Here is a 72,089-nt window from a genome sequence, read left to right on the forward strand (position 1 = left end):
GCCGCAAGCCTGCTGCAAGCAGACCGCCGACCGGCTGCTGCAAGCACAGCGCTTGCGCATGCGCCGGCGCTGTGCTGCCTGGCTGCGGCTGCGGCTGGCTGCAGGCATGCAGATCGAGGGCAGCAACTGTTGCTGCCCTTCCTTGCTTTTGCGTCAACGATTTTGACGTCAATATTCTTCCTAAACACAACACACGCAGTTCAAAAACCAATCATTCGCACGAACAACCTGGCTCTGATACCACTGTTGGGAAATCATAGGGGGGGGGCGACATCATATGCGCAGCGGAAGAACAAGAAAACAAAAATCCCCGATTCCCAAAAAGATGTTCATCGTCGTGCGAAGATTGGTGCGCAAAATCCGCAAAAACACAAAACTGCGTATAGAGATTATGTTACCTAGGGAGATCGTATATCCCTGTTTCCTTGCAGATCCTTAGGAGAGGGTGAAGGAGGTCAAGCGTCCTCCTCTCTAGCGGTGATCCACACAGCAGGGTTGCGACGACGCTCCTCAAAACTCTAGGCCTACTCTGAGGTGGAGAGGGAGAGGAGAATAGGAAGGGCAAGCAAAGACTCTAGCCTATGAGGCTGTGAATCCCTCCTATTTATAGAGATCCCGTGTCAAAACCCTAATGGGTCCTTTCCCTAGTGGGTATTGGATCTGCATCCAATAAGACAAGGGCTCCGTCGGATATCTCATATCCGAACCTCTACTCATCGCAATGCCTACCATATGTGTGTGACCCTCTAGGCCCAATATCGAGCTGGCCGTGAGTCATACCTGTCAGAACTCCTTCTAACTCAGTGAATTATTATCTCTGTAATAATTCACTCGACTCATCGACTACGGAAGTACTAGGCCACTACGCCGTAGTCCCCAGACGATACAGGGGAATCCAATCCATTGGACCTGTCTGTCCTCAGTTACCATGTACCTATAGTCCCTCATCCATCTAATATCCCAGAGACTATATATCGAGCATGGTGCTGTCAGACCCATACGGTTTCTACTCGAGTCTCGCTCTAATCGGATTCTCCCGGAGAACTCTTTCTCTCTCAACCCGAATGACCCTGGCCAGGGATTTGTCTGAGCAAGAACACATGGGATATTCCTCTCATGATACCGAGAGTGGATGATCCTCTATCGACACTCAATAGCCCTCGTAAGGTCGACTACCACTCCCAATGACCAGCTGTACTAGATCTGGGAACAGCCAAACCTATAAGTCTGGTATCAAAGAGTGGAGCACTCATACAGGACATCCTTGGTGTCTCAAGTCTAAGAACCAGATACACCACTAGGACTACGGAATCGTTGTCTGACAATAAGGCATCATCAACCATCCAGCATTCCGTAAGCGGATCAATCAGTGAACTCATTCTCCAATGAGCACCTATACTGTATCCCTAGTGTCCCTACACGAGCAGCTATGAGACCAGCTGCATCCATCATATGGACGGGTATACAGCACACTAGTCTATCCGGTTATCACGATGTCCCTCTCGAGTAACCTATGACCGGGATTATTTAGGATATGTGTTTAAAGGTGAATCGATCTCATTATCGTGATCTCATCACGATCCGATTCCCATTGCACAAATCCAAGGACATCACAATATATATGCATTTATGCAATAGTTATAAAGTGATATATGCCAAAATATAATAAGCAAAAAGATTCTGTATCAAGTCACACGTGCCATCACTCACGTGATTGGCTTGCTGGGCACTTATGACTAGCAGACTAAGCCCAAGCGGTGCCACCTCTTGGCTGGGGCGGTTGCACCGCCCAGTCTCGCTCGGAGACTGAGCCCAGGCGGTGCCACCTCCTGGCTTGGGCGGTTCAACCGCTTGGTAGAAATCGGGGTCCGAATGGGTTGATCCATTCGGCCCAATTTGGGTTTTTCAGGGGCCCAATTGCCCCAAGATTAAGTTAATGGGATCACCTCCTATTTCCAACTTAATCATTGTGCTAACTATGATATTTCCTAAGACATTTACTGCAACTTGCTCCGGTGCGTCAATCGCTTCTTCCGGCGAGCTTCCGGCGAACTTCCGTCGATCATCCGATGAACCCTCGGTGATGCTCCTGCGGACTTCCGGCAAACTCCTGGACTTGTGACGATCCACTTGGTGAGTTCCGACGAGCTTCTTTGGCAAGCTCATGGACTTCTCGGATTTGTTCCCGCAGAACCTCCGACAACTGTCCGAACTTCCGTCGAACTCTCGAACTCCCAACGTGATCATTGTCTTGACTCCGGTGCAACTCCTGCTGCATATCTTACTTTCATCGTAGTTAATCCTGCACACTTATCTCAACATATAGATTAGATAACAAATGACAATTGACTTCATTATCAAAATCCGAGATTCAACACTTCGTCCATTGAAAGAAGAATAGTAGTAGAAGCCAGTAGCCTTGAGTGAAGAGGAATCGGGAGTGGATGTAGATTATGATGATCAAACCACTATAAAAACCCAGTTTGAATTTCTATTTTGCTCTTTACTTTCATTGCAAACTGCTTTACTTTCACTATGCTTCTGTATACTTTCAAGTTTAACATCTTTCTGAAACGATTTTATCGAACGAGATTTTCGATTCGATGTACTTTTTATCCCTGCACTATTTCACCCACCCCCGCCGCCACCCCCCCCCCCTCCGTCTTAGTGCCGACTCGATCCTAACTATTGGTATCAGAGTCACATTTTTTCTCGTTTGGTTTAACACCTAAGAGAAATGACTCTTTTCTGATTGATGAACTTATTGGGTCCTTGATGACCTATGAAATAGTATGCAAAGCACATGATGAACTTGATAATCATGAGAACATTCTTCTAAAGAACAGGATGGATTTAGCACTTAGAACAAAAGAAGACTACTTGAGAGAAAACTCAAGTGGTGATGATGATGATCTTGAACTCATAACAATAAAATTTAAAAAGTTTATAAAACAAGAATTAAAGAATAAAAATGAACTTAAAAGGGACAAAACAACTTGCTATGAATATAATCGGCCAGGGCACTTCAAAAGTGAATGTCCGCTGTTAGGATCGGAGCGGCACTAAGAGGGGGGGGGGGGGGGTGAATTAGTGGAGCGGATTAAAACGTTGGTTTCGACAAATCTTTCATACGATAAAAATCGAACTTGAAAAGCTTAACTTGAACATGTGTTCATAAAGGTGTGCAGCAAAGGTAATGAGGAAATAAAGCACGTAAGAAGGTATGCAGTAATGTAAATAGCAATAAGAAAATGCAAACCAGAGATCACGCCAATTTTAAAGTGGTTCGGTCAAATGACCTACATCCACTTGCGAGGCCCTCTTCGATGAGGCTCCCACCTTCCACTAGCAAATCTCTTGAAGGGGAAGGACAAATACCCCTCTTACAACCTTTTACAAGCGGTTCACACTCTTACAAATTTTCAACAAGAAAGAAGGAGGTGAACACTCTAACAAATTGAAAACAAAACTTGCTAAGACTTTTCTAAGACCTTTTTCTCAATCTATTGCTTCTCAAAAAGTTATTCTCTCAGCTGAGAATTGAGGGGTATTTATAGGCCTCAAGAGGATTCAAATTTGGGCTCCAAAATTTGAATTCTCTTTGGTTCCCGATGCTGGCGGTGCCACTGCCTGTTAGTGGCGGTGCCACCACCTGTCAGTGTTTGACACTGACAGTGTACTGGCGGTGCCACCGCGCAGTCCGGCGGTGCCACCGCCGGACCTTTCGGGTGTTGGGCGGTGCCACCGTTCAGTCCAGCAGTGCCACCGCTTGGTTCTCGGGTTCTAGGCGATGCCACCGCCTACACTATTTCAGCTCACTGGTTGGGCTCCAAACTTGGCCCAAATCAGTCCGAACTTGGGCCCAATTGGCCCCTACTTGAGTTATAGGATTAACACATAACCCTAACCCTAATTAACGTGCTAACTACGAATTTAAAGATATTTTCTAAGCTATTACAAAGTCCGCAAGTCAAGACTTTTTCCGACGAGCTTCCGGCGAACTTCCGACGGTCTTCCGACGAACTCTTGGAAACCATTCTACGGACTCTCGGCAAGCTCCTAGACTTCACGATTTGATCTTGGCGAGTTCCAGTGAGCTTCTTCGGCAAGCTCTGATCTTTCTCGGTGAGCTCCACGAACTTCCAATGAACCTTCCGGCGAGCTTCCGAAAAACCCTTCGGCAAGCTCCCTATTCATTCTCGGCTAGTTCCGGCAGCATTCCCGACGAACCTTCGGACTTTCATCGAACTCTCGAACTCACAACAAATCCTTTGCGCTTGACTCCGACACTTTGTTTCACTTTATGTCTTCGTCGTTATCGTAGTTAATCCTGCATACACAAGCCAAAACTCTACTCCGATCTAGACAATTATTACAAAGCGAATTGACATTTTGTTGCCCGGCACGTCATTGGTTGGCGCTTCGTCCTATTCTTCGACGCATCATCCTCTCTTGTGGCTAGTTTCCCAATCGGCGGTTGACCTCCGTGACCCCGATATCCTTGGTGCAATTCCGCTCTTGGCTCGATGCCTGACGTCCGAAGCCTTCTGCCATCCAATATCCTAACGTGATCTCCTCCGGCGCAACGTCAATTCCTCCTGCGTTAACTGTCTAATCCTGATCGAGTAGACCTGCATCACTCAAAATACAGTTAAACATCTAAACACAATCAATTAGTTTCATCATCAAAATCCGAGATTCAACATCCGCAACTAAAGAAGAAGGTGCTTGCACAAAAGAAGAAGAAAACACTCAAGACGATAGTGGAGAATGAAATGAGTGCATCCGAAGATGAAGTTGCAAACCATGCTTTGGTGGCCTTCGACAACAAGGTAAGTGACTCAACCAAAACCCTTTTAATTTATTTTGAAATTACTTGATGCATTTCATGAGTTGTTTTTAAATTAGTTTTTATATATATATATATATATATATATATATATATATATATATATATATATATATATATATATATATATAATTAAAAAATTGATCATGACAATTGCATGTTTTATGATAAAGGAATAAAATGTTAGATTTAAATCTAATGCTTGTACACCTAATAAGATTAATTCTATGTATGTTTTTAAGAAGCAATAATGTGTCTCTTGATGATTTCCATATTATTTTTTATTTTGATTTTGATTAAAAATGCTATATGTTTAATGAAATCATGCTTGATGATTTAATGATAGACATAATGAAAATGTTAAAAGTTTTGATATCATATTTGATGATTTTATACTATGCATGAGAATTTAAAGTAATAATGATTTTTGTGATTTATGGTTTATTGATCTTGATGATTTCTATGTTTTGATTTGGGGTAAAATCTTGCGCATACTTGTATGAAATCAAATCACTTAAATTAAAATAAAAGAGAGAGAATGCATTTTTTCTTGAAAATATCTCTAAAGCCTTCGATTTTTCAACGAGTGATTCATGAATCCATTTTATGTTATCTCTTGAATTAAGAAAGCGATTTTGATGATTCAATGTTTTGAATTTGAATAAATTTTTATTCAAATTATGACTTGATTCCTTGACATATATAACTTGAGAATTTTTTTTGTGAATCAAAATCTCTCATTTGATATCATATGTTTCTTGTTGTCATTTATTAAAGCGAATACTTATTCAAATGAATCATGATTTTTATCTTGATTTCTCGATATTCTTGAAATTCTCTATGATGTATTTTATTTACCAAGAGATTTTCTATATATATCATGAGATTTTTTATGCATAAATCAAGATATTTTACTATTCTAATATCCTAAGAATTCTTTTTGATATTTACTAAAAATGAGAATTATTTAAATGAATCATGATTTTTTTCTTGTGAATTCTTGGAATTATAATATGAGATTTTTTATGAATCAAGATCATTTACTTGTTAAGAAAAGAGTCGGCACTAAGAGAGGGGTGAATTAGTGCAGCGGTAAAAATTATGTCAGTTTCAGAAAATTCTTTCGTACAATAAAAATCGATTTCGAAAACTTAACCTAAAACACGTGTTCTTAAATGTATTGAAGGCAGTAAGCAAGTAAAATAATTTACAGTAAAGTAAATGACAACAATAGAAATGCAAACTAGAGAACACGCTAATTTTATAGTGGTTCGATCGTTGTGACCTACATCCACTCCATCGATTCCTTTTCCGTCGACGCCACCGGCATCCACTATTGGTCTTCCTTCAATAGGCGAAGACCAACCACCTTTTACACCACTCTTCTCCTTTTTATAGGTTTAGAAAATAACCTTTACAAGCACTCACTCCTCCTAAACAGAATTCTAAACTTTGACTAGAGGAGAGGATTTCTCAAGTGATTGCAATAGCGTTTCTTCACTTTTAAACTCTTTGTGCTTGTATCTCTTAACTAGGGATGAGAGGGGTATTTATAGGCCTCAAGTTGATTCAAACTTGGAACCTAAAAACATCTCATCCTGGGTTTCCTGGGTTCGGGCGGTACCACCGCCTAGTCTGGCGGTACCACCACCTGGCTCCCTGTCACTGGGTGATACCACCGCCCAGACTGATTGTACCACTGCCTGGCACCCTGCCAGGGGCGATTTCACCACCCAGACTGGTGGTACCACCGCCTGACATAGTCTCAGAGACTGTGCCATGATGGTGTCACCTCTTGGGGCACTGTTTGGGCCTTTTCATTAGGCCCAACACAGTTTTTACATGGGCCAACTAGCTCCTAATTATGTTAGCCCAATTCTAATCCTAATTATATGCTAACTACGAATTCTAAGATATTTCCTAAGCTAAACAAGTTTGTAAGTCTAGTTTTTTCCGACGAGCTTCTAGCGAACTGTTGAATCTCGGATTTTGATGATAAAATCAATTGGTGGGTTAATTGATCTAATCCATATTATTGAGTTAAGTGTGCAGGATTAACTACGATAACCAGAAAACACAAAGCAAGAATATCGGAGTCAAGTTTGATGGACGTTTAAGAGTCTGAAGAATCGTCGGAGATGTTGCCAGAACCAATCGAGAAGAAATCGGGAACCTGTCGGAATTTTCGGAAGTTCACCGAAGAGATCGTCGGAGGTTCACGGAGATCACTGAGAAGGCTCGGCTACTCGTTAAAGTCATCACAAGATCGGGGGCTTGCTGAAAGTCCGTCGGAAGAAGTTCGTCGGAAAGCTCGCCGGAACAAGACTCGATGTTCGCGGTTGAAAACTTGCTTAGGATGTGTTTTGTTATGTAGTTCACTTGTAATTAGGATTAAGATTAAGAGATAATCCTATATCCTGGTTAGGAGCCAACTGGGCCCAAAATTAGACTTGGTTTGGGCTAAATTTGAAGCCCAACCAGTGAACCGAAGGGTCTGGCGGTGGCACAGCCAGATTGGGCGGTTGCACCGCCCAGCACCCGAGAGCTGGACGGTGGCACCGCTCGGCTGGGCGGTGGCACCGCCAGTCCACTGTCAGTGTCTGACACTAACAGGCGGTGGCACCGCCAGCATCAGAAACCCAAAGAGAATTGAAATTTTAGAGCCTAAATTTGAATCCTCTTGAGGCCTATAAATACCCCTCAAATCTCAACTGAGACAACAACTTTTTGAGAAGCAATTGATTGAGAGAAAGGTCTTAGAAATGTCTTTGCTAGTCTTGTTTTCAATTTGCTAGTGTTCACCTCCTTTTTTTGCTGAAAATCTATAAGAGAGTGAACCGCTTGTAAAAAGTTGTAAGAGGGGTATTTACCCTTCCCCTTTAAGAGATTTGCTAGTGGAAGGTGGGAGCCTCATCGAAGAGGGGCCTCGCAAGTGGATGTAGGTCATTTGACCGAACCACTATAAAATCGGCGTGATCTCTGGTTTGCATTTACTTATTGTCATTTATATTACTCCAAATCATTTGCACTTTAATGCTCTACTTCTTTATCTCTGTCTTACTTATCCCTTCAAGTTAGAACGCAATCGAAACGGTTTCAAACAAAAACGTTGCTTTTTTTTCGTATGAAGTTTCCGAAAGTGTTTAAATCAGAAAATGTTTATCGTACTTTACCACTGTACTAATTCACCCCCCCTCTTAGTGCCGCTCCGATCCTAACAATTGGTATTAGAGCCAGGCTCACTCTCATATTTGGTTTGATACCCAAGAGAGATGGCTTACTCCGGCATACATGAGGGTCATTCTATCACACGTCCACCCTTGTTTAATGGGTCGGATTATACTTATTGGAAGACTCGTATGAGGATCTTCCTCATTTCCATGGATTTCGAGCTTTGGACTATTGTTGAAAACGGATTTCAAAAATCTTCTCTTCCGATGAGCGAATGGAATGAACCGAAGAAAAAGGTTTTTGCTTTAAACGCAAAGGCTATGAATGCTTTGTTTTGTGCACTAGACAAAAATGAATTTAATCGTGTTTCAATTTGTGATTCGGCTTTTGATATTTGGATAACTCTTGAGGTCACTCATGAAGGCACTAGCCGAGTGAAAGAGTCCAAAATCAACATCCTTGTGCACTCTTACGAACTTTTCCAAATGAAACCAAGTGAGTCCATCGGAGACATGTACACCCAGTTTACGGATGTCATCAATGGACTCAAAGCTCTTGGTAAAGATTTTACTAACTTTGAACTAGTAACTAAAATCTTAAGATCCCTCCCTAAAAGTTGGGATCCAAAAGTTACGGCAATTCAAGAGGCTAAAGACCTTAAAACATTCCCTCTTGAAGAACTTATTGGGTCTCTAATGACCTACGAAATGACATGTCAAGCTCATGACGAGCTCGAGAACCCCCTTCCAAAGAACAGGAAGGATATGACACTCACATCACAAGAAGACCACTTGAAAGGAACATCAAGTGATGAGGACAGTGACAATGACATTGCACTTTTGACTAAAAAATTTAAAAAATATTTAAGAAAGAATAAATTTAAAAATAATATAAAAAATAAATTTGAACACAAGAAGGACCAAGTGATTTGCTATGAGTGTAAAAAACCGGGACACTATAAGAACGATTGTCCTCAAGCCAAAAAGAGAACATCAAAGAAGAAGGCGCTCAAGGCAACGTGGGATGATTCAAGCGCGTCCGAAAAAGAGGAGTCCAACACCGAGCAAGTTGCTTATTATGCCCTAATGGCCATCGGAGAAGAGGTAACGGATTTAATTAATGCTGATTTACCTTATCATGAATTATTAAATGCTTTCCATGAGTTATTTGATGAATGTAAGACAATTAGTAGAAAAAATAAATTGCTAAAAAAGAGCATGATAGTCTAACTTGTGATATCGATAAATTAAAAACTGAATATCATGATAGTTTAGCTCCATGTATAAAATGTCATGATCTAGAATCTCTCCAAAATGAGAACTTGCTACTTAAGGATACCTTGAAGAAATTCGAGGTTGGTAGTAAATCTTTGAACATGATCCTTACAAATAAGGGTCACGTTCCTAAAAGAAGTGGAATCGGATTTGTGAGAAGTCCTCACCAAAATCCAACCACTTTCATTAAAGGCCCCGTCTTACATGTTCGGCACCAAAGCAATTGTAACTTTTGTTGTAAATATGGACATAAAACTTATAAATGTCCATTCAAAAAAATTAGTCCGAACAAACTAATTTGGGTTCCTAAAGGAACCATGATCAATTCTATGCAATATGATGAACAAGTTTTTAAGGCACCAAAAAGAAAATGGGTACCTAAAAATAATCCCTTCTTGTAGAAACATACACCATCACAAGCTAGGAGCAAGAGATGGTATCTAGATAGTGGATACTCAAGACATATGACTGGAGATCCATCTCATTTCTTTATGCTCACTAGCAAAGAAGAAGGGTACGTCACCTTCGGAGACAACAACCAAGGCAAAATCATTAGCAAGGGAACCATAGGTAACAAATTAAAATTTTCTATTGATGATGTCTTACTAGTTGATGGATTGAAACATAATCTCTTGAGTGTTAGTCAATTATGCGATAAAGGTTATATCGTTAGATTTGAATCAAATGTGTGCATTATTGAAAAACCAAACCATAACATAACTATGATTGTATTAAAACAAAATAATGTCTACACCATCAACCTTGATGAACTAAGTAATGAAATGTGCTTCTCCGCTTTAAATGATGATGCTTGGCTTTGGCATAGAAGACTAGGCCATGCAAGCATGAAACTAATATCTAAGATCTCATCTAGAGAATTAGTGCGAGGAATTCCAAATATAAAGTTCATTAAGGACAAAGTATGCGATGCATGTCAACTAGGTAAACAAATAAAAACTAGTTTCAAACCAAAAACTCAAATTAGCACCACTAGACCATTACAATTAATTCATTTGGACTTATTTGGACCAATTGACACGACAAGTCTAGGAGGAAGCAAATATGCGTTTGTAATTGTGGATGACTATACTAGATACATTTGGACCTATTTCTTAGCCCACAAAAGTGATTGCTTCAAGTGTTTCTCTAAATTTTGTAAACTCACTCAAAACGAAAAAGGTTTCATGATTTTATCAATTCGGAGTGATCACGGTGGCGAATTTCAAAACCGTGACTTTCAAAATTTTTGTGAAGTTAATGGATACAATCACAACTTCTCCACTCCGAGGAATCCCCAACAAAATAGAGTAGTTGAAAGAAAAAATAGAAACCTACAAGAAATGGCAAGAACAATGTTAAATGAACATAGTCTACCCAAGTATTTTTGGGCCGAAGCCGTAAATACGGCTTGCTACATCATGAATAGGGTCCTAATAAGACCATCCCTATCAAAAACTCCCTATGAATTATGGAATAGCAAAAAACTAAATATTTCCTATTTTAAAGTTTTCGGTTGTAAATGCTTTATTTTGAATGAAAGGGATGCCTTAGGAAAATTTGATGCTAAATTCGATGAAGGCATCTTTCTTGGTTACTCTTCCATTTCTAAGGCTTTTCGGGTTTTTAACAAAAGAACCTTAGTAATAGAAGAGTCTATTCATGTAGTTTTTAATGAAATTTCTAATTTAAAGAAAAATAAATTTGATGATGATCTTGGTTTTGATAATTTGAATTTAAATGAACCCCCTCCTCAAAATAGCAACTTGGATGTACCTTCTTCCGAAACTTCCTTACCCAAGGAATGGAAGTATATAGATTCTCATCCAAAGGAGCTAATTATAGGAGATACATCAAAAGGGGTTCAAACTCGTTCCTCTTTCAACAATTTTTGTGCTAACGCCGCCTTCCTTTCTCAAATCGAACCTAAATGCATTGACGAAGCCATAAAAGATGATTTTTGGGTTATTGCAATGCAAGAGGAATTAAATCAATTTGAGAGAAATAAGGTATGGAAGCTTGTTCCTAGACCTAGTGACCATTTAGTCATTGGTACTAAATGGGTCTTTAGAAACAAGCAAGACGAAAATGGTATCGTGGTTAGAAACAAGGCTAGATTAGTGGCCAAAGGTTTCAACCAAGAAGAAGGTATCGATTACGAAGAAACCTTCGCTCCCATGGCTCGATTAGAAGCCATAAGGATGCTCCTTGCCTATGCTAGTAGTAATAATTTTAAACTATTTCAAATGGATGTCAAAAGTGCCTTCTTGAAAGGTTTTATTTCCGAAGAAGTATATGTCGAACAACCTCCCGGATTTGAAAATTCTCTTCTTCCTAATCATGTATTCAAATTGACTAAGGCTTTCTATGGCTTGAAATAAGCTCCTAGAGCTTGGTATGAAAGGCTTAGTTCCTTTCTTATTTTAAATAATTTTACCAAAGGCAAGGTTGATACTACATTGTTTATTAAACATTTTGAAAATAATTTTCTTATTGTGTAAATTTATGTTGACGATATTATTTTTGGCTCTTCGGATGAATCACTATGTGAATCATTTGCCAAATGTATGAGTCATGAATTTGAAATGAGTTTAATGGGTGAATTAACTTTCTTTTTAGGATTATAAATCAAACAACTTAGGGATGGTATATTTCTTAACCAATCTAAATATACATTAGAATTGTTAAAATGATTTAACATGAATAATTCAAAAGCAATAAACACCCCTATGAGTACTGCGACTAAGTTAGATATGGATGAAAATAGTGAAAATTTCGATCAAAAAATATATAGGGGAATGATAGGTAGTCTACTCTACCTCACCGCAACTAGATCGGATATTATGTTTAGTGTAAGACTTTGCGCTAGGTTTCAATCAAATCCTAAATTATCTCATCTTAAAAGTGTTAAAAGAATATTTAGGTATCTTAAAGGAACTCCAAATCTAGGACTATGGTATCCAAAATCTGAAAAATTCGATTTAATAGCTTATGTAGATGCTGATTTTGGCAGATGCAGGAGAGATAGAAAAAGTACATCCGGAACATGCCAATTTTTAGGACATGCACTTGTTTATTGGACTTCCAAGAAACAAAATTCAGTTGCACTATCTACGGCGGAAGCCGAGTACATTGCTACAAGTGCATGTTGTGCACAAGTTGTTTGTATGAAAAATACATTAGAAGACTATGGAATTCACTTTAAAAACATTCCCATAAAATGTGATAATACTAGTGCCATATGTCTTACTAAAAATCCAATTCAGCACTCTAGAACTAAGCACATCGACGTTATGCATCATTTCATACGCGATCATGTCCTTAACAATGATGTTGTTCTAGAATTCATTGACACAAAGCATCAATTAGCAGATATATTTACAAAAGCTTTGAATGAAGACCAATTTGAATTCATTAGAAGGGAATTAGGTATGTTAAATTGTCCCTAAGAATAAACTTGTTTGAATGAATTTTTCGTAAAGTTTTTTCATCCTCTCTCCGTTCCTCGGTGAATCTAATCCTTCTCTTTCGATTCTAAATGACATGTTAAATTATCTTATCCTATCTTGAGTCAAACTCCGCTCTCATCTAATCAAGATTAATGATTTTATGATATTTTATGAATCTCGAAATTGATTTTGATGGCTTGATTATGAGTTTCAAGTTGACAATTTGAATTTGAATGAGTTTGTATTCGAATTATGATCTTGACTTATTGGAGTTACTACTTGAAATTTTTTTTTTTTCACAATCTCTTCCTTGTACACCTACAATTTTTGTTATTTATAGAAAGAAGAGATTTGATAAAATGGATGAATGTTGAATTTTCCTTTATGATGAACTCTGCGTAAATATTTTAGCATACTTAATTTTGGATGATAAAATTTTTGTATGATCAATGTTATAATCACAAATTATGTGCTTCAAGTCTCATTCCCTTTTTGTTGATGACAAAGGGGGAGAAAAGTGATGACTTGTACCATTTTGATAGCATGACTTATATGAATTGCAAAAGCTTGTATGAATGTCTTATATGCCTTGCAAAATGCCTTGCAAAATCCTTGAGAATATCATAAGATTGATTGATCATATTGAAAGCATGCCTTACATCTATATCATGAAATTCATGTTGAAAATCTTTATCTCCTGTCGTAGTAAAATTCATCCCATATCATTTGACTTATGATTTTCAACGAAGTTTCGTATTTACTATTGCTTAATGAGAATAATGATAAGTTCTACGGTTAGAACTTATTGGTTTATGCTTGAATTCAATGGATGAAATTCAAGTATTTTCATCTTCTCATAATATAGCATATAGAAAGGGGGAGTTATGTTTAACTCCATCATCAATTGATTGTCATCATCAAAAAGGGGGAGATTGTTGAATCTCGGATTTTGATGATAAAATCAATTGATGGGTTAATTGATCTAATCCATATTATTGAGTTAAGTATGCAGGATTAACTACGATAACCAGAAAACACAAAGCAAGAATACCGGAGTCAAGTTTGATGGACGTTTAAGAGTCCGAAGAATCGTCGGAGATGTTGCCGGAACCAATCGAGAAGAAATCGGGAACCTGTCGGAATTTTCGGAAGTTCGCCGAAGAGATTGTCGGAGGTTCACGGAGATCACCGAGAAGGCTCGGCTACTCGTTAAAGTCATCACAAGATCGGGAGCTTGCTGAGAGTCCGTCGGAAGAAGTTCATCGGAAAGCTCGCCGGAACAAGACTCAATGTTCGCGGTTGAAAACTTGCTTAGGATGTGTTTTGTTATGTAGTTCACTTGTAATTAGGATTAGGATTAAGAGATAATCCTATATCCTGGTTAGGGGCTAATTGGGCCCAAAATTAGACTTGGTTTGGGCTAAATTTGAAGCCCAACCAGTGAACCGAAGGGTCTGGCGGTGGCACCGCCTGGCACCCGAGAGCCAGGCGGTGGCACTGCCCAGCACCCGAGAGCTGGACGGTGGCACCGCTCGGCTAGGCGGTGGCACCGCCAGTCCACTATCAGTGTTTGACACTGACAGGCGGTGGCACCGCCAGCATCAGGAACCCAAAGAGAATTCAAATTTTGGAGCCCAAATTTGAATCCTCTTGAGGCCTATAAATACCCCTCAAATCTCAGTTGAGACAACAACTTTTTGAGAAATAATTGATTGAGAGAAAGGTCTTAGAAAAGTCTTTGCTAGTCTTGTTTTTAATTTGCTAGTGTTCACCTCCTTCTTTCTTGCTGAAAATCTGTAAGAGAGTGAACCGCTTGTAAAAAGTTGTAAGAGGGGTATTTACCCTTCCCCTTCAAGAGATTTGCTAGTGGAAGGTGGGAGCCTCATCGAAAAGGGGCCTCGCAAGTGGATGTAGGTCATTTGACCGAACCACTGTAAATCGGCGTGATCTCTAGTTTGCATTTACTTATTGTCATTTATATTACTGCAAATCATTTGCACTTTAATGCTCTACTTCTTTATCTCCATCTTACTTATCCCTTCAAGTTAGAACGCAATCGAAACGGTTTCAAACGAAAACGTTACTTTTTTTTCGTACGAAGTTTCCGAAAGTGTTTAAATCGGAAAAAGTTTATCGTACTTTACCACTGCACTAATTCACCCCCCCTCTTAGTGCCGCTCCGATCCTAACACGAACTTCCGACGATCTCTCGGCAATGTTCCAGCGGACTCCCGGCAAGCTCTTGGATTTCATGACGATCTTCTTGGCAAGTTCTGATGAGCTTCTTTGCCAAGCTTTTGGACTTCTTGGTTGGTTCCGGCAAAATTTCCAACGAATGTCCGGTCTTCCAACGAACTCTCAAACTCCTAACGAAATCGCATTCTTGACTCCAGGTTCTTCGGCGCATCGTCCTCTCTTGCGGCCTATTGCCCAATCGGCCAGTTGACCTTCGCAACTCCAATATCCTTAACGCAATATCCGCTCTTCTTGGCCCGATGCCCGAATTCATGGCCCGAAGCCTTTTATCGATACATCGACCGATCCTCCAGCCCGACGTCCAATCTTCTGACATGTCTTTCTCCGGCCCAACATGATTTTTCCTATTTTAATTTTCTCTCCCTGATCGAAGCATCCTGTATCACTCAAAATATAGATTAAATCATAAATACTTATCAATTAGTTTCATCTTCAAAATACAAGATTCAATAATCTCCTCCTTTTTTATGATGATAACCAATTAATGACGGAGTTAAAACAAACTCCTAGAGTATAAACAAACTCCCCCTATTAATATGTCATATTGATAGAACCTTGAATTTAAGCTGAATTCAAGTCCTTGCAAATATTCATCATGAATATTTGCAACACGTCATCATGCATAACATTATCATACTTCTCCCCCTTTGTCATCAACAAAAAGGAGAAGTGTAACTTTCAAATGTTTGGAAATATAAGTTCAACTCATTGCATAATAAACATAATCTCTATTTGTATCATCATGCAAGCTAGCAAAAATTTAGCAAGTACTACATCATATTAGAACATGCAAGCTATCAAATTTTAGATATGCAAGTTTTAGATATGCAAGCTAGTGATTTTCAAGATAGCAAGCTCTTTCTTCTCTTTTGAGAAGTATCATTTTTGCTTCTTTTTCAAAGTGCAAGCTAACAAAATTTTATATTATTTTACAATATACAAGCTAGTAATTTGACAAGTGTTACTTCTCTTTGAAGTATGAAGACTACCAAGTTTTTGAAGAATAATGCAAGATAACAAGCTAGCAAGATACAATGTTTTACATGAAGCAAGCTACATGAAGTACGTTTGCATCTTCTCGTTAGATGTGTAAGCAAGTAAGCCAGTTTTTATATCTTCTTGACTTATGTAAGCTAGTTAGTAAGCTAGCTATCTCCCCTTTTGTCATTGTCAAAAGGAAGAGAAGAATACAATGTTGTAATTCTTTTTTCCTTTACATGAATTTTTAAATCATGACAAAGTTGAAGTATCAATCCTTTTTCAATATGTTTGTGCATCATAATAGTTTCAAATTAAAACATACATAATTTTAAAATCTTACATTTTATCCTTATTTTATACATGATACTAATAATATATCAATCATTATATCATACAAGATACTCAAGCATTCATAATACATCAATTTAACAACAAATCATAGCATTTTAAATTATGATGGTTTCTAAATGTCAAATTACATTGCATCCTATCATGCATGATCATAACTTCTCATTTGTATTTCATGCATATTTTTATTTCATCACATTCATTTCATCTCATCAAGAAAAATTAATTGGGTGATGAATATAAGAAATTACATAAAAATCATATCATGAAAGATAAGATCATGTGAATACTAAAAGGCATGATTTCTTTTGAAAAACCTCCTCTTAAATAATAAAAAAAAATCTTAGGAGATCAAATAATAAAAGATATTCAAAATAAATTTTAAGTTATGAATTTCGAAAAAGATATTCTCTTTAGTAAATCATAAAAGAAACTTAGGAGAAAAATATTTCAATTCATGCATATAAAATCTTGACTTAAGCATAAGAAATCTTAATTTATAAATCACAAAAAATCAAGATAAAACTCATTCATATTCAAATCGTCAAATTAAAATCATTTTCAAGATATTCACAAAAAAATATATAGATAGATTCATTAATCTCCCCTTTTTGAAAAATTGATAAAGTAGAGAAATTTTTCTAGGAGAAAGCTTTCCTCTTTTTAGTGTTTCAATTCATATGATTAATTTCATATAAGTATGCTCAAGTTTTTCATATATGCCAAATCAAGACATGTATCATTTTTAAAACCGAAAAAGAACTTTCAAAAGATCGCAAAAACTATCATGCATAAGTTCGAAATATAAACTCGTTAAGCATGCTTTCAAATCATTATTACATTTTCATTAAGATATCAAGCATGGTTTCATTGAACATAATGTATTTTCAAACAAAATCGAAAAATCATCAAGATACAAATTATTTCTTCTTGAAAAACATACATAGGATTATCATTAGATTTAAATCTAATCATTTTATTTCTTTTCATAAAATATGTAATTTTTATTATCATTTTCAAAATTACTAGCATTATAAGCATGATCCTATTTTATTTTTATATTTTCATTACATCATTAAACATGTAATTAAATATATATATATAATTTTTTTAACTAAATTAAAAATAACTCATGAAGAACATCAAGTAATTTTAAAGTAAATTAAGGAAGTTTCGTTTGAGTTGTTTACCTCGTTATAGAAAGCCGTTAAGGCGTAGTTTGCCATCTAGCCTTTGTTGTTTTTCTCCTCATCTTCGGAGAAGCTCGATTCATCCCAAAGTGCTTCCCTCTTCTTGCATTCATAGTCATAGTAAGTAGTTACGTTCTTTTTGTTCTTTAAATTTTATTTTATGAACTTTTTAAATTTTATAGTGATGAGTTCAAGTTCACCATCACTTGAGCTTATGCTCGAGTGGTCTTCGATTGTTCTTAGTCTGAAATCCTTCATGTTCTTTGAAAGGTGGTTCTCATGTTCTTCATATGTATTGCATATCATTTCATAGGTTATTAGAGACCCAATAAGTTTTTTGATCAAAAAAGTATTCAAATTTTTTGATTCTTGAATAGCCATTATTTTCGAATCCCAATTTTTAGAAAGCGATCGTAAAATCTTGTTAACGAGTTCAAAATTAGAAAAGTATTTGCCAAGAGCTTTTAAACCATTGACGACATCCGTAAAACAGGTGTACATGTCAACAACGGTTTCACTCGGCTTCATTCGAAAAAGTTTAAAATCATACATTAAAAGATTTAACTTTAGAATCTTTAACTCTAGTAGTACCTTCGTGTGTGATTTCAAGAGTGTGCCAAATATCGAAAGTCATTTCGCACATAGAAACACGATTAAACTTAGTTTTATCCGAAGCACAAAATAGAGCGTTCATAGCTAAGCATTTTAAGGAAAAAATCTTCTTCTCCAAATCATTCCAATGGTTCATTGGAAGAGAAGACATTTCAAATCCATTTTTGATAATATTTCATAAATTTAAATCTAACGAAAGCAAGAAAACTCTCATTCGAGTTTTCCAATATGTGTAGTCCATCCCATTGAACAAGGGAGGACGAATGAGAGAGTGACCCTCTTGAAAACCAAAATGAGACATTTCTCTTGGGTGTTAAACCAAATGAGAAATATGAGGCTCTGATACCAATTGTTAGAAAAAGAGTCGGCACTAAGAGGGGGGGTGAATTAGTGTAGCGGTAAAAATTACGTCGGTTTCGAAAAATTCTTTCGTACGATAAAAACCGATTTCGAAAACTTAACTTGAAACACATGTTCATAAATGTATTGAAGGCAGTAAGCAAGTAAAATGATTTGTAGTAAAGTAAATGGCAACAATAGAAATGCAAACCAGAGAACGTGCCAATTTTATAGTGGTTCGGTCGTCGTGACCTACATCCACTCCGTCGATTCCTCTTCCGTCGAGGCCACCGGCATCCACTATCGGTCTTCTTTCAATAGGCGTAGACCAACCACCTTTTCCATCCCTCTTCTCCTTTTTACAAGTTTAGGAGACAACCTTTACAAGCACTCACTCCTCCTAAATAGAATTCTAAACTTAGACTATTGGAGGGAATTTCTCAAGTGATTGTAATAGTGTTTCTTCACTTGTAAACTCTCTATAGTTGTGTCTCTTAACTAGGGATAAGAGAGGTATTTATAGGCCTCAAGTTGATTCAAACTTAGAGCCTAAAAATATCTCATCCCGGGTTTCCTGGTTTTGGGTGGTCCCACCGCCCAATCTGGCGGTACCACCGCCTGGCTCCCTGCCACTAGGCGGTACCACCACCCAGACTGACGGTATCACCGCCTAGCACCCTGCTAGGGGCGGTTCCACTGCCCAGACTGGCGGTACCACCGCCTGACATAGTCTTGGAGACTATGCCACGATGGTATCACCTCTTGGGGCACTATTTGGGCCTTTTCATTGGGCCCAACACAGTTCTTACATGGGCTCAACTGGCCCCTAATTGGGTTGACCCAATTCCAATCCCAATTATATGCTAACTACAAATTCTAAGATATTTCCTAAGCTAAACAAGTTTGTAAGTCTAGTTTCTTCTAGCGAGCTTCCGGCGATCTTCCAGCGAACTTCTGACGATCTCTCGGCAATGTTCCAACGGACTCCTGGCAAGCTCTTGGACTTCATGATGATCTTCTTGGCAAGTTCTGATAAGCTTCTTTGCTAAGCTTTTGGACTTCTCGGTTGGTTCCGGTAAAACTTCCGACGAACGTCTAGTCTTCCGACGAACTCTCGAACTCCCAACGAAATCGCGTTCTTGACTCTGGGACTTCATTTTGCTTTATGACTTGCTATCGTAATTAATCCTGCACATGTAAAAATATACTTTGATCTAGACAATTATTACTAAGCTTGAATCATGTTATCCAGCATGTCATTGGTCCATCGACGCTTCGTTTGATTCTTCAGTGCATCATCCTCTCTTGCGACCTATTGCTCAATCGGCCAGTTGACCTCCGCAACTCCAATATCCTTGGCGCAATATCCGCTCTTCTTGGCCTGATGCCCTAATCCATAGCCCAAAGCCTTCTGTCGATACATCGACCGATCCTCCGGCCCGACATCTAATCTTCTGACATGTTTTCCTCCCGCCCAACATGATTTTTCCTGCTTTAATTGTCTCTTCCTGATTGAAGCATCCCGCGTCACTCAAAACATAGATTAAATCATAAATACTTATCAATTGGTTTCATCGTTAAAATACAAGATTCAACATTACTATGATTCTTCTTTCTGCTATTTAAGTCATCCAAAAAGAATCATAATTTTTCTTTTGATTTTTCGATATTCACAATTTGAAATTTGGTTCATGACTCCCTTGTATTCATGAAGTGTATATCTCATCACCCAATTAATTTTTCTTGATATTCTTCATATGATGATATGAAATTATGCATGAAATACTCATGATATTATGTTAATGCATATAAATGAGAAGTTATGATTATGCATGGTAGGATGTAATATAATTTGACATTTTGATACTATCATGATTTGAAATATTTATAATTTGGAATGGTGCATGCAATACTATGATTTTTTGATGAAATGATATGAAAGTCAACAATTATCATTTTCTGAAATGACACCTTATGCCATTAAGAATGATACTTTATCTTTGTCATTATTTAGACATTGATGTAAAGGGAAAAGATTTATAAAATTATATTTTTCCCTTCTTTTTAACAATAACAAAAGGAGAGAAAAGTTGCTAACTTGTGTATCACAAAGAAAAGCAAAAGCTACTAGTTTGCACATTATAAAGAGAAGCAAAATTGCATGTTCTAAACTTGCTAAATTGCATGTTCTAAACTTGCTATTCACTATCTCGCATTTGTTTTCAAAAACCTACTAGTTTGAACATCGTAAAGAAAAGCAAATATGCTAACTTTCACATCTAGCAAAATTTACAAATTTGTAAAACTCAAAATTGCCGCTAGTTTGTATATTGTAAAACTTGCATATCTCAAAAACTAGCTAGATGCTTCTCCTTTCTGTTGATGACAAAGGGGGAGAAGTATGATGACAACATTAAAATATTATGCATGATTTTATAATGACATATTATTTTTATTTTTAAATTCAAGAGTTATATCAATATGACATATTGATAGGGGGAGTTAAGGTTAACTTCATCATCAATTGATTGTCATTATCAAAAAGAGAGAGATTGTTGAATCTTAGATTTTGAATATAAAACCAATTGATAGTGTTTAAGATCTGATCTACAATTTGAGTGATACAAGAAGCTTCGATCAGGGAGAGACAATTAAAGTAGGAAGAATCATGTTGGGCCAAAATAGAACATGTCAGAAGATTGGACGTCGAGCCGGATGATCGGTCGACATATCGATAGAATGCTTCGGGCCATAGGTTCGAGTATTGAACCAAGAAAAGCGAAAATTATACTAAAAAAATTGGAGTTGCAAGGCCAACTAGTCGATTTGGCAATATGCTGCAAGAGAGGACGATGCGCTAAAGAATCTGACGAGACATCGATGAACCAATAACATACCGGACAACATTTGATTTAGCTTTGTAATAATTGTCTAGATCAAAGTAGGTTTTAGGTATAATTAGGTTGGAATTGGACCAACTCAATTATGGGCCAATTGGGCCCAAGTTTGGGCTGTGTTGGGCTAAGTGAAAAGGCCCAAATAGTGACCCAACAAGTGGAATCATTGGTGGCATTGTCTCCGAGATTATGTTAGGCGGTGCTACCGCCAGTCTGAGCAGTGGTACCACCCAATGGCAGGGTGTCAAGCAGTGGTACAACCAAACTGGGCGATGGTACCAACCAATGTCGGTGCTACAAGCAATGGTACCGCCCAGCACTAGCGGTGGTACCGCTAGTACCCGAAAGACCTGAGATGAGACTAGTTTTAGCTCCAAGTTTGAATCTATTTGGAGCCTATAAATATCTCTCTCATCTCTAGTTAAGATATATAAGCACATAGAACTTAAAAGTGGAAAAACGCTATAACAATCACTTGAGAAATCCCCTCATCTAGTTCTAAAGTTTAGAATTCTATTTAGGGAGGAGTGAGTGCTTGTAAAAGGTTGTCTCATAAACCTATGAAAAGAAGAAGAGGGGTGTAAAATGGTAGTTAATCTTCGCTCGTTAAAAGAAGATCGATAGTGGAAGCCGGTGACCTCCAATGAAGAGGAATCGGGAGTGGATGTATGTCACGACGACCAAACCATTATAAAAATCTGGTTTTTATTTCTATTTTGCTCTTTACTTTTATTGCAAACTGCTTTAATTTCACTACGCTTCTATATGTTTTCAAGTTTAACATCTTTCCGAAACGATTTTATCGAACGAGATTTTCAACTCGACATGATTTTTATCACTACACTAATTTACACCCCCCCTCCTTAACGCCGACTCGATCCTAACAATTTTTTTTATTTTCTATGAATTTTAATTTATGAAACATTATTGAAAGCGATTTTAAAAATCTTCCAAACTAATGAATGAATAGAATGATTTGGAGAAGAAGACTTTCTCTTTGAATGCTAAAGCGATGAACACTTTATTTTGCGCTCTTAATAAAAATGAATTTAATTGGATTTCTATATGCAAAATTGTACCTATGATTTAGCACACACTCGAAGTCACACACGAAGGCACAAGTAGGGTTAAAGAGTTAAAAATTAATCTTTTATTTCATAACTATGAGTTGTTTCATATGAAACCAAGCGAGATCATTGGAGGCATGTACACCCATTTTATGGATATCGTCAATGGTTTAAAAGCACTTGGTAAAAGTTCTTCTAATTTTGAACTTGTTAATAAAATACTAAGATTCCTTCCAAAAAGTTGAGATCCTAAAATAACGACAATACAAGAAGCAAAGGACCTAAACAATTTTCTGCTTGAAGAACTTATCGGGTCTTTATTGACCTATGAAATAATATGTATTACATATGACGAACATGAGAACAACATTCCAAAGAACATAAAGGATTTGACACTTAGAACAAAAGAAGACTACTCGAGCGAAAGTTCAAGTGATGATGATTTTGAACTCTCAACAATAAAGCTTAAAAAATTTTTAAAACAATGATCTAGAAATAAAAATAAACTTGATAATTTTTATGATAGAAATGATCATTTTAAATATAAATATTCATTCAAAAAATATGATCCATACAAATTAGTTTGGGTTCCTAAATGACCTTATACCAAAAATATAAATCTAAACATGGGGGACCTAAAGTCAAATGGATACCTATAGTAAACCCACTTTTTTTTGTAGAAATATCTACAATCGAAAGCTAGGAGCAAAAATGATATCTTGATAGTGGATGCTCAAGGCATATGACTGGAGATCCAACATATTTCACAAAGCTCACTAGCTAAAACAAAATAATTTTGATTGAATATGCTTTATGTTTAATGAAATTATGCTTAATGAGTTTATATTTTAAAATTAATGATTTTTATGATTTATGGCTTATTGATCATGATAATTTTTTGTAATAATTTTTTTTTGTTTTAATCAATGATGCATGGATTTGGCATAGAAAACAAGGACATGCTTATATGAAATCAATCGCTTAAATTAAAATTTAAAAAGGGGAATGTATTATTCTTAAAAATATCTCTTTCTCTAAAAGTTTATGGAATCTTTCAAAAATAGGTTAATGAATCTATTTATTTTTTTTTTATGAATCTATGAAAGTGATTTTAATGTTTTGATTATTTAAATTTAAATGAGTGTTATCTAAACCTCTCATTTGATACTTGAGATTTTTTTATCAAGATATCTTATTTAATCTCCTATGTTTCTTTACTAAAAAGAAGTTTTATCTATATCATAATCTTGAATTCTTGAAATTATAACTTGAGATTTTTTTAAAATCATGATCTTGACAATTTGAGATTTCTTATGCTTGAATTGAGATATTTCATTATTTGTTCTACTATGATTCTTCTTTTCACTGTTTTATTTATCCAAATGAATCATAATTTTTTTCTTGATTTTTTGATATTTGATTCACAACATGAAAGTTGTCTTATTAACTTCTTGTATTCATGAAGTATATATCTCATCACCAAATTAATTTTTCTTATTATCCTTAATGTGATGATTTGAAAATTAATGTAAAGAAAAATAAATTGCACCATTGTATTATTCTCCTCTTTTTGACAATGACAAAGGGGAAGAAAGAATTGCTAGCTTTCACATCTCAAGAAAAGCAAAACTTGCTAGATTGCTCATCTTGAAAGATAAGCAAAGATTGCTAGCTTGCATATTGCAAAAGGAAGAAAAAATTACTAACCTGTAATCTTCAGTAAAAGTACTATCTTGCCCATCTCAAGAAGCAAGACTTGTAAATTTGCACATTACAAAAGGAAACAAGAATTGCTAGTTTGCAAACTTCAACAAGAAGCAAAATTTGTTATTTTGTATATCTCAAAAGAGAAGCAAAGTTTGCACATCTCTAAAACTTGCTAAGCTTGCATGTTCTATAGTGAAGTAGAACTTGCATGTTTCAAAAATATGCTAGTTGCATTTTTCTCATTTTTGTTGATAATAAAAGGGGAGAATGTATGATGATTTGAATCATGCATGGTAGTATGTAATGTACTTTGATATTTTGATACCATGATGATTTAAAATATTTATGATTCGGAATGATGCATGCAATACTAATGATTTTATGATGTATGCAATGATGTGAAAGTCAACGGTTATCATTTTCTGAAATGATACCTTATTTCAATATGGCATATTGATAGGGGGAGTTTAGTTTAAACTCCATTATCAATTTGATGTTATCATAAAAAAGAGAAAGATTATTAAATCTTAGATTTTGATGATGAAATCAATTGATGAAATTAAGATCTAATCTGTGTTTGAGTGACACAGAACTAACCTCAATCAAGGAAAGACAATTCGATTAAAGCAGGAAGAATCAAGCATTGAGTCTGAGTGGAACATGTCAGAAGATTGGATGTTAGGCTGGAGGAATAGTTGACATGCCGGAAAGACTTCGTGCCATGAGTTTTGGTATCGGGCCAAAGGATTGGATATTGTGCTAAGGAGATCGAAAGTTGTGGGAGTCAACATACCGATTAGGCAATACACCGAAGGATAGGATGATGCACCGAAGGATTAGATGAAGCATCGGATGAACCCATGACATGTCGGACCATATATGATTCATGCTTGTAATCGTATGTCTAAATCAAGTTAATTTAGATCTAATTGAATCGATTTTGGAGTAAAACAATACCAACTTAATTAGGAGCCAATTGGGCGGATTGTTTTGGGCTAAGTAGAAGGGTCATTCAGTGACCCAAGGTTAGGTAGAACCACTTATGAGCTGAAAAAGTCAAGTGCACACTTTTCTATATTATCAAGCGATGGTACCGCCTAGTGTTAGTGTATCAAGCAGTGGTACCGCCTAGTGTTAGTGTGGTGATATCGCCCAGATATAATCTCCCAAGCTATATCAAGTGATGGTACTGATATACTCGGTAGTGGTATCGTCCAATGGTAGTACTGTAGGCGGTGGTACCACCCAGCATAATCAATAGTACCACCAGGATCTAAGAAACCCGAGATGAGACCTTTTTTGGATCTATTTTTGAAATTATTTGGGGTCTATAAATACCTCAGTTATTTCTACTTGGTAGAGCATGAAATTGAGTAGAAAGGGGAGAAAAAATACTTGAGAAAAAAATTGAAAACTCTCTTAGGATTTAGAGTCTCTTCCTCTTAGAGTTAGAAATTTTCTAAATGATGAGTGAGGTATAAAAGAGAGGTATAAAGGTTCTCTCTTAAGCTTGTGAAAATGATAGAGTTGTAAGGATAGTTAATCTTCACCTATTGAAAGAAGATCGGTAGTGAAAATCGATGGCCTTAAGTGAAGAGAAATCGGGAGTGGACGTAGGTCACGATGACCGAACCACTCTAAATCTTGTTTGCATTTACTTTACGCTTTTTGTTTACATTATAAATTGATTTCTTACTCTTACTATGCCTTTATACGTTTTTAAGTTAAACATCTTTTCGATATAATTTCATCGAATGAAATTTTCAAATCTATGTGATTTTACGAAAGCACTAATTCACCCCCTCCCCCCTCTCTTAGTGCCGATTTCGGTCCTAACAAAAGTGAAGATCAAAACGATTGAGGTAGTAATATATACTTTGGAATATATAACTTATGTTCGAATGATACAAAAGAATCTGATTTCTTTTAAGTTTTTTTATATTATCAAGATTATGACTATAATGTTGAAGGTAGAGTTTTAAAAGTTATTCGAGGTTACATGGTCGTGATAAAAGAAAAATTGCACCAAGAGTTATACTATGTAGAAAGAAGTGCAATAAAGATATCAAAAGATTGAAAACAAATTGCACGTGTATGGATGGTAGGTAATTACGATAACCGTTTATGTTACAGAAAATGAAGGAAAAGTCTTCCGCTAGTGAAAAGATAGTGAAATGGAGCTCTCTCTCTCTCTCTGAAATCAAGTAACGCTATTAATTTGGTTCTAGCTATATAGGATGCATTTGATACCGAGATAATAAGAAATAGAATTTGAAAAGCTGATAGTTGTATTTGCTGTAATAAATCTTTTGGATTAAAAAGAAATAACTCAAGATAATACTTTCATAAAATCGATAAATAACTTATCACTGAGTTTAAAATCACAAAAGGATACAGAAAATTCATCACCCTAAAGATACTAAACAATGATATAAAACTGAAAATAAATAACTCACCACTCAAAAAAATATCCAAGAGATATAGAGACAAAACCCACCACTTTTTAATAAACTAAAGAGATGCCAGTTAAGAGAACTCAAAGGGTTTATGCAAATACAATAATATTCTAAGACTATTTTTAACTCTAGAACATTAAAAAAAATACTAATGCATGAAATAACTCTCCATACATTGAAATTTATTGCTTTACAATTGATAACTAAGCCTTTTAATGCATTCCTTAATCATGAAGAGTTGAATTAACTCTCTTTTTGAATCTACCCTCTAGTTGGAAAGTTAAGAGTTTGAGCTTTTTTAACTTATAAAGGCATGCCTCTTAACTCTTTATTAATTAATTTGGGCTCTTCAATTAAGTTGGGCCTTATATAGGTTTGAAAAATAAGCTTGTAACTCATTTGGCTTATGGGCTATTACATTTGAGATATCTAGATTAAAAACTATAATTCAAGTATTTTAGACCGTAGAGAATACCATAGGATCATTAATATTTACGTGAATCGATTATAGGAAATTAGACACTTTCATATCAGCATTGATGAGCTTATCGAAAACATATGTTGGACCATGAACTGATTCAGTTTATCTAATTATGATGAATGCTTCAACCAACAATTTAATTTCTACATCAGACATGAAAATTTTAAAAAATACCTAGGTTGGTAAACATTTTTAAGAGTTCTAGTCATAATTAAATTAATTAAAAAATCTTAGTTAAATTAAAAGTTTAATAAATTTAAATTTATTTCTATAAATATATTTTGAATCTGAAGGTTTTAATAAGAAAGAAAGTCAAAAGACTTTGATTACTCTGATGTTTAATATTTCTAAAGAGGAGCGAAGAAAAAACTTTTTTAGTTTACGTGAGATGCCTATAAGAATAACTGTGCTTCATTTTGGATAACTTAAAAAACTTATAATTTATCATATATAATAAAAATAATAATTTGTTTATATATATAAGCAGGAGGAGATAAACCATTTTAAATATTGAGTTGACTTTCTAATATACTTTTTAGTATATTTGGTAATCTTTACGTATATTCTTTTAGTTTTTCGATTCTCCCCTTCCAACATTTTGCTTTTTTTTTTTTTTTTTTTCTTGTCACTTACGTCAGTGCCTTCCCATCATTACGGTTTGCAGATCCTTATATCCATCCAACGGACTGAGATCGTTCTCCGCGGTTGTGAGAGAGAGAGAGAGAGAGAGCAGCGCGCCTCTGTTCAAAACCGTCTCTCTTTTCTCGCCCTTTCCCTGCATCATCTCTAGCCAATACGCTAAACCTTCTTACCGTCGCCTCTTCCTCTCCCCGATACAAACATCTCGACGCTTCGCCTTCTTCTCCCTTCTCTGTCCTCCCTCCCTTTTCTACCAGTTCCCAGATTAGAGCTTCGTTTAGGGCTTCTCGACCGGAGGAGTTCCGCTGTGGTCGCCTCCACACCCACCTCCGATCGCTCGTCGAACTTCTATGTCCTTCGCTCGAAACGGATGATTCCAGGGTTAGCAGGATCCTCTTCCATGGCGAGAGCGGTGGTGAAGACCGAGCCAGGGACGGCGGCGGAGAGCAGCGGCGAGCCCTCTGGGACGCACGGCGGTGCGGTACGACGGTCCCTCCGGTCTAGCTATCTGGCCGTCAAAAATCTCATCAGTGGTGAGGATTTGAGACTCTTTTTGACCTTCGTGCTTTCCATTTCCGTCTGCTGTGTGTTTAATCTTTCTCTGTTTGTAGACGATAAGGATCATCCTGGCTGCGCGGATTCGGATAAGTTCACGTCGATTTTCACCCACGTGGAGAATCTGCATGAACTTGGTGAATGATTCTTCAAATTAAGTTATCTCAGGGCAGTCTCTTAGCTTATGGTATCTTTTAACAATGGTTTGAGTATTTGGATGTCTGTGCACTGAAAAGTCTCCCACATTGCTTAGCTATTCGACTCTTCAAAACGCTTGCTTCAGGGGATAGATAGTTTGATCGGTAGCTTAAGTTCATTAATCTTGGACTTAGCTTTCTATCCGTAAAATTGAATTTGTTTATTTCTTCCTCATTCGTACCTCTTTGGATATTTATTTGTGGAAATCTACTGTACATGGATAGATAGACGTTGTACTCTGTGAAAATGCATAGGTCTATCCACCTAATGGAAAGTAATGCCAAGGACGGATAGCTGTGGCAAGTATGTTGTTTCTTTCTTCTGATAATTTAGGTATTTTTTTTTTTTCATGTTTATTGAGGTTATCAGGTTGAGCATCAAAACAAGTATTCTAATACTATTGTAGTGCAAATGTAATAGTTGGTTTCTTTTCTGATTGGGCTGCAACTATAATGCATCAATGAAATTTTGAAGGTTAGTTTGGATATTACTGAGCTACTGTTCCTACCTTGTTGTGCTTCTAATATTTTGCATTGCCTAGAGTTTATGTCATGTAAACTTTGGTGTAGGTTTACATGCATGTTTGTGACCAAGTGTCTTCTTTTATTTCCTGAAAATTTCATGACTGAAGACCAGAGTGCCATATGTACTATTATATATGTATTGTTGGGTACCACCAGCATGTCTATTCTGGGCTTAAAGCAAAATAATTGAGCAACATCGACTAGCAGGTTGGTAATACATGTATAGTCTAAAAGTGGTAACTTTCTTGTGGAAAATATTTTTTTCTATGCAAGTTATAATGAATTTTTACATGGTGACTTATGGCATCACCCTAATTGTACCTCATGACATCCAAAGGTCTTATTTGAAATTGTTCACATAATTTTAATTGGTACCACTTATTTTATCCTCTTTCTCTGTTGCTCCCAATTGATTATTGATAAAACTATTTATTATGTTATCTTTTCTAATAACCTTGCACATCCTTCTCGATATTCTTGTCTCAGCTATATGTCATCAGTTTCTCTTCTAATCCAAGGAGCACACAATTATCATACAAAACTTTGATGCACGTTTCTACTTAACCACACTGCTTTTACTCTATGAAATATTCTTGTATGGCAATTAGGTTAATCATAAAAAATAATGCAATAATGGGTGTGCTAGTATTAAGTTGCATATTACATTTAAAATGTCAAAGCCTTACTAATGCTTCTGTTTGATAAATTGTCAAAATATAGAATGTTCAGTTATGGTTCCAAAGTGTAACACACTGTAAATTTACTTCACTAAAGAAATGCCTAAAATGTTAGCTGACTCAAATCCAATCGGACATATATAAAAATTAATTGGTGATATGGAGGCACTGGTTGGGTGCAGTGTTTATTCCACACACTACTCAAGATTCTGTGTCTTTGCTGTATAAATTTCAGATATTGCATCAGTACCATATGGTCCTTTTGTAAATTGTCATGTCAATGCCATGTATGTGCTTGCATGGTACAAATCTGGCAACTAGTTGGTGCTGATACATCACTTCCACATCCTGTTAAGAGATTTGAGAATGTCTAATTACATAAACATTAGTGTCTGCCTTAGTTATCAGGGAAGTTCGCTCTTCTATGTAGTTCATTCACCTTATTGTCTAACTGGGAAAAGCATTAGCCAAGTTAGTTATAGTTAAATCACTTTGTACGTCGGAGTGATGTCTTGTTAGTGTATGTGCAAACTTCTTCTGACCTTTCAGTGTAGTGTCCTAGTTCTCTGAAGAATTTTTTTTTTTCTTTTGGTGTAGTTTCCTTCTTTGTTGTTGGGATTCATATAAACCATTGGACGTGCAGCCTCCATCCACATAGTATTCATTTGGATGCACATTGACATCCCATCTAAATCTTTTCCTGTATTTTAATCTGTCATCCCATTGTTTCTGTTATGATACTTATTTGGAAACAGTATGGTTGTTTTCAATCCATTTACTTAAGGGTATTGTAACAGAGATTTATAGTTGATTAATAAGTTTATACCTTTTGTCTTTAAGCATAAAGCAAAGTGCCTTTTTTTTTGGATTTTGTTGCTAATATTTGTTATGACTTGAGAATAAATTATTAGTTTGTTTCCATGATCCTTTCTCAATTTCCTCACCTCCTTTTTGGAATATGATTACCTTTAATATCAAATTCTTCAATTTAGTGGTTCTGTTATTGTGGCAGTTCAAAGACCCAGAGAACAAGTAACTGATGCAGAAGCTTTGTTGGATATTACCAATTCACTGTTAGTGATGGTGAAGTCACATAGCAATGATGTCATAAGCCCTTCGGAGTTTGTAAATGGTTTGTTGAGGAACTCTGGACAAAAAGAGAGAGATCCAAACATTAACAATTCTTACAATATGATTTGTTGGAATGATGTTGGTCTTGCTGTCTCTCATGTGTTCAGGAAGGTTCCTGAATTCCACACAATGTAAAGAATCTTTCCAACTTTTGCAATGTCCACCATTGCTAGTACTACTGTTCTTTGTTTCACACTAATTTGTTACTGTTGAAATGGGTTTGGAAGTAGAACAGGTAACAAAAATGCGTGGTTTCTGAATTTGCTTGTGTTGTGCTTCATGTTGGTAGGATTGGTCCCATGGATATCACTTTAAAGCAACGAAAAGCTGCAGTTAACAGAAAACGGAAAAAGCCAACTGAAGTAACTTGTCCCGAGGAGGTTAGTTGTCATATACTATGTTTCATGAGTTATTAGATTATTTTCTTTTTGTTAATTTATCATATTTTTGGGATTTTCCTATTAATTGGCTTTTTGCAAAATTATGGTTACAATTGAACCGATTTACAATTTAGAAGAAGTTTAGCATAGATTGATTTCAACATCATGTGGTTGAAGATGTCACTAAAATAAATGTTGTAAATTTAGGTGTTACTCTCTTTGCTATTGATTTTGTTACTCTTTGCAATTGTCTCCGATGACTTATTTGTCTGTGCTAAAAAATTCAGACAAAAATTCAGAAAATCAGCAGTTCATTGCACATCAGTACACAAAATAAGACAAAAATTCAGAAAATCAGCATTTCATTGCACATCAGTACACATTTTCTGTGCAGTATGGCAGCTTTAATTTATCTATCTGGCACTTGTCACCAAACTAAGCCAGCTTAATGGCCAGCTATGTTTTGCCGAAAATAGAGGAAGTATTGACCTACCTTGGGCACATGTTCTTGGTGGTAAACTTGACTGTGGACACTATTTCTTTAGCAGTATTAATCATGTCAATAGTCTTAGTTTGCGCCTTGTTATATGCCAAAACATAATCACATAGATTCAACCATCTCATTGCCTTAGCTATTGGCCTGAACATCCAGCAGTGTCGATTTGAATCTGTTGATGTGCTGAAAGACTTGTATATCCTCTAGATGGAGAAAATAAAATAAAAATTACTTTTATCCTATGTTTCAGAAGTCATGGAATCTATGGTATTGAATACCAACTATTTATAACTTGATGTTTGCTCACTAAGTCCTGTTCGTGTGTTTGTACAGCTTTCTCAGACTGATACTGATGGAAAAAATGATATTGATAAGAACATGTCAACTATGTTCAACATATTGAGAAAGATGAGATGTGTAAGATTTGAGAGCCTGATTTTGAACAGAACATCATTTGCACAAACTGTAGAGAATATTTTTGCTCTGTCATTTCTTGTCAAAGGCGGAAGAGCCGAAATTGCTGTAGGTGATGAAGGCCAACATCTTGTTTGTAAGTTGGCTAATATGGTACCTTCATTTTCCATCTTCTCCATTCAAGGTTTGTTTATGTTTTAATACAAGTGTTTGTTTTTTTCTTTTTATGTAGCACCGAGAAATTCTCCTGTTGGTAAACCAGGAAGCTCAAGAGATGTAGCTTACCACCATTTTGTATTTAGATTTGATTTTAAGGATTGGAAGGTAAGTTTGCATTATATCATGTCTGCATGTTTGATTGTAGATGTCATGTGTAAACTGGTTTAGTATCCATGCATATTTGTATTTTCAAAATGATTTTTCTGCTGCAAATGTTTGTTGTTATACAGGACAATATGTTTTCCAGTGTTTTTATTATTCTATATTTCATGCATTCATATTTCCATACTTTTCTAGTTGAGCTTCAAGCTATTGAAAATATATCTGAATTCATAATTGTTATAGGATTGCACCTGGGTCAGCCCTGAATCCTTTTCTCTCTGTGCTTCTGATTGATATGGGTTATTTTTTAGATAAAACGTCATTGCATGTATATTTTGCTGATAATATTTTCTTGTTTGGTGAGAGTACGACAGAGTAATTTTAAATTTGAGCCGTGGAGATGGTTTTAGGTTAAGATTAATAACGATGTATAAACTGTAACTTTCATAACACAAATATGGGAATTGTATGACTGATTTTTTTTTCTTTTGCACAAGATATTTTGAGGAAAATTTCTGCAAGGAAAGGAAGAATATAAAAATATATTATGCTACTAAATAAGGGTAATCTAAAATGAAGACGAACTGCAAATTTGTACGGATGCTGATTTTTTGTTTAGGTTAAATGTGTGATCTATAAGAGCAGAAAAAATGAGAAATTATTGCATTATTGAAAAGTTTAAAATCGGTATACCATGGATAAAATATGATATAATTATCTATGTTTCGGGGGGATTGATGATTCTTGAAAACAAAGTGCATTGAGCTGGATATACAAGTGTTGGAAGAGAGATCAAATCTTGGTAATATTTGGTTATGAACAGTGAGAGAAGATGCAGTGGTTGTTGAATTATCTTGTGAATATTGGCCTGAGTTCTATGGCAGTGAAAGTGTCTTGTTCTTATTGTTGTGCTCCACATCCTGGCAAGTGAAATAGAATGAATTATTTGTTTTGCTTGACAAATTTGTCACCTTTTCTTTTTTTTAATGCAACTGTTTTACCATTGGCTTATCTGATTGAACTTCTCTAAACTGGGAACATACATTGCTAATTACTAGTTTGGTTAATTGCAGCTAATGTTGGATTTTGTTGCACCGGGGGAAGAGCTTATGCCGGATAGGGGCGCACGGCACCCATGAACGTGGTTCACTTCCGAAGAGCCAGTGCGTGAAGATTGGAAGGCCAGTGCACGCACCTTCAACTCCATCAAGAAAGCTAACAATGAAACCATGGCTTGGTCGTGGGAGAATCTCTCGGTGAATATGCAGAAGAGATCCTGCTGCCGGGGAACTGCCTTTTGGACGAAGGAGTCATCGATACTAATCTTTTGCAATTTGTAGTCGGTAGCTTTTTCTTGATCCAAACTTGCATATGGTCTTTGCAAAATGTGCATATGTTCATCAAATTGGGTTGCACTACTAGACCATCAAAATTCTAGGGGCATAGGTTATGTACAAAACTAATTGCTATCTTCAATTGTTGGGTAATAAGTAAGATATACGGATATCATTGGTACAAAATATTATTAGCTAAGCTAGTTAACAAAAATATATATACGGATATCGTATATCGTTATGTACATTATCCGTATATCATATGAAATATACATATGTTAATTCAAATCAATGATCTTATTGTAGTTGACCTTTTTATCTCTCTTGTTACCAACAATTTGATTTTTGTTACATTTAAGTTTTCCTTTGCAAAAAAAAAAAAAAGGTTAATTAATTATCTTATAATATTTTGCTTTTAATCTATAGGACATGTTTCTATTGTAATCGTCGAACTTTTTTTTGAATAATAGAGGGAGACGTACATAAAACTGTTATTTATAAAACTTTTACTCTGCTGATCCGAGCTTACCAAGTATTATTAAAATTCGATTAATCTATAACTTTTTGTTTTAAGGATTGCATCTATAATTTATGTTTCAAGTTGATTATAAAATGTTACTAGAAAATAATATAACCATATGGGTTTTATCACTAATAAATTCCTCCTGTATGAGCTTATTATGGTAATAAGAACTTTATTAAACACATCCCCCACTGTTCTAATGATCAAAGTATCATATATATTTAATCAGTGTGTCTGTATATACACACACACACACACACACTTAGCATCAATAAAATTTTGAAATTTTATTTTAGGTAATATTTTATGAGAATTAATTTATGCAAAATAAAAATCAGAGGGCATAACCTAATTTTAGTTATCTCAGTTACTCAATACTTTTCAAAAACTACCTAAATCCCATTAGGATATTATTTAGATAAAACTATAAATACGAAAATTAATCCATATAAAATAATAATGTTCTCTTTTTCTCTAGAGCAAATAATATTATTATATGAAGGAGGCAAGTGGGTCCTAACATAATTAATAAGATGTATTAAATATAATGATTGAATTTTAATAAAAATTTAAATGCTAATATTTATGTGCATCCAAATCTTGATTGGAAGGAAATATCTAAGATGCATTTCTATATCTTTTATCATCTCACCTATAAATAGAAAGGATATTTTTGTATTTCGTAATGATTTTGAGGCACAACCCAATGTAATGAAGTTAGTTCTTTATAGAGACTAAAGACGATAATTACATTAGAGATATTTCGATTCGACATAAGTTTGTTGAGAATAAAAGTATATATATATATATATATATATGTATATATGTATATATATATATATGTATATATATATATATATATACATATATATATATATATACATATATATATATACATATATATATATATACATACATATATATACATATATATATATATACATACATATATATACATATATATATATATACATACATATATATATATACATATATATATATACATATATATATATATATATATACATATATATATATATATATATATATATATATATATATATATATTTCAGATCTTTGATATATTAAATTTCAATCCTCGACATCAATATTTTTAATTTTATAATTATTTTTGAGTCATAGGTTAAATATAATTATCTTAATCATTAAAAAAAATTTAGATCTATTTGTATGATTTAATTTATTCATCTTTTGAATCACTGTTTTAATCATAAATTAATATTATTTATAAATTAACTTGTGGTGTATTATGTCCGATTTTTTGTCTATCCCTTTGTGCTCGTCGCCTACTTACTTGAGGGCGATGGAGTATCTCGCACGTACAAGTGAAGTGAAATCCGAAGGACTCGTTGTGTTTAGGTGTTGGTAAACGTATTCCCCAATTTTAGTCGACTGGATTCTGTTGGCAGCTTTGCCCTCAACGATAACACTGTGGAGGGCAGCGGCCTGCCTTGGTTGCGAGACCTGTCGTAGGCAGCGGCAGCACCATGTCCTGTGGCCACTGCTGTGGACAGCGACGGGGATGCAATGGCCCTACTGAGGGCTGCGGTCGCAGAAGGTTATCGGCCCTACCGAGGGCAGCAGTTGCCTTGGGCCGCAACGTTGCTGCGTGCGACGGCCTACTGTGGTCGGTGGCCCTGCTGGCGTGCAGCGGCAGCTGCCATCGACCGTGGCTCAGGCGTCACAGGAGCGTCGCAGCGGTAGGACTCCGGTCGTTGATTAGCATTGATGTACGCTGGTTCTGGCGGCGACCGAGGATTGTGAGACGACGGACGGCGTTGCTACATTGACGGCACACGCGGAGGTGGCCGCCGGGAAGGGGGTTATGCGGTGACGCACAACGACGGCACAATAGCATTGATGCAGGAGTGAGGTCACTGGTTGGCCATGCGGGGCGAAAAGGTCACAGAGAAGCTTGGCGTTGACGTGGACTGCAACTGAACAGCTGCCGTGGCAACTAGGATTGGGGTTTTGGGCTTCCACCCCAGTAAAAGACAAATTTGTCCTTCTAAAATCAATTATTTTTTACTTAATATCTTTAATCGAGCATATTCCAATGTTACCCGTCTTAAATTACTTATAATTGATATCCTTTGCGTACATTTTTTTGCCCTTCAGATTTTGCATTATTCTATCAACAACCATAATTCATCAATAATAACAAAAATCATGCCATAAAAATTTGATAAATAATTTTAACAAAATTAAAGAGAAAAATAAGTTATAGACATTATTTAATTGTTATCCACGTGACAGTTGAATTACTTATGTTTTCTAAAAATTTCATTCATTATTTTTGAATATTTATGTGGCTATTAAATACATGAGCATAAAAGAAAATTTCTGAAATACTATTTATTTTTATATGAAACCATGATGTTTATTTTTGTTTGTTGCTATTACTTGATTATGCTATTCAATTATTGTTACAATATTTTATTGAATAAATTTTACACAATAATAGCATTAAAGTAAAATTTAAGTGAATATTTTTTATAATATATATCCTTAAGTTTTATCTAATTTGTAGTTGCTAAAATGATCGGATGATAAATTTATAGGATGTAAATTATAAAAATGATATATCATTCATTTTATTTTATGTTTTTATCGATCTTATAAAAATAATGGTATTAAAGTAAAAATGATACATCCATATAAAAATTATAAGTTTCTCTTTCTCTCTCTCTCTCTCTAGTTTAGTAATGCAAATTTATAGCACATGGTAGGATGTTTTTAGTTATATATATTTAGAAACCCCTTTGATATCCAATTAATGCAACTATTTACATAAACCCATTTTTCATTGATCAATATTATTATATTATTTGACTCTATTATTTGTCATTTGGGTTACTGCTACTATTGGCATGATGGAGGCTTCGCAGGACACTAGTTTTATTTTTATTTCTATTTTTATTCATTCCTATAAGAAAATTAGGGCTGAATCCTACCATAGAAAGGTGCCGGTGACTTCCTACTGTGTATCACACAAATTATTTTTGCTTGAAAAAAATAAACCCTAACAGCTTAATGACTGTTATAATATTTAGTGACTGTTTGTCACAAGATCGACAGCTTATGAAGGAAGAACCGACACCTACTCACGAACAATATGTGTCTAAATCATGTTGCGTTAGGAATCGACAACCCATTTCATGAAAAATGCGTTTCTATATATACTCTAGGAACTTTTGTTGGCACTTGCTTGAGTTTGCAAGGGGGGCACTATTGTTGCCTTCCGGATTCTTCTGGTGTACGTACGGATATTGGCACCACGGGTCGGCTTTGGCTTCATCAACATCCTACGTGCAGTCCGGCATACACACACACACACCAAGCTCACCACAACTTTGTATCATTGGATGACACGAATATGGGTAAAGAAAATTGCGGGTACCGCACATTCTGTCGTCAGCTTTCGGCGCTCGGAATCCGCCACCCTTGCGGTCATGCGCCATGATCCGAGACGGAGTAGCCGCATCCCGCTCATGTGACCCTTCTCCCCTCGGAAATGCATCGTCCTGAACGCAGTTATAAAAGCACGCATCACGAGCGTTGGTTCAGCTGGCGTGGCGTACCATGTTCCACCAAACGCAGCCGATCCGATCCTCCGAAACAGTAATCGTCCCAGGATATCCACGATCGACGGTTGGCAAGAAGACTCCAGAGATCGAACGGTAACCAGCTCCCGAGCCCTTCGCCATACGAACCAGTGCCATCTGTGGTCCACGTCGTTGGTCGCGGCATTTCAACATATCGATGGGGGTAATATTGTCATTTTTGGACAAGGAAGAAGGGTCCCTTTAAGTGACATGCGTGTCCGTCGATCTCCATTATCTCCACCGCGGGCAGGAAGAAGCAGTAGATGAACGAAAGCCTAACAAGGAGACATAGGGGACCCGAAACGGACCTAAAACTAACAGAGGGAGGGAGAAAGAAGCGAAAGGCCTACTAGGATTCATTGCGGTGGCAACGGCGCAGTGATCCCGGCGGACGATGAGATGGCGAGGTCCGGCGATCCGGACGAAAGGGATGTATGGGGGACGTGGGAGGAGCTGCTCCTCGCCTGCGCCGTCAACCGCCATGGCACCCGGCGCTGGGACTCCGTCTCCATGGAGATCCAGTCCCGCACCACCGCCTCCCACCACGTCACCCCCCAGGGCTGCCGCCAGCGCTTCCGTGACCTCCAGCGCCGCTTCGGCGCCGGCGGAGACAACGACGGCAGCGACGCCGATCCTGATCCGCCGGCAGACGTCCCCTGGCTCGAGGAGCTCCGTAAGCTCCGTGTCGCCGAGCTCCGCCGTGAGCTCGAGCGTTGTGATCTATCGATCGGGTAATCCTACCATCAGATTTCTCTCCTAGTCCTTTCAGTATTATTTTTTCTTCTCCCTCTCTTGTTATTTCTCTGAGCTGTGGGATAAGGATCAGACGGCCGTAAGCGTTATCCCGTGGATGTACTTAATGATGTTCTTTTTGAAATACATGTATTTAGATCTTTGCAATTGAAAGTCAAGAGGCTTCAAGAGGATCGCGAACGAAGCCTCCGGGATGGGGAATCCGGCGAGGGAAAACCGGATAGGGACGCGAAGGAGGAAGGCGGAGCGCCGAAATCTACGCCGGGAAGCCTTGCTGGAGACCCGATCTCATCTGGCGGTGCCTCTGGTCCCTCGTGCGAGCAGTCCAACTCGACCGATCCGAAGCAGAAATCCGGCGAGGACCTTTGGGAAACAGAGAAGGAGGCCGCTGATCCTTCCACTGGGGGAAACGAGAAGATGGATGAGGGATCTTACAACGGCAGCACGGGGAGCCCCGCGGCGGAAGCGGCTGCCCGGTCGCATGCGATGGGCGAGTCGGGCGAGTCCATCGCCGAGTCGAAGGGCGGCGGCGGGGAAGGGGAGGAGAGCAGCGACGTGCAAAGCTCGGCGAGCCTCTCGCGGAGGCGACGGAAGAAGGTGATGCCTGACGGGGGTGGGGAGGAGCCGGAGGCGGAGGACGCGTCGATTCTGAACAAGCGGGCGGCCGCGGAATCGCTGCCGTTAGTTTCCTTGCTCCAGATTATCCGGTCGGACAAATACGGGTCCGTCTTCGAGCGCCGGCTCGAGAGTCAGGTTTCTCTTCTCTTCTCTCCAATTTTAATTTCTCGTGATATATTAAAGAATAAGGTTTTAATATTGCACATGTACACATGCATCATCTACCTGCTAATATAAGGACTCAAGTTTGGCACGGGCGACGGAACTCAAAGGCGGTGAGAAATTGAGGAATATCGTGAGATATTGCGGTTGGGATTCTGAACCGTCGGATTATATATGGCCGTACTCGCACATGCGAGGAGATGCGTGTTCGTTCGCTTTTACGCCGTCTGATTGGCTGTTGGGTGCATGTGGTGTGGAAAAGGTGCATTTGCTTAGGAATTCACGAATATACGATCCGACGGTGGTGATGCTCCCAAAGCTAATATCTTGTTTGTCGTGGGTAGGCCATTTAATCGCGAGAAAAAAGGGTATACTTATTCTCACATGCGCAACTTCTCTTGGAAGTTTGGGGGTAGAATGAAGACAGTACTTGGATTGAAGTCTAAAATTGCACACATGTAAAACAGAACAGTTTTCTTTCTGTGGTCATTGTAACCGTGAAATGAGACAGCGGGTTGGGCGAATTTTTTACCTGATAAGTAACAAAAACAATTCAATTGAAAGATGCTAATATGAGTAAAATAAATAAAATCAGTAGTGTCGGATCTCGATATATGAATTTCAAATATGATGTTTGCTTATTTCATTATCATTATTATTAGGATTATATATAATATTATCGAGTTGATTGACTTGACTATGAATTAACTTGCTTGTTATCTACAATCTCATTTAGGAACATAAATAAGATCAGATTATGGTTGGTTAATTATATATTATTCTTTATATTTGAATCCTATTTGTATCGTGGTTTAATGTACCTAAAAAAATATATTGGGATTTCTATAATATTAAAAATAAAATAAATAACTTTATTTGTTTTAATGTCGTTAACTATATTGACAAAAAAACATTGTAAATTTTAATATCTCTTTCCTGGGATGTTGAAATTATTTTTTATCAATAAAATCATTGGAAACGAAAAGAATGTTAAAATTATCTTTTTTGTTTATTATTTTCGTATCGATTGATATCATGTATTATATTTTTTTATCAATGTGATTGACGGTGATAAATGAGAATATTTATTTTATCTTTAAAATTATAAAAATTTTAATATAAATTTTTTAAATATAAAATTATAATATTAATAGAATTTAAATATAAAAGATAATATATAGTTAGTCCTATTATGGTTGTGTGGCTTTTTATCCACGCTACTTACTTATTGGTCGTCTTTACAGATCATATGCATGGGGTAAACATTTCATCTCCTGCCTACTCGGCAGGATATGATTAAAAATCTTGCACTACTCTTAAAGGCCTTTGACGCCGAGACTGACATGTCCAGATAATTCGTTCGAGTACCGAATGAACGGTCCTCGTACATCCCGTAAATTGTGAATTTTGACTAATCTCTCCGAAAATGATTATAAATATAAGACGTATCTCTGTGCCTTTTTATCTAAGCATTTGCTTCATTGCTTGTGTCAAAATAATATTTGAAGTAATGTAATCGGTTACATGATGTAAATTCCAGGATTGCGTTAGATATCGGAGCCTCATACGGCACCACGTGGACCTGGAGATGGTGCGGGCCAAGCTGGATCGAGTGGAATCGGGTTGCTCGTATGCGACAGTTGAGTTCGCCCGGGACATGCTGCTCCTCTGCACCAACGCCGTCGTCTTCTACGCCAAAGGCTCCCCCGAGGCTGTCGCTGCCTTCAGTCTTCGCCGGCTATTGGTCAAGGAGATGGCGTCCGTCTTCCGTAGACCGAAGGAACCGACGCTGCCGCCTCCCCCGCCGTCTGCTCCTCAGTCTGAACCCACCGCCTCGAAGCCCAAGCTGGAACCTGATCTCGCCGTTGCCCTCCTCGAGAAACCAATGTCCCCGACGCCGTCGATCGTGTGCCGCAAGCGAAGCTCCATCTCGAACAAGCCAGCTGTGGCAGTAGTCAAGGAAGAGAGGGACGAGAAGGCCGATCCTGGGAGGAAGGAATTGGACAACGAGGAGAAGAGCCTTCAGACAAAGACTACGAATGAAAAGACCGGGCCCCCTGGGACGACGAGAGGCTTGCGGACCAATAAGGTTCGCGGTGGCAACGGGGGAGGAAGTCCGGCCGCCAAGAAGCCCAACCTTGCTCCCGCTCCGACCCTGAAGTCCAAATCTCTGGAGAATGTGCCCACTGTCGAGGAGGCGGTTAAACCGGATAAGAAGAACTGCGGCGGTGGTGGCGCGGGCACTGGCACTGCCACTGCCCCAGCTTCTTCGGCGAAAAAGCAAAGTGCGACCAGCTTCTTGAACCGGATGAAGCGAAGCTCCAACGGGAAGCTGATGGAAATGCTGAAGACTTCCTCATCCTCCGGAGGCGGCAATGCAAAGGGGATGGAGCAGAAGGACGCAAAAGGCGACGACCGGAAGGACCAGAGGCCCCGTCGAGGGACCGGCGGTAGAGGCGGTCCCAGGAAGAGGGCGGCGGAGACGAGCGGCGGTTCTGCGAAGAGGAGCGTGGGAAGGCCGCCGAAGAGGGCGGCGGCTCCGCCTCCCCCTCCGGCCAAGAGGGCGAGGGAAGCGGCGGAGGCCACTTCGAGGACATCGGCGTCGGCTCCGAGGAAGCGAGGGCGGAGGTGAGTTAGGAGGAGCGCCCTCAGTGTTGTAGAATTATGTACGACAGTCGTCGCTCGCCGACCTCGTTTCGTCGGAGGTGAGGTAAGTGTCCCTTTGCCGTGGGTGCCTCGTTCGGACAGGCTCAGCTGATTCGTATCTGTATCCTTACTAAGGTGATTCAGCTTCTGCTGCTGTTGCGTTGTATTTGCTGAATTATCATCTTTTTTTCTAAATGCCTATGTAGACCATGTCTAAATCATCATCTAGATCAGGGCCCGCTCGGAAGGCTCACATAGTGTTTTTATTCTTTTCAACATGATCCATTATGAGATGAATCGCTTTGATCTATTTCCCATTTGATTCAACTTAGATGCTAAAATATAATCACACGTCGACTGCTGCGGATAATATCTGCTGGCCAAATGAATCATATTCTCCGATTGGCTCTTTTTAAGAGGCCGTCATAGGTATGTATGTGAGCATCGTGAACCCTGTGATTGTTTGATGGGTGTTTCATTTTGTGGTTCCTCTTTCTCCCTTTCACCTAAAAACCCAACCACTTGCCGTTCCTCATAACCACGTTACCTTCTTCTAATAATAAAAGTCCACAGCGGGAGGAAAAAGACCTCTCTCTCCTGCTGAAGCAGTGGTGGTGGGATGGAGTCGGTGACGGTCGAGACCAGCGACGGCGTCACGCTGCACACGCGGCTCTTTAAGCCGTCGGACTCCCCCATCAGCGACCTCGTCGTCGTCCTCGTGCACCCCTACACCGTCCTTGGAGGCTTCCAGGGCCTCCTCCGGGGGATCGCCACCGGGCTCGCCGAAAGGGGATACCGGGCCGTCACCTTCGACATGAGGGGCGCTGGCCGCTCCTCCGGCCGGGCATCTCTCTTCGGCTCCGCTGAGATCCAGGACGTCATCGCCGTCTGCAAGTGGGTCTCCGATACCCTCTCCCCTCGCGGCATCGTCTTGGTCGGCTCCTCCGCAGGTAATAACCCTCAACTATCGTTCTCGACCGCGTTCTTTTTTACTTATTTTGGTGGATCGATAGATCGGTGGTACCTCTTCTTTCGACGATGCCGAAAATTGTTTCTTCTGCTTCATTAGATTTTGTTGCTCCCCTGCGGACTACTTCGCCAGGGGAAAGATAGTCTGAATTTTGTACAGTGGGCATTATTGGTGCCAACTCGATTACTTGCTAGAATGCTTTTGGTAATTGATGTTGGATCCGACGAAATGCGTGGATGTTTATCTTCCTGGACGATGATAAGGTGGATCTCAGGGCTCCCAAAAGTATCATTTTAGGATACGGAGGTTTTGTTAGATTAGGAATAAAAAAAAATATCCGTTGCAAAAGAAAATATAATAATAATAAAGGCCTTTGTGCCATATCATGATTGTCTTATGAGTCAAAAACAGATTTCTGATTGAGTTTGCAAGAGTTGATCATGTTAGTTTGTTTTCCAATGATCAACTAGAAATTTTATGATTTTCTTCACAGGATAAACCTTGAACTTCTACTAGCAAATCAGTCAATCATTCACTCAAAAAGTGTAGATATATTAAGATCTTTGACCAAATTAGAAAAGACAAATAGGAGATTTGTAGGCCATGATACTTAGAAAGATTATCCAATCTACAATTTATATATCTGATGCTTTTGCAAAATACTTCTTGATGCTTTTAGAGTATCTATAAATCCCATCAGAACACTCTAGTAGCTCCGTTGGTCTTCAATTTTCATTATAGTATACAATGATCAGAAAATCAAATTTTGAAATGGAAAAAAGTTTCAAATTTGATGTGAAAAAGATTTTCTTCGTCTATTTATTCTGCTTTATCTGTGAATAATCTTATATTTAAGTTTGCATAGCCGAATAGCAATCCTCTTGAACTTCAGTTGTTGGCAAACATTACATTCTAAGTGGTTCAAGTTGAATTGATATGAGAAAAGACTCACTAATTAATTGTCTGCAATAATCCCCTGGTTTATGTACAATACAAGGATGGGCTCGAAAAAAAGAGATCCAAATGAAAAAGAGGTCCTTTTGACGAATACTTCGGTAGAAAACAACAACATGAGGGGCTATCTTTACGATATATTTGCACTTAAGGTGTTCAGAGTATCAAACAAGGGAAAACCAGGCAAGAGTAGGAATAGAGGAAAGGGAAATGTGATGCAGAACCCGTAATAGGGTTCTAGACTGAAGATTTGTTTCTATCTGCTTCTGCTAGTAATGCTTGTGATCATCCCAACATATTGTTGTCAATTATTTATAGTACTTCATATAGGTACATTTCCGACTTGGCACCTTAGCTGATGCCTGTTTTGCCAATTTTAGTTCTTTTTTTTTAATGAATAATAATGGTGATTAGCAATTGTTTGAAAAATAGTTCAAATGTTATGTGCTTAAGGTTCAGGTTACAGAAACAAGAAAAGTTTACTTTAAGTTTATACAATATTAGAGACCAAGGTCCGCCGTACTGTACCGTACCGGAGTTTCGACCCGGGCTCGGTACGGTACGGTATGGGTGTACCGACCTGTCATGGACTTAGCTGGATTTGCCTAAGTCGTGCGGCACCCTTGCGTGTCCGTCCGCAAAGGTCAGCCTTCCCGAAGCCTCCCATTGTCCCTTAGGACCAACAAAAGAGAGAACGGGTTAGAGAGAACGCTTCAATCGGGATCCATAAGCAAATATCTCCAAAAAACATTTCGACCCGGGCTCGATACGGTACGGTATGGGTGTACCGACCTGTCACGGACTTAGCTGGATTTGCCTAAGTCGTGCGGCACCCTTGCGTGTCCGTCCGCAAAGGTCAGCCTCCCCGAAGCCTCCCATTGTCCCTTAGGACCAACAAAAGAGAGAACGGGTTAGAGAGAACGCCTCAATCGGGATCCATAAGCAAACATCTCTGGAAAACACTTCATAGACAATGCAAATTACAAATAGACTTTACAAGCTCTGAACAGTGGCACAACAAAGGGTAAAATGGTCTATTACAGACCGAAAATCTCTCGCACGTGTCCACATGACACAACCTTTATTTACAAGCCTAAAGAGGCCATCAACCCAACTAAAATGGGACTATTATGCCTTCGGCCGCCCCTCTACATGCTATACAAGGCATGAACATGCCAAAAGACACGGACATACATGAGCATTACATCAAACACCTTGTTTAAAAGTTTGTCTGTGACATTCTCCCCCACTTATTCCTTCGACGTCCTCGTTGAAGCCTTTGTCGACACTGCAACTCCTCGCCTTTGCTGAGTCTTTAATCTTCTACTCCAGCTACAATGCGCCTCTTGGCTCCTAGCTGCTCTCCGCTGTTGTTTTTGAGTAGTCGAACCTTCGATCCGCCATGCTGCTTTAACTCACCAATGACTCTGACTCTGGTGTGGGGTTGGCTGAGTTGTGTTGATCCTTATTGATTCCTGCGGATCCCTCAGATGAAGGAAAAGACCATCCTTACTGCGCCAGTCTCTCAAATTCCTCATGCTGCTTGAACTGGGTGGATGCTTGTTGGAGCTTTAACAAGCATCGTCTCGCAAACTTCTGAAGTTTTGGGTCCTTCCTCCATAAAATTTGCTCATTGACTCTTCTTTCACTTAGTTGTCACATCCAAGTAGGTTCGCATCACTTCCGCTTTCGATTGGCATTTCATTGGGAAATGAAGCGGACAATCTACTCTCAGTAGCACTGATCACCGTTGGTGAGGATTTGACAACTATTGTCTTCCATTATCTTCGAAGGGTCTTTGAACTTGTGCAGAGCTCCTCTGCTGGATAGATAAGAGAATTGGGGTACTCGGTTTCGCCCATTCTCTTAAGAGTTGAGAAGGCAAAGGTTACTTAACTTCGCTCGCCTCCTCGAGGTTGTACTTCATGCATCGAGCTGGTTACTAGCCTTCGCCTGCTCTTTGCTCACACTTCTGAAGCACTTGAAGTGTTTGCACTCCTTGCGTTGAGTTAGTTACTGTGATTCACTTTCTCAATGCCATCGAACTTCTGGAATGCAGGAAGTTTTTACCCCAACTTGGAGTAATTCTCTCATAGGTTTGGTCGCCTCTGGGATTGTACCGTCTTCTCCATCAACCCTGCCGCCTACTCCACTAAGTAGCAAACGTACAGCACTGCGTACTGCCTGCTTCGTTCCTTGGTTATGCACTCTTGCATGACCCGAAGTCCTTCACTTTCGGCTATCTTGATGAGAAGCACATTGACACCGGTCTTACAAAGTTCCTCGGCCTTTGCCCTTCAGCCTTGTCCCGGTACTTGGAAATTGCCTCTGCATGCTCCACCTTCTCGGCCCCTTTCACGACCAAGCGCTCTCCCTCCATGAGAGCAAGGGATCAATGACTTTCACGGAAGTCCCGCCTCTACGGTACCATGGCGTTGCCATGCCCATGGCACTACTATCCGTCGCCTCGCATCTACATCCCTTTTCTTCACAATCAGTAGATATGCCACCGTGACACTCCTCCGAGTCCACCTCCATTCTAACTGATTGCTTGATTTTGGGTAGCTAAGTCCCTCTGGACTCGTCGTCGCTTCCTCGCTCCTTTCGACCCCCTGCTTCAACACCTCTGTGTTCTCCAAGCAGTCTGTTTGGTCGATGGAAAGACAGACTGCAACTCCCATGCATGGCCTTTGCCATCACGTTGTAGGGTTTGCACCGATTCTGTTCTCCTTAGCTTCCTTGGTAGCAACGTTCGCTTACTCGACCTTGTCCTCTGACTTGCCGGGCTCCCTTAAGCGAATATGAGCTCTGGAGCAGTCCAACTCTCCAGTTGTTTCGATCATACCTCTGCATGATCAAGTCCCTCCCATGGAATTCACTGGTACTTGCATTCGAACTTTTCCCTTGGTGGAACCCAGCCCCCATATGCTGATGACCAAGGTTTTCATCCGATGCACAATTCGATGCACGCACGGAAGACCCGCCTCTGCGGTACCATGGCCTTCACTCCTAAAATCCATAGCCCTTCTTGCCGTCGTGTTGTTCACCGAAGTGGAGCTTCCAGTAGCTCCCGATCATACCTCCATATGATCTAGTCCCTCCCGGGACAAAGTCGTGTGTATCGCATTGCCACGAACTATTCCACCACGATCCGCTGCACCATGTCGCCTCCTGGTGACATCTCCATTGCATTCTGATCCTTGTGGAATAAACTCGATCATACCTCTGCATGATCAAGTCCCTCCGCCGTCGTGTTGTTCACTGAAGTGGAGCTTCCAGTAGCTCCCGATCATACCTCCATATGATCTAGTCCCTCCCGGGACAAAGTCGTGTGTATCGCATTGCCACGAACTATTCCATCACGATCCGCTGCACCATGTCGCCTCCTGGTGACATCTCCATTGCATTCTGATCCTTGTGGAATAAACTCGAATTGTGAACCCTCCATGTGTGGCCTCTGCCAATACATCGTAGGGTCTCTTCCACCTTCGATTTTGTTCGCTCCTTTGGCAATCGACCTTCATCCACCCACTCTTGGGTCACACCTAGATGAAGCACCGCTCTAGGACAGTCCGTCGCCTAGTAGCTCCCGAAGTCCACCGACTTCACTGTAATTTGTGCACCATTGTCTGGATCCTGGGCCTCTGCCCCTACTAGCACAATCTCCGCTGCGCACCGCTTCCTTCATGGCAACTTGAATGACAACACTGTGGCATATTCTTCAAGAGTACACGCCTCTGCGTCCTCTTGCCCCGTGCTAAGGCCTTCTGAACCCAACTTAGCCTCCGCAAATTGAGTCGCCTTAGTTCCTCCATCAAATGCTCCTCTGAGATAAGGTGCATGTGCCCAGAAGCTCCCTTCATCTTTAGCACCATGCAAGATGAGTCCTCTCTGATAGAATGAATGACCCATGGAACAACATGATCCTACTCTTGCCTTTGCAAGAGTTCATGTCCTTGACCTCTGTCTAAGGAAAGCATTGCGCCTCTGCTCCATGTTCCAACTTCTATGATGGCTCCCTTCATGCGGCTTGGGTACTTCGCCAAGTTACACCCAAGTTGCTCCGCTCCTCGTTTTTGCATTGAGTCGATGGTGGCCCTCGTGCCCACCATTCCACGGGTCAGCCCTCCCTTGAGTCCGATCTCCATATCGACTCCAAGTGTGCCTTCATTTAAGTTGCTTTGGGTCGCTCCCCTACTTGATCTCGCAATGCATCCACCAATGCATTCTCTCAAGCGAGATCATACGACGACTCCTCGCCGCTTGCTCAGTCCATCGAGCTTCGTGGAGTTGTTGTTTGTTGAGGTACTCTTCCTCAACATGTGAGGTCCGTCTCACATGATTCTCCCTCTGGAGAGCCGGGACTTATCCCTCCTGGATAACTATCTCGTTGGAGCAACATCTCTCTTCGTTTCGGAGACCACCATCCCCTTGGACTACTCCGATCTGCTGAACAAACTGTGCATTGTTCTGCCTCCTGCAAACGCACTTGCTAGATTGCGACTCCCCGTCAATACAGTCCCCGCTGCACCCCTCAAGGCCTAGCAACATGCTGAACTCGTTGCACACTTCAGCCTCCTACGGACGTATCCTTCACATGCCGAAGAGAAAGTTTCAATGCTCCATGGCGCCGAGTTTCGGTCGCCTTGGGATGGCCACGAACATTCCATCGTCCGCATACAAGCCCATGCATGAGTACCAAATTTTTCGAGTTAGCAATTCCCCTCACCTCTGTAAGCTTTGCATAACTCTTTTGGTCGTTGAGCAACTCATTCCACCTTGCATGGTCTCATCCTTTACCAAGCGCCTCGCTTGGCTTTAGCACCATCAAGTATAGTTGCCAACGTTGAGCCGTAGTTCAAACTCAGCCATCTCAATCTTTGTGCGCTCCAAATTCTTTCAAGCTTGCCTGTTCTCGTGGTGCCTCTTATGCGAAGGGTTGGCCATTCCTCTGAATGCCAATGTTAGATGCCCGCTTCTCCGAGCGACTCCTTTTCCTTACATCTCCATACCCGTTTTCCCCCAAACGATCGCGCGTGTGTTGACTGCCCTCAACGCAGCCCCGCTAGGTCCCCCACATTTGCATGCTAAGTGTTTCTATGAGTGCTTGTCCCGCTCTGATACCATCTGTCACGGACTTAGCTGGATTTGCCTAAGTCGTGCGGCACCCTTGCGTGTCCGTCCGCAAAGGTCAGCCTCCCCGAAGCCTCCCATTATCCCTTGGGACCAACAAAAGAGAGAACGGGTTAGAGAGAACGCCTCAATCGGGATCCACAAGCAAATATCTCCGGAAAATACTTCATAGACAATGCAAATTACAAACAGACTTTACAAGCTTTGAACAGTGGCACAACAAAGGGTAAAATGGTCCATTACAGATCGAAAATCTCTCGCACGTGTCCACATGATACAACCTTTATTTATAAGCCTAAAGAGGCCACCAACCCAACTAAAATGGGACTATTATGCCTTCGGTCGCCCCTCTACATGCTGTACAAGGCATGAACATGCCAAAAGACACGGACATACATGAGCATTACATCAAACACCTTGTTTAAAAGTTTGTTCGTGACAGACCGGTATACCGAGGTGTACCGAGCGGTACACCTGATTTTTTCGATTTATCCCTCCAAAATATCTGAAAATTAGATAAAAAAAGGTTAGGATAGTGTTGTCAAGTTACAAATACATACTTCTTGATTAGAAAACGAATACATACCTCTTGATTAGAAAAGTTAGGATAGTCTTAATTACTCTCTAATTAAAAAAAACGAATACATATCTCTTGATTAGAAAGTTTTTCCTCTTAATCTTCCCAAATTAGCCTCGATTGAATTCACAAATCGTTGTTTTATAGAGTTTAGGAGAGAAAAAGAAAGTTTGAGAGAGAGTTTAAGAGAGTATAATGAAATAGGGGAGAGAAGAATGGTTTAAATAGGAGGAGAAAAAGCTCCAACTGTCAATTTGACCGTTGGAACACTGTAGCACTGCTACTGTGTGGTAACGGTCGATTTTGACCGTTACCGAGTGGTGTCGGACGGTAACGGTCGAAATCGACCGTTACCGAGTGGTACCGAGTGGTGCCGGGCGGTAACGGTCGAAATTTCGACCGTTACCGCCCAATTTTACCTCGTATCGCCCGATACAGGGGTTTTTAGGGCGTACCGCCCGGTAACGGGCGGTATGTTTTGGTACGGCAGACCTTGTTAGAGACTACCGATAGGTTGCATACAAAGGTTTGTCACAGAAACATCCTTTCTATATGTGGGGGTGTGGGGGTAAGGCTGGATACATATATCCTTTCCAGACCCAGCATTGGTAGAAGTCTCATGCGCTAGATTCATCTTTTTGTACTTGATAGGCATTGAATTGGGTTTGTTCTTTATGTAGCAAAAGAAGTATTCATGAAATGAAATGGTTTATATGATTGACATCGATGGACACTTTTCATTGTTCCAACAAATTTATTTTTCTTGGCTCTACCATAAAAAGCCTCAAATTCAGAGTGCATGGGAAATTGAGTTAGTTCCATGTGTATCTGTTAATCTCATGAGAGTGATGAGTGAATTAAGGGATACTGTCACACTGAATTGACAATCAATTCTGTGGTCTGCATTAGTCTTGGAGATGAGAGTCAACTAGGCTACTGTTAAGTTCGCTATGTTTGAGAACTTAAAATGCAATCTCTATGTAACATAATAGGCGAACAATATAGCCTTTTTTTTTTTTGCTTTAATCTTACTGACAGAATTCAATTTCATCTAAATTGACTGGTCAAATGATACAAATCATTATTCCTTCTTTTTACTTCTGGTGTTGAGGATGAGCCAGATGCTGAATCAAAATAATACTTGTCGAGATGTGGTACCACATGATGTTTTTACTGGTTTTACTCCTTGGTGGAAGAATCACAGTTGTTTATGTTGTTTCGTGTAAGTTAGGGACTAAAATTAGTGGATGATTGGGATCCCCATTGAGAATTGAAGTTACAATACAGAAAATTTTGTGTGAGAAATGTTCTGTGATGTAGTACATGCTAATGTTTATATAGACTGCAAGGGGAATTATGTACTGCATAATTTGAAAAATGCATTCCTTGTGGCTGAAGTTATTTCAATGAAATATGAATTTAGACTAGGCTTATCAGAAAGCACTGGTCATTTACAAAAATTGCAACTAGCAAGGAGTTCTGATATTCCAACTTGTGTCCCATAATGGTGAGGCAGATTGCTATGAGAGATCATAAGATAGTTTCATTGTAGCATCTGATTTAAGCATGCACAAAATGGAACAACTTACTTGCCATTAGAAAATTGCACATTTTCTGTGTCCCATTAGAAAATATTGATCTCTGGGAAGTAAAGAAGGGAATGGGGAGGGGGTTGGCAGTACAAAGGCTACTGTTACATGAATTACATGGCCTTCAGTCCTTGAGTGTCAAGTCCAATGGCACTTTAAAGCAGAGGTTTATTAGCACCAGCTGGTATTGGTTGGACTTGCATGAAAGTAACACCATCCTTGTGAAGGAGAACTACTATTTAAGCTTTTTTTTTATTTTTCTGCTTCCTATTTCATAAATGAAAACAAAATTTTCAATAAACATAGTTTTTGATGAATGGCTGGCAAATTATTTTGGTTTAATTAATAAGTTCTTGGTTATAACTGCAGAAAACAATTGGATGTATTACCAATAGATACTTCAATTATTTTCGGTCCTACATTCGGACCCTAGTTTGGCATATGATACTGAGCAGAATAAACACCGTAGAATATCAGATCAGTATCAGGAATTTTTAAGGTGAATTTCGTGTGCAGTTCTATCGTCTGTGTCTTCCCCAAGCATTCATTTACAACTAGTGTATTAATAACTCGGTCATGCTTTTTACCAGCAAGCCTCTGTTCTGTCTGTTTCACTTAAGCACTTTGAGTGACATTATTAACTTTCGTTCTTGACTGTTTCATGCATTAACCTTCTTGAGAATCACAATAGTAGTCTGGAGTCTCTTTACATTGAGAACTTATGACAGGTGCCCCAGTTGCTGGCTCAGCCGTAGATAAAATAGACCAAGTTGTTGGTTATGTGAGTATAGGCTATCCTTTTGGGTTGATGGCTTCCATCCTTTTCGGGAGGCATCATGAAGCGATCCTGAAGTCGGAGAAACCGAAGCTATTTATCATGGGAACAAAAGATGGGTTCACAAGCGTAAAGCAGCTTCAAAATAAGCTTAAATCTGCTGCTGGCAAAGTTGATATCCACCTGATCGAAGGAGTTGGTCATTTTCAGATGGAGGGGCCTGCTTTTGATACTCAGATGGTTGGTTTCATATCCACATTTGCTCAGTCCCTGCAGGGATAGCAGTTCAGGTGCAAGCTATAGAACGATATCTCTACTCTCCAGGTGTGAAATTGCCACTGAAATGTCCTGTTTATGATTTCATGACTTGTCAGGAAGCAATGTATCAGTGAAATTTTAGAGAACATGTCTACTGTAACTTATGGCATTAGATGGAAGAGCAGGTGGTCAATGTTTTCCGGTTCCTGAATCTTAAAATGTATATACACTTTGATCATTTTAGCAGAAGTTGCCGGTGCCATCTATTCAATATATAGCAGATAATAAAAATAAAAATAAAAAATAAAATAATAATAATAATAATAATAATAACAACAACAACAACAACAACAACAATAATAATAATAATAATAATAATAATAATAATAATAAAATAATAATAATTCATATCTGGTTAACATGATCGTCCGTGGATGGTTGCTCTCAATAAGGATCATTACGAAGACCATATAGTACATCGCTATGCTAAAGAACAACCATATCGTTGAGGATTCCATTTCAAGATTCTTTTGACGCTCAGGAGAGCTGGAGCAATAACATCCTTGCCCAAATTGGAACGACCAGTCCTTCCTGCGTTAGAAATGGCCTCTCTGGTCCATCGTCGATTGTGCAGTCACAACGCTGCCGTTCCAGCCGGCCTGCTAAATATTGGGGATTCACAACTAGTTTGGAATTGAGGAAGAACTCTGGAGTGCCGGTGGAGTAGAAAATTTTGACGACTAGAGTTTGATTATTTTATAAATATCTTATATAGTTTTAAATTTTTTTTATAAAACTAAACAGAAATGCCTTCGATGCTCCGCAGTTTGGGGGTGTCCTGAGAGGGGTGCTCTTTACATATTAAAGAGGATGTGAAAATATATATATATATATATATATATATATATATATATATATATATATATATATGTACATACATATATATATATATATATATATATATATATATATATATATGTATGTACATATATATATATATATATATGTACATACATATATATATATACATACATACATATATATATATATATACATACATATATATATATGTATGTATTTATGTATATATATATATATATACTCTTTAGGTTTATATAAGAGGGTGGTAGGGGATTATGGCAAAGTAAGAATAACTCAAAGGTCTTGTGTTCGGTAGTAAAAATTTTAATTTTCTCAATAGATTCAAGTAGGAAGTATTGAACCATGTTAATATTATATCAAATTTTTGGTATGTTCTTCAATTGTTGATCTTGGGAGCTCTTTCATTTTGAGTTCTCCTCTCTTTCTCAATGGTATTGGAAAATACAGGATGAAAATGATATTTAGGCTTGAAATGTGTATAAACACTATAGGAAAAATGATATTTGTACAAACACAAGATGAAGAACACTATAGGAAAAATATTTAGGCTTGAAACGTGTATAAACACTTTTCTAAAAATGATATTTGTACTCTTTTCTCAATACAATTATTATGGGTTTGATACTAATAGTTTTATGTGATATGACAAGCCTTTAGAAGATATGTTGAGTAAACAATAAAAAATCTTCAAAGAGGAAATAGAAAATATCTAATTCAATCACTTGAAGAGTTATCGAGAAAGAAGAATCTAATGTTAAGATCGTGAATCGATACTAAGACGGGGGGGGGGCGCGTGAATCAGTGCTATCGTAAAACTTTATGTCGATTCAAAAATTTCGTCGAAAATGAGCTTAACTTAGAGTACACGTTTATAAGCGTAGTGAAAGTAATAAGCAAGTAAATCAGTTTACAATATAAATGAAAAGTATGAAATAAATACAAACTGAGTTTTATAGTAGTTCGGTCGTCTCGACTTATATTCACTCCCGATTCATCTTCACTCGAGGCCATTGGCTTCCACTATCGATCTTCTTTCCAATGGGCAAAGATCAACTACCCTTATAACTCTTTCTCCTTTTCATAGGTTTAGGAGAAAATCTTTACACCCCTCTATTATAAGTATTCCCCTCCCACTCTCCCTTAGAACAACATTTAAGTATATGGAGGAGGGAACTCAACTTTCTAACAAGGATTGCAACCTTAGAATCACAAAGTTTTTTTTTGTGCTACCTCAAGCAGAAAAGATTGGGGTATTTATAAACCCTAAATGCCTTCAAAAATTGGAGCAAAAAATTTGAATCCCCGGGATTTCAAGGTACCGACGGTACCATTGCCAGTACTTTCTAACACTAGGCGATACCACCGCCTGACATAGTCTGGGAGACTGTTTCTGGATGGTACCATCACCCAGTCTAGCGGTACCACCGTTTGACATAGTCTTGAAGAATGTGTCTGGGCGGTACTACCACTAGATCCTACTATAGGACACTGAATGAGCAAACAATAGATCCAATTCAGCCCTAATTCAGGCCCAATTGGGCCCTAATTCAGGCCTAATTGGTCCCTAATCAAGTTAACATGATTACACTTAAAACTAACTCAATTAGACCTAACTAACTAGATCTAGATATACACGATTGCAAGCATGAATCCTATATTGGCTGGCATGTCATTGGTTCATTCGACTTTTCATTCAATCCTTTAAGCGGATCATCCTCTCTTGCAGTGTATTGGCCAATCGACATGTTGACCTCTGTAACATCTGATCTCCTTAGCATAATGTCCGATCATTCTGGCCCGATGCCCGAACTCATGGTACGAAGCCTTCTGCCGATACATCGACCGATCCTCCGACTTGACATCCAATCTTCTGACATGTTCCACTCTGACCCAATGTCTGATTCCTCCTGCTTTAATCAATTTGGCTTTTTTGATCGAAGTTAGTCTTGCGTCACTCAAAACACATATTAGATCGTAAACTCATCAATTGATTTCATCATCAAAATATGAGATTCAACAATCTCCTCCTTTTCGATGATGACAACTAATTGTTGATGGAGTTTAAACTAAACTCCCCCTATCAATATGCCATATTGATAGAAACTTTGAATTCAAAAAATCATGACCATTTCATCGTTACATGTATCATGAATATTGAAAGAACCAGTTAATCACATCATTGCATGCATCATAAAATCATGAGTATTGCATGCATAATACCAATTTATCATGTATATTTTTAAAATCATCATTACATATATAATTCTAAATCATCATATATAATTTTAAATCATCATTTTAGGCATAATATGCATGATTATTATTATACCTTCTCCCCTTTTATCATCAACAAAAAGGAGAAGTACAACTAATAAGTTTTTAGATATGTAAGCTAGTAAAATAGTAAGTTTTGAATATGCTAGCAAGTTTTTCACATATGAAAGTAAGCAAAATTTTTGCATCTTTTGAGATGTGCAAGATAGCATGTTTTTACATCTTTTTGAAATTTATAAGCTAGTAAACTTTGCTTCTCTTTTGAGATGAGCAAGCTAGCAAATTTAGCAAGTTTTACATCATGCAAGTTAGCAAATTTTACATCATTTTATAATAAGCAAGCTAGCAAATTTCACATCATTTTAGAATATGCAAGCTAGCAAGTTTTCTTCTCTTTGAAATGTGCAAGCTAGCAAATTTTCTCCTTAAAATGTGTAAGCTAGCACTACTTTCTCCCCCTTTGTTATTATTAAAAAGAAGGGAAGAATACAATATTATAGTTTATTTCCCTTTACATTAATTATCAAATCATGAAGAATATCAATAAAAATTAATTTGGTGATGAGATATACACTTCATGAATACAAGGGAGTACTAAAATAACTTTCAAGTTGTGAATAAAAAAATCAAGAGAAAAATTATGATCCATTTGGATAAATCAAATAGTGAAAAGAAGAATCATAGTAAGTGATCTTGATTCATATAAAAAAAATTTCAAGTTATAATTTCAAGAAATCAAGATCATGATTTGGATTAATAACTCATTCAAATTCAAATCATCAAATTATCAAATCATCAAAATCACTTTCAAGATATTCAAAATGACATAAATAGATTTATCAATCTCTTGAGATGCTAGCGAATTTTTTTCTTCCTTTTATCATTGTAAACAAGAAAGAAGAAGGGGGGAATTATATAATGGTGCAATTCATTTCCCTTTAGATCAATACTTTACTCATAACATAAGGTTTACAACCATAAATACAAAGGAATTATTTATAATAAAAATCATGTCATGAAAGATAATATCAAAGATCATGTGAATATTAAAAGACATGATTCATTTTAACAAATATCCTCTTAAATAATCGAAAAAAAATTTTAGGAGATCAAATAGTAAGGAAAATCTTAAGTCATGAATTTGAAAACGATAATTTCTTTAGTAGATAGTGAATAAAATCATATAAGATCAAATAAGAGATCTTGATTCACATAAAATAAATATCAAATCATTAATGTTGAGAATCAAGATTCATTTGGATAAATCTTCTCTCATAAGATAAAATCATACGAGAATAAAGTGATTCATATAAGATACATCTCATATCGAATAAATCAAGTGTTTGGATAAATATGAAAATAAATTATCAAATCTAAAATCATCATCAAAATTATTTTTTTTTATTCAAAAAATTTATTGAAAGTAACGTAGATTAATTCTTATAAGATTAAAAGTAGCTAAAGTTTTTTTAGTTCCAAATTTTGTGATTGATTTCATATTCTAGTCTTCCATACAAAAGCCATGCATCATCATTTAAAATCGAAAAGCAATACAGAAATCATAAAGATACATATTATTATTTCTTAAAACATACATAGGATTAATCTTATTAAGAGTACAAGCATTAGATTTAAATATAATATTTTATTCTTTTATCATAAAACATGTAATTGTTATGATCATTTTTTCAAAATCACTAGAAAAAGAAGCATAAAGCACCCCCCCCCCCGCATTTTATATACTAATTTAAAAGAACTTATGAAATTCATCAAGTGATTTCATAGTAAAGTAAAAGGGTTTTGGTTGAGTCACTTATCTCATTGTCGAAAGCCACCAAGGTGTAATTCGCCACCTCTTCTTTGTTAGTTTGCTTCTCATCTTTGGATGCACTCGAATCGTCCCAAATCTCCTTGAGTGTTTTCTTCTTCTTTTATAACTTTTTCTTTATGTGTGGACATTCGATTTTGAAGTGCCCTGATCGATTGCATTCATAGCAAGTTGTTTTATCCTTTTTAAGTTTATTTTTATTTTTTGATTCTTATTTTATGAACCTTTTAAATTTACTTGTGAGGAGTTCAAAGTCATTATCACCCGAGCTTTCGCTCGAGTGGTCTTCATTTGTTCTAAGTGTCAAATCCTTCCTGTTCTTTGGAAGGTTGTTCTAAATTTCATCAAGTTCTATATACGTCATTTCATAGGTCATTAAAGACCCGATAAGTTCTTCAAGCGGAAAGTTATTTAGATCCTTTGCCTCTTATATTACAGTTACTTTCGAATCCCAAGTTTTAGAAAGTAATCATAAAACTTTATTAACAAGTTCAAAATTCAAAAAATATTTGCCAAGTGCTTTCAAATCATTGATGACATCCGTAAAACGGGTGTACATATCTCTAATGGTTTCGTTTGGTTCCATTCGAAACAATTCAAAACTATACATCAAAAGATTAATTTTTGAATCTTTAAGTCTACTAGTGCCTTTGTGTGTGATTTCAAGAGTGTGCCAAATATCATACGTATTTTCGTAAATAAAAACCTGATTAAATTCATTTTTATCTAGAGCACAAAACAAAGCATTCATCACTTTAGCATTTAAAGAAAAAGTCTTCTTCTCCAAATCATTCCATTCGTTCATTGGTTTGAAAGACTTTTCAAAATTACTTTTAACAATGTTTTATAAATCAAAATTCATAGAAAGTAAAAAAACTCTCATTCAAGTTTTCCAATATGTATAGTTTGTCCCACTGAACATAGGAGGACGAATGATCGAGTGACCCTCTTAAAAGCCGAAAAAAGCCATATCTTTCGGGTAATAAACAAACAAAGAGAAACTATCTTTGATACCGATTGTTAAGATTGTGAATCGACACTAAGAAGGGGGGGGGGCGGGAGGGGGGTGGTGAATTAGTGCTATCATAAAACTTTACATCGATTCAAAAATCTCGTTCGATAAAAGCCGATATTGGAAATGAGCTTGACTTAGAGTGCAGGTTCGTAAGCGTAGTGAAAGTAGTAAGCAAGTAAATTAGTTTGCAATATAAATGAAAAGTATGAAAGAAATGCAAATCGAGTTTTATAGTGGTTCGATCATCCCGACCTATGTTCACTCCCAATTCCTCTTTACTCGAGGCCACCGACTTCTACTACCGATCTTCTTTCCAATAGGAGAGAACCTTTATGCCCCTCTATTATAAGTATTCCCTCACACTCTCCCTAAAAATAACCTCTAAGTATATGGAGGAGGAAAGTCAACTTTCTAATAAGGATTGCAACCTTAGAATCACAAAATTTTGTTCTGCTTTTCATGCTACCTTAAGCACAAAATATTGGGGTATTTATAGACCCTAAATGACTTTAAAAATTGAAGCAAAAAATTTGAATCTTTGAGATTTCAGGGTACACGTGGTACCACTGCTAATACTTTCTGACACTGGGTGGTACCACCGCGTAGTCTGGCGGTACCATTGCCTGACAAAATCTGGGAGATTGTGTCTAGGTAGTTCCATTGCCAGACCCTGCTATAGGACACTAAATGGGTCGAATAGTAGGCCCAATTCAGTTCTGATTTAGGCCCAATGGGCTCTTAATCAAGTTGGCATGGTTACACGTAAAACCAACTCAATTAGACCTAACTAACTCGATCTAGATACATACGATTACAAGCATGAATCCTATGTTGTCAGGCATGTCATTAGTTTATTCGGTGCTTCGTCCGATCATTTCAGTGCATTGTCCTCTCTTGCGACGTATTGCCTATTGAATCTCTGATTTTGATGATGAAACCAATTGATAGTATTTATAATCTAATCTGTGTTTTAAGTGACATAAGAAGCTTCGATTAGGGAGAGACACTTGAAGCAGGAAGAATCATGTTGGGCCGGAGTATAACATATCAGAAGATTGGACGTCGAGCCGGAGGATCGGTCGACATATCGACAGAAGGCTTCGGGCCATAGGTTCGGGCATCGAGCTAAGAAGAGTAGAAATTATGCTAAGGAAATCGGAGTTGCAAAGGTTAATTGACCAATTTGGTAATAGGCCACAAGAGAGGACGATACGCCGAAGAATCGGACGAAGCGTTGATGAACTAATGACATTGTCAAACAATATTTGATTCAAGCTTTGTAATAATTGTCTAGATCAAAGTAGGTTTTAGGTATAATTGGGTTGGAATTGAGCCAACTCAATTAGGGGCCAATTGGGCCCAAGTTTGGGCTATGTTGGGCCAAGTAAAAGGCCCAAACAATGACTCGACAAATGGAACCATTGGTGGCACAGTCTTTGAGACTATGTTAGGCGGTGGTACCGTCAGTCTTGGCGATGGTACCGCCCAGACTCAATCTCCGAGACTATTAGGTGGTGGTATCGCCCAAACATAGTCTCCTAAGCGGTGATACCGCCAGACTAGGTGGTGGTACCGCCTAGTGTCAATGCTGCAGCTAGTGGTACTGCTAGTACCCGGAAGACCCGAGATATGACTAGTTTTAGCTCCAAGTTTGAATCCATTTGGAGCCTATAAATACCCCTCTTATCCCTGGTTAACATACAAAAGCACAAAGAACTTAAAAGTGAGAAAACTTCTAAACAAGGACAAACTTCTAAACAAGGTGTTTGATATAATGCTTATGTATGTCCGTGTCTTTTGGCATGTTCATGCCTTGTACAGAATGTAAAAGAGTGGCCGAAGGCTTAATAGTCCCATTTTAGTTGGGTTGGTGGCCTCTTTAGGCTTGTAAATAAAGGTTGTGTCATGTGGACACGTTCGAGAGCTTTTCGGTCTGTAATGGATCATTTTACCCTTTGTTGTGCAACTATTCAGAGCTTGTAAAGTCTGTTTGTAATTTGCATTGTCTATGAAGTGTTTTTCGGACATGTTTGCTTGTGGATCCCGATTGAGGCGTTCTCTTTAACCCGTTCTCTCTTTTGTTGGTCCTAAGGGACAATGGGAGGCTTCGGGGAGGCTGACCTTTGCGGACGGACGCGCGAGGGTGCCGCACGCCTTAGGCAAAACCAGCTAAGGTCGTGACATTATGGTATCAGAGCGGGACAAGCACTCATAGAAACACTTGACATGCAAACGTGGGGGACCTAGCGGGGCTGCGTTGAGGGCAGTCAGCAACGCGCGACCGTTTGAGGGAAAACGGGCATGGAGATGTAGGGAAAAGAGTCGCTCAGAGGAGCGGGCATCTAACATTGGCATTCAGGGGAATGGCCAACCCTTCGCGCAAGAGGCACCACGAGAACAGGTAAGCTTGGAAGAATTCGGAGCGCACAAAGGTTGGGATGGCTGAGTTTGAGCTACGGCTCAACATTGACAACTGTACTTGATGTTGCTCTAGGCAAGTGAGGCGCTTGGCAAGAATGAGACCATCCAAGGTGGAATTAGTTGCTCAACGACCAAAAGAGTTATGCAAAGCTCACAGAGGTGAGGGTAATTGCTAACTCGAAGAATTTGGTACTCATGCATGGGCTTGTATGCGGACGATGGAATGTTCGTGGCCATCCCAAGGCGACCGAGACTCGGCGCCATAGAGCATTGAAACTTTCTCTTCGGCATGCGAAGGATACGTCCGGAGGAGGCTGAAGTGTGCAACGAGTTCAGCATGTTGCTAGACCTTGAGGGGTGCAGCGGTGGTTGTATTGACGTGGAGGCGCAATCTAGCAAGTGTGTCTGCAGGAGGCAGAACAATGCACAGTTTGTTCAGCAGATCGGAGTAGTCCAAGGGGATGGTGGTCTCCGAAACGAAGAGAGATATTGCTCCAACGGGATAGTTATCCAGGAGGGATAAGTCTCGGCACTCCAGAGGGAGAATCATGTGAGGCGGACTTCACATGTTGAGGAGGAGTACCTCACGAACAACAACTCCACGAAGCTCAATGGACCGAGCAAGCAGCGAGGAGTTGCCGCATGATCTCGCTCAAGAGAATGCATTGGTGGATGCATTGCGAGATCAAGTGGGGGAGCGACCTGAAGCAACTTAAATGAAGGCACACTTAGAGTCGATATGGAGATCGGACTCAAGGGAGGGTTGACCCGTGGAATGGTGGGCGCGAGGGCCACCATCGACTCAATGCAAAAACGAGGAGCGGAGCAACTTGGGTGTAACTTGGCGAAGTACTCAAGCCGCATGAAGGGAGCCAGCATAGAAGTTGGAACGTGGAGCAGAGGCACAGTGCTTTCCTTAGACAGAGGTCAAGGACATGAACTCTTGCAGAGGCAATAGTAGGATCATGTTGTTCCATGGGTCCTTCATTCTGACGGAGCGGACTCATCTTGCATGGTGCCAAAGATGAAGGGAGCTTCGGGGCATATGCACCTTATCTCGGAAAAGCATTTGATGGAGGAACTAAGGCGACTCAATTTGCGGAGGCGAAGTTGGGTTCAGAAGGCCTTAGCACGGGGCAAGAGGACGCAGAGGCGGGTACTCTTGAAGAATATGCCACAGTGTTGCCATTCGAGTTGCTATGAAGGAAGCGGTGCGCAGCGGAGATTGTGCTGGTAGGGGCAGAGGCCCAGGATCCAAACAATGGTGCATAAGTTATAGTGAAGTCGGAGGACTTCGAGAGCTACTAGGTGACGGACTGTCCTAGAGCGGTGCTTCATCTAGGTGTGACCCAGGAGTGGGTGGATGAAGGTCGATTGCCAAAGGAGCGAACAAAATCGAAGGTGGAGGAGACCCTGCGATGTATTGGCAGAGGCCACACATGGAGGGTATACAATTCGAGTTTATTCCACAAGGATCAGAATGCAATGGAGATGTCACCAGGAGGTGACATGGTGCAGCGGATCGTGGTGGAACAGTTCGTGGCAATGCGATACACACAACCTAGTCCGGTAAGGGATGAGATCATATGGAGGTATGATCGGGAGCTACTGGGAGCTCCACTTTGGTGAACAACACGACGGCAAGAAGGGCTATGGATTCAAGGAGTGAAGGCCATGGTACCGCAGAGGCGGGTCTTCCGTGCGTGCATCGAATTTTGCATCGGACGAAAACCTTGGTCATCAGCATATGGGGGCTATGTTCCACTAAGGGAAAAGTTCGAAGGCAAGTACCAGTGAGTTCCATGGGAGGGACTTGATCATGCAGAGGTATGATCGAAGCAGCTGGAGAGTTGGACTGCTCCAGAGCTCATATTCGCTTAAGGGAGCTCGACAAGTCAGAGGACAAGGTCGAGTAAGCGAACGTTGCTACCAAGGAAGCTAAGGAGAACAGAATCGGTGCAAACTCTACAACATGATGGCAGAGGCCAAGCATGGGAGTTGCAGTCTGTCTTTCCATCGACCAAACAGACTGCTTAGAGAACACAGAGGTGTTGAAGCAGGGGGTCGAAAGGGGCGAGGAAGCGACGACGAGTCCAGAGGGACTTAGCTACCCAAAATCAAGCAATCAGTTAGAATGGAGGTGGACTCGGAGGAGTGTCACGGAGGCATATCTACTGATTGTGAAGAAAAGGGATGGAGATGCGAGGCGACGGATAGTAGTGCCATGGGCATGGCAGCGCCATGGTACCGCAGAGGCGGGACTTCCGTGAAAGTCATTGATCCCTTGCTCTCATGGAGGGAGAGCGCTTGGTCGTGAAAGGGGCCGAGGAGGTGGAGAATGCAGAGGCAATCTTCAAGTACCGAGACAAGGCTGAAGGGCAGAGGCCGAAGAACTTCGTAAGACCGGTGTCAACAAGTTTCTCATCAAGATAGCCGTAAGTGAAGGACTTCGGGTCATGCAAGAGTGCACGACCAAGGAACGAAGCAAGCAGTACGCGGTGCTGTACCTTTACTACTCAGTGGAGTAGGCGGCAGGGTTGATGGAGAAGACGGTACAATCCCAGAGGCGACCTCATCTATCAGAGAATTACTCCAAGTTGGGGTGAAAACTTCTCGCATTCCAGAAGTTCGATGGCATTGAGAAGGTGAATCACAGTAGCCAACTCAACGCAAGGAGTGCAAACACTTCAAGTGCTTCAGAAGTGTGAGCAAAGAGCAGGCGAAGACCAGTAACCAGCTCGATGCATGAAGTACAACCTCGAGGAGGCGGGCGAAGTCAAAGTAACCTTTGCCTTCTCAACTCTTAAGAGAATGGGCGAAACCGAGTACCCCAGTTCTCTTATCTATCCAGCAGAGGAGCTCTGCACAAGTTCAAAGACCCTTCGAAGATAATGGAAGACAATAGTTGTCAAATCCTCACCAATGGTGATCAGTGCTACTGAGAGTAGATTGTCCGCTTCATTTCCCAACGAAATGCCAATCGAAAGCGGAAGTGATGCGAACCTACTTGGATGTGACAACTAACTGAAAGAAGAGTCAATGAGCAGATGTTGTGGAGGAAGGACCCAAAACTTCAGAAGTTTGCGAGGCGATGCTCGTTAAAGCTCCAACAAGCATCCACCCAGTTCAAGCAGCATGTGGAAATTTTGAGAAACTGGCGCAATAAGAATAGTCTTTTCCTTCATTTGGTGGATCCGTAGGAATCAACGAGGATCAACACAACTCAGCCAACCCCACACCAGAGTTAGAGTCATTGGCGAGTTGAAGCAGCATGGCGGATCAAAGGTTCGACTACTCAAAAACAGCAGCGGAGAGCAGCTGGGAGCCAGGAGGCGCATTGCAGCTGGAGCAGAAGATTGAAGACTCAGCAAAGGCGAAGAGTTGCAGTGTTCACAAAGGCTTCGACGAGGACGTCGAAAGGATAAGTGGGGGAGAATGTCACGGACAAACTTCTAAACAAGGTGTTTGATATAATGCTTATGTATGTCCGTGTCTTTTGGCATGTTCATGCCTTGTACAGAATGTAAAGGGGCGGCCGAAGGCTTAATAGTCCCATTTTAGTTGGGTTGGTGGCCTCTTTAGGCTTGTAAATAAAGGTTGTGTCATGTGGACACGTTCGAGAGCTTTTCGGTCTATAATGGACCATTTTACCCTTTGTTGTGCAACTATTCAGAGCTTGTAAAGTCTGTTTGTAATTTGCATTGTCTATGAAGTGTTTTTCGGACATGTTTGCTTGTGGATCCCGATTGAGGCGTTCTCTTTAACCCGTTCTCTCTTTTGTTGGTCCTAAGGGACAATGGAAGGCTTCGGGGAGGCTGACCTTTGCGGACGGACGCGCGAGGGTGCCGCACGCCTTAGGCAAAACCAGCTAAGGTCGTGACATAGTGTCAATGCTGCAGCTGGTGGTACTGCTAGTACCCGGAAGACCCGAGATGTGACTAGTTTTAGCTCCAAGTTTGAATCCATTTGGAGCCTATAAATACCTCTCTTATCCCTGGTTAACATACAAAAGCACAAAGAACTTAAAAGTGAGAAAACGCTATAGCAATCACTTGATAAATCCCCTCCTCTAGCTCTAAGTTTAGAATTCTATTTAGGGAGGAGTGAGTGCTTGTAAAATATTATTTCCTAAACCTGTAAAAAAGAGAAGAATGATATAAAAGGGTAGTTGATTTTCTCCCATTGAAGAAAGATTGTTAGTGGATGCTGGTGGCCTCGACGAAAGAGCAATCGAGTGTGGATATAGGTCATGACGACCAAACTACTATAAAACTCAGTTTGCATTTCTATTTGTGCAATTTACCTTTACTGCAAACTGCCTTACTTGCTTTACTTTCTCATTACACTCTTCTATATGCTTTTAAGTTAAATACATTTTTTATATCGATTTTTATCGAAACGAAGATTTTTCAAACCCGATGCTTTTATGTATTGCACTAATTCACCCTCCCCCCTCTCTTAGTGCCGACTCGATCCTAACAGTTGGTATCATAGCCACGGTTTTTCTCATTTGGTTTAACACCCAAGAGAAATGACTCTTTTCAGCTTTCAAGAGGGCCACTCTATCATTCGTTCTCCCATGTTTAATGGGACGGACTACACATATTGGAAAACTCAAATGAGAGTTTTCTTGATTTCCTTAGATTTCAATATATGGAATATCATTGAAAATGGCTTTCAAAAGTCTTCTAATCCAAGGAATGAATGGAATGATTTGGAGAAGAAAATTGCTAGAGCTATGAACGCTCTATTTTGTGCCTTAAATAAAAATGAATTTAATCGAGTTTCTATTTGCGAAATGACTTATGAGATTTGGCATATACTTGAAATCACATACGAAGGTATTAGTAGAGTTAAAGATTCAAAGATTAATCTTTTGATACATAATTTTGAATTGTTTCGCATAAAACCAAGCGAGACAATTAGAGACATGTACACCCGGTTTATAGATATCGTCAATGGTCTAAAAGCACTTGGTAGAAGTTTTTCTAATTTCGAACTTGTTAACAAAATACTAAGATCCCTTCCCAAAAATTAGGATCATAAAGTAATGGCTATTCAAGAATAAAAGAATTTGAACTATTTTCCACTTGAAGAACTTATCGGGTTTTTAATGACCTATGAAATGAGTTGTATGACACAAAATGAACATGAGAACAACCTTCCAAAGAACAAAAAGGATTTGGCACTTTAAACAATAGAATACCTTGAGTGATAACTCAAGTAATGATGATGATGACTTTGAACTTCTCACTATAAAATTTAAAAAGTTCATGAAATAAAATTAAAGAATAAAAATGAACTTAAAAAGAAGTTACCAAAGTATTCAAGGCGGCTTGGGACAAATCGAGCTCATCCGATGATGAGAAGCAAACCAACAAAGACAAGGTGGAGAACTACACCTTAATGGTTTTCGACGACGAGGTAACCAAAATCCCTTTACTTTATTTTGAAATTACTTGATGCATTTCATGAGTCATTTTTAAATTAGTTTAGAAAAAAAATATATAAATTGTCTATATATATATATATATATATAAAATTGATACCATATTTATCTTTCTAGTGATTTTGAAAATGATCATGAAAATGATATGTTTTATGATAAAGGAACAAAATGCTAGATCTAATGCTTGTACATCTAATAAGATTAATCTTATGTATATTTTTAAGAAGCAATAATGTGTATTTTAATAATTTTCATATTACTTTTTGATTTTATTTAAAATTATTTTATGTTTAACGAAATCATACTTGATGATTTAATGATGCATAATGATTTGAAATCTTATGCTTTGGAATTACATGTTACACTTTTAATCTTATATTTTTCATGACATGATTCCTTTGTATTTATGATTTGTATATATCATGATATGATTAAATCATTGATGCAAAGAAGAAAAATGTACTACTGCAACAAAAAATAATAATTTTGATTAAAAAGCTTTATGAAATCATGCTTGATGAAATAATGTAATGATGATTTGAAATAATGCTTAATGAGTTTATATTTCAAAATTATGCATGATGATATTTGTGATGATGAACTTTGCTTTTAAACAATGATGCATGTTTTGGTTTTGACATAAAAATAAAAAACAAAAATTTGGGCATGCTTGTATGAAATCAATCACATGAATTGAAACAACTAAAATGAGAATGCATTATTAAAAATTTCTCTATCACTATCTTATCGATTTTTCAAAAAGAGATTAATGAATCTATTTATATTTTGAATCTCTTGAATTATGAAAATGATTTTGATGCATGAAGATTTTATATGCATGAATTGAGATCCTTCTATTTGATAATGGTAAAGGGGGAGTAAAATTTGTTAGCTTATATATTCTAAAATGATGCATTGTCTTGCTAGCTTGCTATCTTGTATTCTTTTTCAAAAACTTGCTAGACTTCATACTTCAAAGAGAGGTAACACTTGCCAAATTACTAGTTTGCATGTTGTAAAATAATGTAAAATTTTGTTAGCTTACGCTTTGCAAAGGAAGAAAAAAATCACACTTCTCAAAAGAGAAAAAAGAACTTGCTATCTTGAACATCACTAAAAATTGCTAGCTTGCCTATCTTAAGAAGTAAAAATGCAAACATACAAAATTTACAATCTTGTACACCTTTAAATTTAATGATGATTTGGTGATTATCTATGTTGTAAAGTGATGAAAAAATTTGCTAGCTTGTATGTTATAAAACTTGCATATCTTAAAAACTAACTAGATGCACTTCTCCTTTTTGTTGATGACAAAGGGGGAGAAGTTATGATGATGATCATCCATGGAATGATGTATTAAAATTTTGATTATGCATGATTTTATGATGACATATTGCTTGGATTTTTGAATTCAAGAGTTCTATTAATATGACATATTGATAGGGGAGTTAAGGTTAACTCCGCCATCAATTAGTTGTCATAATAAAAAATGGAGAGAGTGTTAAATATTGGATTTTGATGCTGAAACCAATTAATAATGTTTATGATATGATGTGCATTTTGAGTGACGCAGGAAGCTTCGATCAGGGAGAGACAATTAAAGCAGGAAGAATCATGTTGGACCGAAGTAGAACATGTCATAAGATTGAACGTCGAGCCGGAGGATCGGTCGATGTATCGGCAGAAGACTTTGGGCCATAGGTTCGGGCATCGGACTAAGAAAATTTTCTCTAAGGAAATCAGAGTTACGGAGGTTAACTGACTGATTGGGCAATAGGCTGTAAGAGAGGACGATATACCGAAGAATCGGACGAAGCATCGATGAACCAATGACATGCTATACAATACTTGATTCAAGCTTTGTAATAATTATCTAGATTGAAGTAGGTTTTAGGTGTAATTGGGTTAGAATTGGGCCAACTCAATTAGAGGCCAATTGGGCCTAAGTTTGGACTATGTTGGGCCAAGTGAAAGGCCCAAACAATGACCTAACAAATGAAACCATCGGTGGCATAATCTTCGAGCCTATGTCAAGCGGTGGTACCGCCTAGACTCAGACTTCGAGATTGTCAAGTGGTGGTACCACCAGTTTGGGTGGTGGTACCGCCCAAACATAGTCTCCCAAGCGGTGGTACTACCACACTAGGCGGTGGTACCACCTAGTGTCAATGTTGTAGGTGGTGGTACCGCCAGTACCTAGAAGACCTGGGATGAGACTAGTTTTGGCTCCAAGTTTGAATCCATTTGGAGCCTATAAATACTCCTCTCATCCTTGGTTAAAATACATAAGCACAAAGAACTTAAAAGTGGGAAAACGTTGTAGCACTCACTTGAGAAATCCCCTCCTCTAGCTCTAAGTTTAGAATTCTGTTTAGGGAGGAGTGAGTACTTGTAAAAGGTTGTCTCCTAAACCTGTGAAAAGGAGAATACGGGTATTAAAAGGTAGTTGATCTTCGCACTTCGAAAGGAGATCGTTAGTGAATGCCGGTGGCCTCGACGGAAGAGGAATCGGGAGTGGATGTAGGTCATGACGACCGAACCACTATAAAACTCGATTTGTATTTCCATCTATGCAATTTACCTTTACTGCAAACTGGCTTACTTGTTTTACATTCTCATTACACTCTTTCGTATGTTTTCAAGTTAAATACATTTTCGATATCAATTTTTATCAAAACAAAGATTTTTCAAAACTGACGCTTTTATCCACTGCACTAATTCACCCTCTCCCCTATTAGTGCCGACTCAATCATAACATTGCCCAATCAGTATATTGACCTCCGCAACATCCGATCTCCTTAGCGTAATGTTCGATCTTTCTAGCCCGATGCCCGAACTCATGGCATGAAGCATTATGTTGATACGTCGATTGATTCTCTAGCTTGACATCCAATCTTCTGACATGTTTCACTCTAGCCCAACGTTCGATTCCTCCTACTTAAATCAATTTACCTTTTCTGATCAAAGTTAGTCCTGCATCACTTAAAACACAGATTAGATTGTAAACTCATCAATTGATTTCATCATCAAAATCTGAGATTCAACATCTAATAGAGATGTTGTTCATAATTTACTCACAAATACCTATTTATAGATATTTTCATAAAAGACACAACCTTTGAAAAATAACTACCAAATTAACTACAAAGAAAATCACCTTTCTGAATAACTCTTTTGAAAAGAAAACTTTTTTAATTTGAATAATCTATAACAATCCCCCACTTGTTCAAATTTAAAAACTTTCTTCAAGTGATTAAATAGTATTTATGAATAAAATAATTTATCTTTCGATTTGAATATTACCTTAGTGTAAGCATCACAAAGTGAAGTTGAAATCCTAAATAGCATAAAAGCTTTGAATTTATTATTCTTGATAACAACACTAGTGATACTATACACATAAATACAACATATTTGTATTCATCATAAATTCTCACTCAACCCTAATAGTGCCTTAGGTTCATCCAAGTTCATAAACTTTTATGAGAGAAACTCCAACTCTCAATTGAAGTGGCACTACTTCTAAGTTCATATAGGTGAAGTTCTTATAGTATCTTTGTCACACTTTAAGACACTTATTCTAACTTGATTGAACTTTATTTAAGAGTATAATTAACTCAACACTCATTCGGTAACAACAAGTACTTAAACGACTAGTAAAATATTTCAAAGTACTGAACCACTCCACTTGTCAATAACTTGTTCTTACCCTTTGAACTCTTCATTACTCATTTCATAATATTGAGTAGGGTTGCTATCTTTGGTGGACTATTTATCCAATAAGCTTTAACCCCATCCATTTTGATATTAATCTTACAACTTCTATTGTAAGAGATTTGGTGAATAGATCAGTCAAATTTTCACTTGTTTTTTTAAATGTGAGTGAAATAATCCCACTCGATTAATTTTCTCACATAATCATATCTAAGACTTATGTGTCTTGACTTTTCATTATATATTTCACTATACGCATGAGCTAAAATGGCTTGACTATCACAAAGTATAGAAATTAAATTCATACTCTTAGAACTTAATGAAATTTCTAATAGAAAGTCCCTCAACCATTCAGCCTCCTTTCCTATACTTCTGTTAGAGCAATAAAATCTAATTCCATAGTTAAGTGAGTTATACATGTTTTTTTCTTGCTCTTTCAAGAAACAGCGCCACCTCCCAAGGTGAATACCAAACTAGTAATGGATTTGTTATCTTCAAAACTTGATATTCAACTTGCGTCAATATATCAATCTAAAATAGCAAGAAATTTTGAGTATTGTAGGTCATAATCTACTAGTTATAGGTGCCCTATAAGCCAATCACGTAAGTGATGACACATGTAATATGACATGCACTCTTTATTATTATTATGATAATTTCTCACTTTATATTGCTTATTACATAAATATATTGTGATGTCCACAGACCAAAATGCTTAAGCGGGAGTTAACGTAGTACACATTGCCCACTTCCGATGTGGGACTAATGGGATGTTACACTATCCCCAACTCAATTAGCTTGATGTCCTCGTCAAGGCCCGACATATCCCAGATCAAACCCTAGTATAGGGCATGAGGATTAACTTAGTGGTGGCTCCACGCCGTGATGAGTTCTTTGACTCTATCCACGGGTAGCCCTTTCCTACTCAAGCCCTCTCACCCTGCCAAATGCTCTGATACCAAATGTCATGACCCGAGTCTGATGAGCCAACTGGCCAATAACTCCTTTTTGGTCATTCAACCATGGACCAAAATGCTTAAGCGGGAGTTAACGTAGTACACTCATCAGGCCCTTATAAGCTAATCATACACATTGCCCACTTCCGATGTGAGACTAATGAGATGCTACAGATTGGTGTGCTGTATGCCCATTCATATGATGGAGGCGGCTAGTCTTATAGCTACTTATGTAGGGATACTAGGGCTATAGTGCAGGTTCTCGTTAGAGAATGAGTTCACTGATTGATCCACTTATGGAATGTTGGATGGTTAATAATACCTCATTATCAAACTATAATTCTATCGTCCCAATGGCGTAACTGGTCCTTAGACTATAGATACTAAGGATATCTTGTATGAGTACTCCACTCTTTGATACCAGAATTATAGGTTTAGAAGTTTCAGATCTAACATAATCGGTCATCGGGAGTGGTAGCCAACCTTACGAGGGCTATTGAGTATTGATAGAGGATCATTCACTCTCGGTATCATAAGAGGAATATCCTATGTGTTCTTGCTCAAACAAATCCTTGGCCGAGGTCATTCGGATTGAGAGAGAAAGAGTTCTTTAGGAGAATCCGATTAGAACAAGACTCTAGGAGAAACCGTATGAGCACGATAGCACCATGCTCGGTGTATGGTCTTTGGGATATTAGATGGATGATGTGTTGGGAAATCATGGGGGCGACATCACATGCGCAGCGGAAGAACAAGAAAACAAAATCCCCGATTCCCAAAGAGATGTTCGTCGTCGTGCGAAGATTGGTACGCAAAAATCCACGAAACATGAAACTGCATATAGAGTAGATTGTGTTACCTAGGGAGATCGTATATCCCTGTTTCCTTGCAGATCCTTAGGAGAGGATGAAGAAGGTCAAGCGTCCTCCTCTCTAGCGGTGATCCACACAACAGGGTTGCGACGACGCTCCTCAAAACTCCAGGCCTGCTTTGAGGTGGAGAGGAAGAGGAGAATAGGAAAGGCAAGCAAAGGCTCTAGCCTATGAGGCTCTGAATCCCTCCTATTTATAGAGGTCCCCTGTCAAACCCTAATGGGTCCTCCCCTAGTGGGTATTGGATCTGCATCCAATAAGACAAGGGCTACGTCGGATATCTCATATCTGAACCTCTACTCATCGCAATGCCTACCATATGTGTGTGACCCCCTAGGCCCAATATCGAGC

General features: G+C 38.5%; 3 protein-coding genes across 3 annotated transcripts; all 3 read left to right on the forward strand.

Annotated features, from left to right (window-relative positions):
- The first annotated feature begins 27,892 nt into the window (after positions 1–27,892).
- Positions 27,893–33,678, forward strand: LOC135648800 (non-structural maintenance of chromosomes element 4 homolog A-like). Its single transcript, XM_065166758.1, has 7 exons — positions 27,893–28,246; positions 28,325–28,405; positions 30,680–30,929; positions 31,088–31,178; positions 32,008–32,224; positions 32,321–32,412; positions 33,483–33,678. Exons 1-7 carry the CDS (start codon positions 28,084–28,086, stop codon positions 33,546–33,548), a joined length of 960 nt encoding a protein of 319 aa, XP_065022830.1. The 5' UTR covers positions 27,893–28,083; the 3' UTR covers positions 33,549–33,678.
- A 4,436-nt stretch (positions 33,679–38,114) lies between these two features.
- Positions 38,115–42,347, forward strand: LOC135649511 (uncharacterized). The gene is made up of 3 exons (XM_065167971.1): positions 38,115–38,623; positions 38,783–39,398; positions 40,966–42,347. Exons 1-3 carry the CDS (start codon positions 38,292–38,294, stop codon positions 42,055–42,057), a joined length of 2,040 nt encoding a protein of 679 aa, XP_065024043.1. The 5' UTR covers positions 38,115–38,291; the 3' UTR covers positions 42,058–42,347.
- A 206-nt stretch (positions 42,348–42,553) lies between these two features.
- Positions 42,554–52,538, forward strand: LOC135649512 (uncharacterized). The gene is made up of 2 exons (XM_065167972.1): positions 42,554–43,021; positions 52,023–52,538. Exons 1-2 carry the CDS (start codon positions 42,691–42,693, stop codon positions 52,349–52,351), a joined length of 660 nt encoding a protein of 219 aa, XP_065024044.1. The 5' UTR covers positions 42,554–42,690; the 3' UTR covers positions 52,352–52,538.
- The last annotated feature ends 19,551 nt before the right edge of the window (positions 52,539–72,089 follow it).

Source organism: Musa acuminata, chromosome BXJ3-9 (assembly GCF_036884655.1).
Source record: "Musa acuminata AAA Group cultivar baxijiao chromosome BXJ3-9, Cavendish_Baxijiao_AAA, whole genome shotgun sequence".
In the NCBI taxonomy this organism is placed as follows: domain Eukaryota; kingdom Viridiplantae; phylum Streptophyta; class Magnoliopsida; order Zingiberales; family Musaceae; genus Musa; species Musa acuminata.

Coding starts and splice junctions, on each gene's coding strand:
- LOC135648800 (XM_065166758.1), top strand. CDS start 28,084: ATGATTCCAGGGTTAGCAGGATCCTCTTCCATGGCGAGAGCGGTGGTG. Junction 28,247..28,324: donor CGTCAAAAATCTCATCAGTG/GTGAGGATTTGA, acceptor CTCTGTTTGTAG/ACGATAAGGATCATCCTGGC. Junction 28,406..30,679: donor GGAGAATCTGCATGAACTTG/GTGAATGATTCT, acceptor TTATTGTGGCAG/TTCAAAGACCCAGAGAACAA.
- LOC135649511 (XM_065167971.1), top strand. CDS start 38,292: ATGGCGAGGTCCGGCGATCCGGACGAAAGGGATGTATGGGGGACGTGG. Junction 38,624..38,782: donor CGTTGTGATCTATCGATCGG/GTAATCCTACCA, acceptor ACATGTATTTAG/ATCTTTGCAATTGAAAGTCA. Junction 39,399..40,965: donor AGCGCCGGCTCGAGAGTCAG/GTTTCTCTTCTC, acceptor TGTAAATTCCAG/GATTGCGTTAGATATCGGAG.
- LOC135649512 (XM_065167972.1), top strand. CDS start 42,691: ATGGAGTCGGTGACGGTCGAGACCAGCGACGGCGTCACGCTGCACACG. Junction 43,022..52,022: donor CTTGGTCGGCTCCTCCGCAG/GTAATAACCCTC, acceptor AACTTATGACAG/GTGCCCCAGTTGCTGGCTCA.